Source organism: Xenopus laevis, chromosome 2S, assembly GCF_017654675.1.
Source record: "Xenopus laevis strain J_2021 chromosome 2S, Xenopus_laevis_v10.1, whole genome shotgun sequence".
Lineage (NCBI taxonomy): Eukaryota > Metazoa > Chordata > Amphibia > Anura > Pipidae > Xenopus > Xenopus laevis.
The window spans coordinates 63301574-63373662 of NC_054374.1; the positions used below are offsets into that span (position 1 = coordinate 63301574).

At 39.8% G+C, this 72089-nt stretch overlaps 3 protein-coding genes, 1 long non-coding RNA gene and 1 pseudogene across 5 annotated transcripts in view; 1 reads left to right on the forward strand and 4 right to left on the reverse strand.

Moving 5' to 3' along the window:
- Positions 1-1198: 1198 nt before the first annotated feature.
- ctse.S (cathepsin E S homeolog) lies at positions 1199-24007 on the reverse strand. 2 transcript variants are annotated; one of them, XM_018247990.2, is made up of 9 exons: positions 23635-24007; positions 16272-16428; positions 15543-15660; positions 14161-14279; positions 12848-13047; positions 11672-11794; positions 9934-10075; positions 7940-8038; positions 1199-1607 (listed from the first exon to the last, which is right to left on the reverse strand). In XM_018247990.2, exons 1-9 carry the CDS (start codon positions 23784-23786, stop codon positions 1428-1430), a joined length of 1290 nt encoding a protein of 429 aa, XP_018103479.1. In that variant the 5' UTR covers positions 23787-24007; the 3' UTR covers positions 1199-1427.
- Positions 24008-24308: 301 nt separating this feature from the next.
- LOC121400776 lies at positions 24309-37970 on the forward strand. The gene is made up of 7 exons (XM_041584727.1): positions 24309-24345; positions 25579-25708; positions 31802-31870; positions 34361-34479; positions 35221-35331; positions 35990-36051; positions 37542-37970. The coding sequence occupies exons 1-7, from the start codon at positions 24309-24311 to the stop codon at positions 37761-37763; spliced, it is 750 nt and encodes a 249-aa protein (XP_041440661.1). The 3' UTR covers positions 37764-37970.
- A 1047-nt stretch (positions 37971-39017) lies between these two features.
- On the reverse strand, positions 39018-43163 carry avpr1b.S (arginine vasopressin receptor 1B S homeolog). Its single transcript, XM_018249380.2, has 2 exons — positions 41451-43163; positions 39018-40047 (listed from the first exon to the last, which is right to left on the reverse strand). Exons 1-2 carry the CDS (start codon positions 42334-42336, stop codon positions 39755-39757), a joined length of 1179 nt encoding a protein of 392 aa, XP_018104869.1. The 5' UTR covers positions 42337-43163; the 3' UTR covers positions 39018-39754.
- An 11973-nt stretch (positions 43164-55136) lies between these two features.
- The window catches only part of LOC108709483, a 24596-nt gene continuing 7643 nt past the window's right edge, over positions 55137-72089 (reverse strand). Inside the window, exon 2 of the long non-coding RNA XR_005965811.1 lies at positions 55137-55819. This is a non-coding gene — a long non-coding RNA (uncharacterized LOC108709483). The remainder of the gene's footprint in view (positions 55820-72089) is intronic.
- Positions 59988-72089, reverse strand: part of LOC108709482 — a 13391-nt pseudogene continuing 1289 nt past the window's right edge.

Consider the following 72089-nt stretch of genomic DNA (forward strand, 5'->3'; position numbering starts at 1 on the left):
TCAAATGTCAATGCAGGAAACATTCTTTCAGATCATTGTAAAAGTACTCCAGCACCATCTGAAGTGTAAACTTTGCCACCCACTCATTTGTAGCAGACACTGATCAAGTAATCAAGTGCACAGGTGGGGGACGGGATGCCCCCCCATGCCCCCCCCAGCCCATCAATATACAACGCTGGATATTAGATATATAATAGGTAAAGGTGGCCATACACAATAAGATCTGCTGGTTTGGTGAGGTTGCCAAATGAGCGGATCTTTCCCTGATATACCCACCAATGGCAGGGCGAAATCGGGTTAATCTAAACGTTCGGCCCTAGGGCCAAACTATTGGACTACAATGAGGAGAATGAGGAGGCCACAACGAATCAAAGGACTGCATCAACTAGCAAAAATCAAACCTCAGATGCATCAGAAGCCCCCATACACTGGCAGATAAACTGCTGAATTGATCTTAAGGACCAATATCGGCAGCTTTAATCTGCCCGTGTATGGCCACCTTAGGTAAGCAGTTTCTGTGTTGTGTTTAAAACATGTTATTCTGCACTGCTAGAATGGCTGTGCATGTGCTGATTGAGTTTTTCTGGTTTCAGCTTCAATTGCCACACAGACTATACTAGTTAATGCGGACCTCTACGTCTGCCTATTTTATCAATGTTGCCTGTCAATTTGGGAATGTGTGTCCAGTCATACAGCTGATCAGACCAATAATTCTACAATCCTGTTGGATTGAAGATTATTGGTTCTAACAGAAAATGTCATTTGGTTGGCTGTGGTTCATTTTCACTTCTTGATGTTCTATTTCCTTAGGCAGTCAGCCCCTCATCAAACAAAACAAAGCTAATACATATGGTCCCTCATATGGTATATGTCCATTTGTGCCTCTGCCCGTTTAGCCAGATACTGTGCAGATCGGCCCTGGGTGGGGAATATCCATAGACACAAGCAAATTAATAAATATATTGTACTTGCTTATATTGCACTATGCTCATTGCAAAGGAAACTTGCTTTCATCTTACTCTTAGCTATGCAGAGCTTCTGGCACAACATTTCATGGGAATAAATGAGTATGTTAGGGTCTTGTAGGGGCAACTAGCATCTAGCCAGATTCAGATAAAAACTCATGGCTGAGTTTCAATTTGAGGAGGAAAAACTTTTCTCCTAATTCAGTTTAAGATTTTAAAACAAAATTGTCAAATTATTTTTCAGTTTTTTTATTTGTAATTTTTATAAAATAACAATATTTTAAAGTAATTTAAAAGTGTGCATAACCTAAATTAAGGGAATTTTTTCAGTTCACGTCTATGGATGTATTTATCTGTTAAGTGGGAGGCAAAGCGGGGGTACCTGACAAAGTTATGGTGTGTTACACAGACATAGCTAATATAAACATTTTCAGTTTCAGGATTGTACTGTTCTAAAAGCTATTATACACCATTCATCAGAGGTGGATAAGGTACTACCGGGGCAAGCCCCACTCTGTTATTACCCCTATCAAAGACAGAGTAATATTGGCCAATAAAAACATCTCCCAGGATCCACAGAGGTCCAGCAGGGGGTGAAATATCGAGACCTTGGAAGCCGCTGCTACAAACGCCATCATCATCCTAGAAACAAAGGTGAAGAATGAAAGTTACTAATTTGTCTTCTGGGATAATTCCCAAAGGGAAAACAAGAGCAAAAATTACAAGACCTATATCTGACTTGAAGAACTAATCAGCACATAGTTTTAATCAGTTTTAATCATAGTTTCATAAAAGACTTTGAAATACTTAGGTATTTATTAAATGCATCATTAAGAATACATCCCAACCCTTCGGAGGGATCCCTTCAATGAAGCAAGAGTCCAAACAGTTATTTAGAATCAAGCCACAGGGCCCAGTATGTTAACCAGTTTACTTCTGAATAGTGTTAGTATAACCACTCTGACTTTGTGTGTGTGCAGGCACACACAAATTAATATAAATAATCAACTTATTATAGAGCAGTTAAATTAAACAGAATCAAAACCTCACAAATATAACTTATAATTTTTCTTTCACACCAAAAGGGAGTGGTATACTGTATATTAATCTGAAATTTTGCATATATTGGTCCCTTTATATTTTCATTTATTCTACCAGAAGACCAGGTTAACTTCAAATTAGTTGCAGCAGTACCACACCCATGTCTAGTAATGGTACTCTCTTAAAATGAAAATACAGGGCTGCAGTTTTATCCGTAGCCTGGATATGAATATTCAGCAATTATGTTGTCAGCCCCAAGACTACAGGTCCTACTTCTGCATTAGTTCCAAACTTTATGTGTGGGTGTGAGTGTCACAGTAAACCTTGAAAAAAGCAACTTGGTTTTGTAGACCTTCTCCTTATAAAAGTTATAGTGGGAGAGGATAATCCTGTGAGCCTAGTTTTTTGGCCAGGAGGCACTTTACTAACAAATACTGTACAACCAAACAGGAAGGTGCCAGCATATGAAAAATACCAGTAAACAATTAGGGTTACTGTATGTTGTTTTCATTTACATGGTATGGTGAATTGGTAAGTTTATGATAACAAAGTAACTAAAAAAAGTATGGGATTTGTAATCCAGGAACCAGTCAACCACAAAGGAAAGGAAGACCATTTCCCATGGAGTCCATTTTAAACAAATAATTCAAAAAGAATTTCCTTTTTCTCTGTACTAATCAAACAGTACCTTGTACTTGGTCCTATCTAAGATATAGCAAATCAAGAATTGAGATCATTTAGTCCTGTTGGGTTTATATATTATTCAAATAATTTTCGGCAGACTTAAAGGGATACTGTCATTTCTGCACTTAAAATCCATTTTTCAAAAGAGCAAACCTCGGGCGACTTCAGAAAACGCATTGCACCGAGGGCCATGCAAAATGCAAATCACTGGCGGGAAGGCAGGGGAGCCAGTTCGGGGAGATTAGTCTCCCTGAAGAAGAGGAGATTTGTCGTCGGGTGACTAATTTCCTTGAATCTGCCTGTGTGCCCTGACCCTTAAGGAAACTCCCAACACACTGCCATTTAGTGTATAAACAAGTTGAAAAGCAAAGGACCAAGTAGAAAGCCCTGCGGTGTCCCACAAACAACACTGGTCCAATTACAAAATGTTCCATTAACCACCAATCATTGTATAATCTATCTTTTAGCTAGTTCTATATCCAAGTACTAATATTATGTTCCAGGCCAACATTCCTTAATTTAACCAGTAACCTTCTGTGTGGCACTGTATCAAATGCTTTAGCAAAGTCTCTGTTTTATTCTATGGTTGGATCAGATGTGGAGTCTTGTGGTACTCCAATGTATAGGTTTATGTAGGCCAGAAATGGAACTAGAGGGGGCCATGGCGCAGGACGTGCAGCCGGGCCCCCCGCCCCCCTCCGTACAGGGGGGCCCTGAGGGGGTGCGGGCCCTGACCCGCTCTCACCCCCTGCTCCCCCGGTAGTTCCGCCCCTGATGTAGGCACACATTATGTCCCCAAAATGAATACTTACGCAAAAGGTGTAAATCATATTAAGTGGCATATTAAAGAGTCTTACCAATACTGGAATATATTTTTAAGTAAATATTGCCCTTTTACATCTTTTCTCTTGAGGCACCATTTTATGATATTCTCTGTGCTGCCTCAGAGATCACCTGATCAGAAGTACTACAGCTCTAACTGTAGCAGGAAGAAGTGTGGAAGCAAAAGACTGAACTTTGTCCTATAATTGGCTCATGTGACCTAACATGTATGGTTTGTTTAGTTTGTTTGTGTGCACCATGAATCATAGGATGCCAGGGTGTGGCACTTATTTTTAAAAGAGCAATTTTCTATTTAGGATTACCCAGCGGCACATACATAGCAATGTTTTTTTCCTTCTCTTTTGTTATCTTAAGATAGGGAAGGTTAACCTTGATGCTGTTGGTACATGAGAGCTTTGTGAACAAAACATGTAGCTAATAATTTATCTATTTATTTATCTAGGGCCAGGACTTGGGTTAGGCATGAGAGGCGCATGCCTAGGGTGCAAAGTGGTGGGCACTAGAAACGTATATCTTATTTTGCATACTCCTTGGGCCTATGACTGCTTCTCGTTTACCTCCCTCCACTAAGTTTTGACACTGCTTGTTCATTCCCATGCATACAGTTGTTCTTTGGTGTGTGGGTGCACACATAGGGGGCAGGATGGCTGGCCGGGCACTGCTATTTTCAGAGCACTGTTAACTTTTTTGCCTTCCTTTCTGACCTTCCAAGATAACCTCAGGAGGCTTATTTCCTGCAATGTCTCCCTTGCTTTCTTGGGTGTCTTTCATGACATCACTACCTGTTTGTGGAGGTGCTGTATCGACCAAGTTTGATTACCTTTTGAGACTGCTTGCCCAGAAATTGGCATTTGCGGGTTTTTATCAGCTCAATTGTCAACTGTGTATGAATCAATAAATGCACAATATAAACAAATTTATTGCTGTGTTTTTTGCACCCATAGCAAGAAAACAAAATAATTAAGCTTCAGCTTGTAATCAAACACTAAATTGCCAATCCAGTACGCTACTTTAATGAATTTGAAGTTCACCAGATACCAATGGGAAGTTTTTTTGAATTATTAACTCTATTTTGCTAGACTCAATTAAGACTTACTTCAGAAAGATGGAATTAAATTGTGAAATTACTAATATAATTGCTTTTTAATAGCTTTTTATGCACAAAATTTAATTTTGTAGAATAGCTGAGTTAAAAATGTTTTGGATGATTTTGAGTGTAATGATTTTATAGTGTAACCAAACACTTTACTGCAATGTCCTTTCAAATTTGTCTTAACTGGGTTTTTGTGAATTATTCCTCCTTTGAAGTAACAAATTAATCCAGAGAAATCTGGAGTACAATTTCTAACAATTTTAAGATGGCGGGGGTTTTTGGCATTATTAATGGGGAACTCCATAAAAACATAAAATAAGCTTTTTGAAACGGAAACATAATTTCAAGCAACTTTGCGATATACATCAATTAAAAAATATGCCGACTTTTCATGACTTTTAATGGTTTGGAACAGTTCCCTAAGCCTAGCCCCCTACTCTCCTTCTGATCTGTCCGACTACTTTGCTGAGCTGGCTGACTACTGTTACTTTATATCAGCAGCCATCTGTCCTCAGCCTGCATCCTCAAAACCCCATAATTCCCTGCACATGTGATTTAAATAAGGAATGGAACATTACAGTGCAATGCATTATGGGTTATGTAGTTCCTGCTGTCCATGCTGTCTGTAAGGTGTGGAGAAGTTGTTACAATTTGTAACATCAGTGTTTATTCCCTCCTTCTCTGCCAGGATTTTAAATGATGCAGAGAGAGAACTGTTAAACAGCTGGATTTCAACATAGAAAATGGCATGTATTCATACTTTTTGAAGAAACAGGCATGTGATGGATATATATTACGGTTTCTGTGTTATGTGGGCCTCTTTTTTAAATTTTGGTTTGGTAGCCGGAGTTCCCCTTTTAATGACATATTCTGATGTAAAATTCAAAAGGTTGGTTAAATGTGAAATCGCTGTACTTTTTGATGTTAAAGGAGAAGGAAGGGTGACATCACTAAGGGATGCCACAAGTTAGGCACCTGACAGTTATAGTAATCACTTACCTCATACCCTTGGCCCGTGCTCCTGTTAGCAGAAAACTGCATGGCCAGGGGTTGTTTTCAGTAAGCACCATGGAACGATTCTCTTCTTCTTCCTACCCCGTGGCCAAAACATGCACAGTAAAGTGAAAAGTCTGGTTTTTTTAAGTTCGGCTTTTCACTCTACTGCGCATGTACACAAAGAAAGAAGAAGCAGGAATCGCTCTTGGTCCTCATTGAGAAGAATCCCTAGATGGGGCAGTTTTCTGCTAACAGGAGCACCAGCCCGAGTAAGTAAATACAATCACTGAGGGGATAGGGCCAAATTTTGACACCTCCACAAGTGATTTCACCTTTTCTTGTCCTCATTTTAGCACAGGGTAGTGGAAATATTGGAAATGTGTTGTTTTCTGTTTTTCTGGCATAAATTAAGATTTTATTTCAATTTCACATCAAATTTACCTTAACCCCACTTTTCTGAATTTCCCATGCTGTTTTTTTAAAAAATGTCACATTTGTGAATAATTCCTTGTATCAATGATGATCACTATACCAAAGCCAAACACAGGTGGCAGTGCGGCATTATGTGATTTTTAAAGACCAACAAACTTTAGTCCCTTTAATAAAGAAGTACACAGTTTTCAGTATTAGAAAAGGAACAGGTGTGAGTATGGTGCGTTGTTAGCACAGGGAGTGACTATCAACAGAGATTACAGTAATTCAATGTTGAGCAAAGAAAGGCAAGTGCTTCATTCTTTTTTGGCAAAGGAAAATTTGATAACAAGGGAGCAGAGGTTATGAAAATGTGTAATGAAAATGTTTTTTCAGGAAATGAATCTTGTGTTTAACAGCAGCCCTTTTAGGAAAGGATTGTTCTTTGTTGATGTTTATTACTATGCAGCACAGGGGACATCAAGGGCGCCCTCTATAAGAGGCTCAGATAGTATTCTATGCATTAGGGACGATGCAGCCATGCGGAACAGAGCTGGCAAATTTTCATCTTGTTTGTTACATGACAATAAGCTTTTTTCTTATTGGTTCATTAAAGTGACTGACTATTGTTAAACAGAATTTATCTGTTTTGTCAAACTGTTTTCATTTTGTAGATGAAATGAATTCTGTACTATAAAATCTCGCTTTCTGTCACAAACATCTATTTTGTCATCAAAAATCTAGCCTGGAGTCTCATGTCTTTTCTTCTCCTTTCTATTTCCTTCTCTGCTTATTGTTGTTAAAATTGTTTAAAATTGTTAAAAATAAAAACTTTAAAAAAAAAATCTAGCTTGGCATGCACTAGTTAGTTACACCATTATATATTTTGTCCACTTTTTTTTTTTTTAGTAACTTTACTCATAACTACATCTGTTACATGGATGTTATACATTTCAGATTGCTTGTTAAAGTATACAGAATGGAGTTTGTAATATAATGATATCCTTTTGTTCACAAACCAGATAGATAATGTTCTCTTTAATTCTTTAATAGACATAAGTCTTTTGTATATATTTTTATCTGTGAATATGGTCACAAATACTTATGTACCATGAGAGACATTCATTCTCTGTAATAGAGATAGTTTTGTATACAGAATGTATTTGGGACAAACAGCACCCCATACTTTTAACTCTGATCAGTAAACAGGAAGGCAAATTGATGTCACTGTCACTACTGACTATAAAACAAACAAGTGCATAAATATGGGCTGAATGATGAAGCACCAACACCTCTTAGGAACTCTCTCTTTGGTGCCGCTGAGTGTTTTTAAATGGAAACCAGTAACAGACAAATAGCATTTGTACCACCGTAGTTTACTGATACTTTTTCTTGAGGCTTGCACCGAATGGTAGACGGCACACTATTTTTATTAAGGTAGATCTGATGAGAGAGGCCAAGTGGCAAGAGTAGATCACAGGGTGGCAAAGTCTGGGCACCCCTACACCACACTGTGCTGATCTTACACATTGGCTAGAAACCCAGTGGTTAACCTGTTTATTCCACCAGTGGGGATTTTGCGAAAGTGGAGTAAACTAAAATTGCAGTAAGAAATATTATTGGAGTTGTTAAAAGAACAAATGATTCAAAAATACCTTGATTGTTGACGCTTACTAATACATTTTTTAATAATGGAGATCAGACAATTGAAAATAGTTTGTTAAGGAATTTTGTAGCATAAAAAAAACATTTTTTTGAGTTCTCCCAAATTCTTTGCATGGTTTGAAATGTTTGAAACTGTTTCTTGGGCTTGTAGAATCAGGGGAAGCGTAGATGCTGGAAATTTTTACATGCTATACTTCAAACTACATTGTTATACTAAGCAATATGTGACGGGCAACTTTACCTGTAGAGTATATTGTTGTGGTGTCATCTGGTACCCAATTCCATTAATGGTAAAAGTCATTGTTGGCATTTTGTTTAAAACAGTGCAATCCACTTCATACTATGAAAAAAGAGAGAACATTTTTTATTTTTCAGACACTAATGGACCCATTTACAATGAAATTAATTTCATTTTTTTCCACGAACCTCAAAAAATTTGTGGTTTCCTATATTTCTAAAAAGCTCTAAAAATTTGAGATCTATTAAAAGAAAACTATACCCCCAAAATCTATTAAAAGAAAACTATACCCCCAAAATGAATACGTAAGCAACAGATTAAGTGGCATATTAAAGAAACTTACCAAATTGTAATATATATAATCAAGTAAATATTGCCCTTTTACATCTCTTGCCTTGAACCACCATTTCAGGATGGTCTGTGTGCTGCCTCAGTGATCATCTGACCATAAATACTACAACTCTAACTGTAACAGGAAGTGTTGAAGCAAAAAACACAACTCTGTCTGGCTCATGTGACCTAAGAAGTATAGTTTGTTGGGTTTGTTTGTGTGCACAGTGAATCGTACGATCCCAGGGTGTGCCCCTTAAAATGGCAATTTTCTATTTCTGATTACCCAATGGCACATACTACTAAAAGAAGTATATTATTATGAAAATGGTTTATTTACATGAAGCAGGGTTTTACATATGAGCTGTTTTATGCAATATATTTTTAGAGACCTACATTATTTGGGGGGTATAGTTTTCCTTTAAGTGTAAAAACTACGAAAACCTCTAATGCCAAACTTCGCCAAGTAAAAGTTGTCAAGGTGCTATAGAATTCAATGGGAGCTTTGCCCATCTGATTTGACTGCTTTAAAAAAATTCACAAAACACATTGAAGTTAATAGGTGTCAAAAAATGTTTAACACGTGACAATTTTTTCTCACTCCAAATGCATTATAGTCAAGGGGTGTTTCGGTGACTTTTTTGTCTCATCGACATTAGTGTCTTGGCAACTTTTTTGTCTCAGTTTGTCTCAGATTTTTGCCTCAGTTTACCAATAAATGTGCAGAATTTTGCAGAGAATCCATGTCTGGCAAAACAATTCGCTCATCAATAACGGTGAGCTCTAATCTCACTTTTTGATAAATCTGCCCCTAGGTGATATATAGGGGAGTGACATCAATTGCAATGTTAAAACAGAGAAAAGCAGTGTTTGCTGCAGGAAAAGCCATGCAGAGTCCCATAGACTTTAAAGCCTTACATTGCTAAGAAAGTAAGCTATTAATGTTTATTAGTGATGGGGAATTTGTCCTGTTTCGCTTCGCCACTAAATTTGCGAATTTCCAGAGAAATTCACGAAACGGGTGAAAAATTCACGAAACGTGACATTTGACATGCATTTAAGTAAAGTTTAATTGTTGCTGGTGTCGAGATTGATGCCAGCGTCTGAAATTTTCGCATGTAGTAAATTTGTCCATCACTTATGTTTATTTATTGTTTTGCATGTCCATGGAACTATATCAAAGTTATTGTAAAGATATCTGTTGCTAAATGTATGAGTTTAGAGAGGTCTGAGCACATTTTGACCACCTTCAAAGCTGGGGCCAAACAAAAAGTCTAAAATCCTCAGACCTAAGTTCTTGTGTAACTTCTTTGAGGTGCAAACTTATAAAAGAGCCCCGTGACATCAATGCTGATATCACTTGATGTAGAAATCTGTGTTCTCTCATCACAGTGAGCAAACGCCCATGAGCCATTAGCAATGGTTCCTCAGTTTGATTGCTACAATATTCAGCCCCTGTTGCCAATTGCTATTAGCCAGCCGGATCAAATATTGTCCATTGCTGTATGTACACTGATAGGATGAAATGTATCATTTTACAACACAGGAATGATTCAGTAAAGAACACTTTGATTGCTAGACGGGAATAATTTACCCTACAGGCAAGGCTAGCAATATGGCAACCTGGAATTTAGCTCTGATAAAAAGATTGATGGTGCTGTTCTTACATCTCCATTTGCAGCAGATGCTCCAATTATGCTTTGAAGCTGGACAATGTCAGAAGAGGGACCGGTGATCATGGAAGTACCTGTGTCAACTATAGCCTGACATCCACCACTGCAGAATACCACCTCACCATTTATTTGGATACTACAGGAAGATGGAGACAGTCATATTGTTAAGATCACCTGATGTATCAGTTTCCTGGGTAAAAACATCTATTTATATTGTATATATTTATTTATGTATAATATACAAGAGCTATAGATAACCTGTAACATATCTGATTGCACAGCACTGTGCACAGTGTAAATAGTCAAGGGCGTAATTTCAGAGGACGTAGACCCTGCAGATGCAGGTGAGCCCCACAAGTTATAAAGGGCCCCATGAGGCCCTAATTCATATACAATTGTAATAGCTATTGATAAAACATGTCAACCTCTAGACATTTTGGAGACCTGAAAAATAATTTGTTGTGGGCCCAGTAATATTTAGTTATTCCATTATGTATAGTGAACAATTTTACATAGTTACATAGTTAAATTGGGTTCAAAAAAGACAAAGTCCATCAAGTTCAACCCCTCCAAATGAAAACCCAGCATCCACACACACACCCCTCCCTACTTTTAATTAAATTCTATATACCCATATCTATACTAACTGTAGAGTTTAGTATCACAATTGCCTTTGATATTATGTCTGTCCAAAAAATCATCCAAGCCATTCTTAAAGGCATTAACTGAATCAGCCATCACAACATCACCCAGCAGTGCATTCCACAACCTCACTGTCCTGACTGTGAAGAACCCCCTACGTTGCTTCAAATGAAAGTTCTTTTCTTCTAGTCTAAAGAGGTGGCCTCTGGTACGGTGATCCTCTTTATGGGTAAAAAGGTCCCCTGATATTTGTCTATAATGTCCTCTAATGTACTTGTAAAGTGTAAACATGTCCCCTCGCAAGCGCCTTTTTTCTAGAGAAAACAACCCCAACCTTGACAGTCTACCCTCATAATTTAAGTCTTCCATCCCTCTAACCAATTTAGTTGCATGTCTCTGCACTCTCTCCAGCTCATTTATATCCCTCTTAAGGACTGGAGTCCAAAACTGCACTGCATACTCCAGATGAGGCCTTACCAGGGACCTATAAAGAGGCATAATTATGTTTTCATCCCTTGAGTTAATGCCCTTTTTTAAGCAAGACAGAACTTTATTTGCTTTAGTAGCCACAGAATGACACTGCCCAGAATTAGACAACGTGTTATCTACAAAAACTCCTAGATCCTTCTCATTTAAGGAAACTCCCAACACACTTCCATTTAGTGTATAACGTGCATTTATATTATTTTTGCCAAAGTGCATTACCTTGCATTTATCAACATTGAACCTCATTTTCCAGTTTGCTGCCCAGTTTTCCAACTTAGACAAATCACTCTGCAAAGTGGCAGCATCCTGCATGGAACCTATGGTTCTGCACTCCCCTACTGTAAATTTTGGGGATTTTAGAAGTCACTGAGAAGTGCCATTACCATATAAAAGGCCAACGGCAGAGTTGCTTTTATAGTTATACTGGTCATGGAACGCCAAGGTGACTTCTAATATCCTGATATTTTACAACATAGGGTACATTATTTATCGTAATGCATAAGGATATAATTTAATGGATATTCATGGCTCTTGTGCATTATATATATTAGTTATATGGTCATCGGTTTGAAAAACGCCATTGTTCATATAATAAAGTACTTACTTATCCAGCTGTATCTGCCAGTAGCCTTGGTTAGTGACAGGCACCCAATTTAACTGGCCAGAGAAACGAGATGCATCAAAGCCCCCAAACACCAGTTCCCCTCCTACTGGTGAATTTGGATCTCTGTGTGAAGATAAAAAAACATATGAATAATGGTGACTACTTCAGGAATGTGTAATACAGGTTTTGTAGACAAAGAAAACTTAATGCAGTTAAAGGCACAACCTGCTTTCATTAATTTGACCTTCTAACCAACTTTTCAACAAGGGTTGCCAATAGTGATGGGGAATTTTTTCACCAGGCCCGGATTCATGGCGAAATTACAAATTTTTTCGTTAAACTGAGGTAAAAATTTGCAGTGGAAGATTTGCAGCAACAAAAAAGTCTCACAAAGACAAAATCCACCCATTGACTTTAATGTTGCACAGAAAATATTTTTTGACGCCCATTGACTACAATGCATTTCGCTTATTTTTCAGGACAAATTCGTTCATCACTAGCTGCCAACTTTTCTGAAAGAAATGCCAACCTCTTTTCTTTCATTCTTATGAAAACATATTGATAACATTGGCATCAGACACAATTCTTACTGGCTAGGCCTATAATATACCGACTAGGTGGCACCCAATTTTCACCCCAATATCCAAACACAGATTTATGTGAGCCTTCAATTTAAGGGATGGCACATAGTTTGTCATCTGCATTGGAGGAGATTAAACATGGGTGTCAGATCATACCATGTCAAAATGTCTGTCAAGATACCTTTTCATTGGTAAAATTGCTGCTGGTAAAACACCTCTATTGCATGTGCCAGAAATTACCTTCTCCTGCATTTTCCAACACTTATGTGATTCATATGTTTTAACAACAGTGATTCACACTGAAACCAATAAAAAAGTTTTATTTTTCCCAGCACAGCGACAAAACATACCGTGTGCCATTTCCCTAATGGTAATTCAGAGTCAATACAAAGTGATGAAAGAGGAGGTTGTTTATTGGTAATCTAGCTTTCTATCTATAAATATGGGGTAGTTTTGTTTGCCCAGCTTATCTGTGCAATTAAAAAAAAAATTTTATTAAAACAATAGGAAAAATATCTACACAACATAAGCCCTATTCCTACTACTTGTTACCCCATTGGCAAAGGGAAGTTCTGCATCTCAGAGGCGCTCTTACCTGCTCATATAGACAGAAAACATTGGTAGTTCCACCAGGTTCTGAGCTATCATGTTATCAAATACAGGTGTACAGCCCCCTACTGCAATAGAAGGATATCCCAGGCCAAGAATGCCATCAAATGAAGCATCAACAAAAGTACTGCCTGGCTCAGACACACTCTCCCCAAACTGCTGGTTCTGCACCAATATACCTTCCACCTGGTGAGAGAAGATGAATAAGAAAAACCTAATCCATAATAACTGGATCTATATTTTATCATAATGTATAGGGTAAAATCCTGCACGCTAATACGTGTGTTTCCCAAATCAGTTATTCCAGTCTGGTGGGCTGGTCCTATTGGCGGTTCTTAACTTAATGATTTAGAAGCCAATTGCCCATACTGCAGAAATGATTATGTATGTGGCTTAGAAAAACTGTTCGAATGAGTAAAGTCAATTCAGTTATACCATAGGTTTACTGATACTAGCTCTGAGTTTTACTAAGTACAACATTCAGCCTTAATACATGCAATGTCATTTATTTTTGAAATCCGGTATGTTCATAGCACAATAAAACTAAGTAACAACATGAAGCTCTGTCATTATGAGAAATTCCAAATGAACCCCTGCAGAAGCAAACTATTAATGATTATACCTTCTAGGAATCTGACAGGTATATAAATGCTCATTTAGGAAGTAAGTGCGTGAGGCAACTTCGGTCGACTATAGAAAACGCATCGCCGCGTGTGCATTAGCGCAGGCGACTTTTCCTGTAGCCTATGGGGAAAAACGCTGAGGCAGTTCGGGAGATAGTCGCTCAAAAGATGAGGCGATTAGTCGCCAGGCGACAAAATCTCCCCGAAACTTTACTTTGAATTTGAGATTTTCCCGTTTTATGCACAAAATAGCACACATTTACTTCTTCTTTGTCAGCGCACAAAATAAATCACCCAGACTTCCTTGATATAAACAAACCCCTCCCTTATCAGTTGCTGCTTAGGCAAATCACCTCATTATACAGAAAGCTTCTAATGATTTGTTTTGATGTGCTCTGACATGGAGGAAGTAAATATTTGCCTGTTTAGTGCAAAAAATAGCACACACACACACACATAAACAAATAGCCAAAATTAAGTTTTCTTACCTAACATCTAATGTTGCAAAAACATTAATACGTCCTTACATTTTTGCAGGAACTTCTGGTCTTAAACTCTCATGTTCAGTTCCAGTGATACCTGCTTTTCTTCATGAGTTATTGCTATGCTGTCTTTAGGATAGAATGGAAGGTAGTAACACACATAAGACTTGGGCATAGAAATATTTTGTACTTACAGTAACAGAGTCAATTCCTATGACACCTGAAAGGCTACCAGTTCCATACTGAAGGGAGAAGTTGTTTCCATTAGATTCATAGGTACTTGATAATTGAGGCTGAAACCTGTTGTGCTGAGCTGCATGAAATTAGAGTATACGGTTATTTATGAAAAATTGGAGAATTTTTTTTATTTTATTAATTGGGAAAATATTCACATTGAAAAAATATTCACTATTTTGTATATTCCATTTATACTAAACATGATTGACCATTTATTTTTATTCCTAAAATACATTCTACTACTGTATATGCAGCAGCTTTTCCAATTTCAATTACAGTGTCTAGGAAAATTTTTGAAATTAGGTCTGGCAACTATTTATATATTAAACTCAAGCATGGCTGAAGCAATCCTGAGGTAAAAATAATATACACACAAATAGAAAGCTGGTTAACTCTAACCAGGCCCAGATTTGTGGCAAGGGCACAAAGGCCAGGGCCTAGGGTGGCAAAGTTTTATGGGCAGCATGCTGCACACTCATCGCCGGATTTCACTGAGGCGCGCCCCTAGGCCGCGCGGTCCGACCAGGCGGCCGCACGGTCCTAGCGCCCACCTCACCTCACTTTCCCAGCGCGCCGGCGAAAAAACGCCGGCGCAGCTGCTGTAAATGAATGGGGACGCACGCGTCCCCATAATGCGGCTGGGCGGCATGCCGCCCCTATTTTTTTGCCGCCCTAGGCCCGGGCCTATGCGGCCTTGCCACAAATCCGGGCCTGTGCACACTTGCCACATTGTTAGGGAGTCTTATAAGCTTACTGCACACGTTTTCAAAGCAACTTCCCCTGGTATGGCAATGCAAGGGTTGAGGGAAGGAGGAAGTGGGCACGACTCCATAGTAAATGCGTATACTGGGGGCACTCCAGCATGTAGGTTAGACTGAACACTGGCAAATAGGTACTTCAAGTCGATGGTTGATGCTACAGTGTGGGTTAGACCAAGTGTTTGTGATTTCTTGCTTTTTTTCACCTCCTTTAACAGCACCTGTTGGCCGAAAATATATTCCACAAATAAGGTGTGGTTTGGGGTAACAGTAAATTTTTTTTTTGAATTGCCCCCCCCCCCGCACTAGGACACCTGCACCGGGAGGGAGCAGCCATGTTTGGGCACACCTATGCATATAATGAGTGTATGCTGCAACTTGATCTTTATGCACATGCGTATGACATCAGAAGCTCATTATGCGCATGCAATCTGTACAATATGGCTACTTGCACCATGATCTCCCTCCAAGTGTAGGTGTTTTGTTACCCCCAACCAGAGTGCAGATTCTATAAGTCCTCACGTTTAGTTGGGGAAAATATTTTCAGCCATCTTTAAGATAAGATATTAATGTTCTCTTACCGCATGCTGGGCTTATACAGTACACAGATGGAACCCACAAGTTTGATGAACCAGTGTCAAAAATAACAGTAAAGTTCTGAGGAGGTGTGCCAATAGAAATCTCGCCAAAGTATTGTACCTAGAAAGAGAGGAATGGTTCAACATGATTTGTCAAGTGCTTTACATTTGTTTATAATGAACAGAGAACAAACAGCAAATAACAAACAAGGATTTACAGGGTTAGGGTACTGTTGAGACATAAGGATTTTAGAAACAAATTTGTGATATAAAATACATTTGTGACTAATTAATTATTGATCTAACAATTGATACATTGAATAAGCTTCCATAGACTGGTGGGTCTTTAGGGAGTGTTTGACTGTTTGGAAAAAAGGAGAAAGTCTGACAGCTTGGGGCAAAGGGTTCCCAAAAAAAAGCAGAAGCTCGAGAGAAATCTAGTAGGCCAGAATGGGCTGAAGTGATGAAAGGAGAAGAGATGCGAAGGTCAGAAGCGTAGGTTGTGTGAAGGAGTGTATTTTGAGATCAGAGAAAAAATATAGGAAGGGGCTTCATTGTTACGTGCCTTGAATTTAAGTTTGAGTAGTTTGAACTTAATTCTAGTACAATTGTTTAGTTATTGGTATATACAGTATGACATCAGTGTGTTTGCTGCATCCCACAATATACCCAGTTATTTGTACAATTCAGCCAGTATCTTGCACATTCACTTGATTTCCAGCACACACTTACATCCATATAGTTGATCAGAGGCTCGCTGGGGGCCTGATCATTGTTGCAGGAATCTGTGTACTGAACCATATCTATCCCCTGTTGAGTCCATACATGGGAAAGCTTCCCTTTCTCCTTCGGTGTTTTCCGAATTGACTTCTGTCTCTTCAGGGGAACCCTATGCCATAGAAAAACAACATCAGCATATAATGAATATAATAATGATGGTCAGCAGCATACATACAAGCTGATTGCATAATATATGGTTGCAGTGGATGAAAAAAGCTTAAAGGAGAAACAAACCCTTAGGCTAGTGCCACACAGGGCAAAATCAGCTAGCTCAGTGATGCCCAACTCCTGTGATACTGAGGGCAGGAATTTTTCTGGCCTACGCGGTGGAGGGCATATTAAAGCATACCCTTAAATCCATATGCCTCCTCCTCCCCTGTGGATAACTCAGCAATCCCAGCATATGATTAAACACATTAGGGGCACCTAACAACAATTTACAAATGCTAACAAACCCCCAGAACAAACTCTAACAGGCTCACATCCCACAGGCAGAGTAGGGCACACACATGGGAGCACAGGGCAGGCAGAGTATGGCACACAGGGGGCCTATTGCAGGCAGTGTATAGCACACAGAGGGAGCATAGGGCAGAGTATGGAACACACATGGAGCATAGGACAGACAGAGCATGGTGCACACACAGGGAGCATAAGGCAGGCAGAGTATGGCACACATAGGGAGCATATGGCAGGCAGAGCATGGTACACACAGGGCCATAGGGCAGGCAGAGTATGGCACACACAGGGAGTATAGGGCAGGCAGAGTATAGCACACACAGGGAGCATAGGGCAGGCAGAGAATGGCACATAGAGGGAGTATAGGGCAGGCAGCATATGGAACATACAGGGAGCATAGGTCAGGCAGAGTATGGCACAAACAGGGAGCATAGGGAAGGCAGAGTATGTCACACACAGGGGCATAGGGAAGTTAGAGTATAGCACACACACAGGAGACATAGGGCAGGCAGAGTATGGCACACGCAGGCAGCACAGAGTACATACAGTGACACAATGCTGGTGCCCCTCTAGCAGTTTGTATGAGGTGTGAACAGTTTAATAATATGAATCCTTTATCTTAAATCAGTGGTTATCAAACTTTTCCATTTCCTTTGCAAAGTCTCACTTAAAGATTCAACCCATTATCTAATGAAATTAGTACAAAGGAAAATATCAGTGATTCAGTCATAGTTTCAAGAATTTCTAAAAAGCACATATAAATTCACCCAAAATCATATCTAATTGACCTTCAAACAGGGCATTCATGTATATTTGGGAAACCATATGACCATTCTCCCCACTTCTCACCCTAAGTGAAGTTTAGGCTAAGCCTGCACAGGAAAATACATCAAGCCTTGCACCGGGGGGGGGGGGCAGTTTGAGAATCACTGTTCTGTGTGGGTAAAGTCTTGTATGTGGACAGAGATACCAATGTAGGTAATGCTTAGTTAATTTATCTGCCAAGTTACTCACCTGGAGCCTTTCTGCACTTCTCTGTGGTAAATTGGAAGTACATTACACTGTTCTAGAATGCCAGGTGTTGGTTCACATGTGCAATTACCCCAGCCCGGGGGAAAAATACTATGGGGCATATTTATTATGCTGTGTCAAATGAAAATTGCATAGAAACTGTGTAAAAAATGGTGTGTGTAATTCTACACCATGCAAATGCCAGATTTGCCGCCATTATTTTACATTGCTTCTGGCTGAAGTAACTTACTCAACACTGTGACCTATTCGGTGAACTCTATGGACTCATTCTTACCGCACACCTCGGGTTCTTATCTGCTGCTCAAATAACAAGCTTGCGTCACTGTTAAGGGGGGCTTCAGAACCACTGATCCAATGGACGGCGCATCGGTCCATAGAGTTCACCGAATAGGTCATAGTGTTAAGTAAGTTGAGGACATACCTGCTGTAGTGCAGTGGGGGTGGCCTAACATACTGGCACGAGTTGAGTCCGTAATGACTCTGAAAGGTTGTGACCTCAGGTGTTGTGATACAGAAGAGAAGTTGCGGTTGATGGCGAATGGGGTGGACCGTTTGCGGTATTTTATCTGATTCACAGCACGCAAAGCAATGAGAAAGGCTAACCAGGTTTAGGCACACTTGACAGGTCCTGAGCCTAGTTAAGTTTTTACCGTACCTGCATTGGAGGCAATACATTACAAACACAAAGAGGCTGATAGCCCTACCTGTGGAAATAAGGGAAGTCGTTTTCTCCGATCTTACACCAAGGTTACAGGGAGACCCTTCTGCTGTTTTTATTCACTGTATCTGCAGTGTATTTGTTTCCCTGTTTCTTATAATCTCGCCACTTAATTTGAATCTGACAACTGGTGGCACATCACTGATTACCTGCACACGATTTGTTTTGTTGTATGTCACTCACACAGATGAAGTCAACAACATAACCACGCTCACTTATGATGTCAGTAACGTAACCACGCCCATCTATGATGTCTGTAACATAGCCACGCCCACTTATGGTGGCTCGAGGCTTAAGAGCCGAAACGTTGAATAAACCTATTTTTTCATCACAAAAGTCCTATGAGTGCGGATTTCTTTGCTCTATTGATATTGATATATGTTCCAGCATGTGGTGCCAGAATCCCATCCCACAGGCCACACTGAAATGCACACCTGTGTTTAGCAATTCCCATATACATGCCCTTGAAACCAACTATAGCAATATAGCAAAGCAGAAAATACATACACACCTCTTTCCAGCATTACCTTTGGGATCTCCCTATTAGTTCCAAGCTTCACCAAGAGTCTGCAGAACCTCTTGGCCCCAAAATGTAAAGTGGTCTCTAGAACCTATCCAGCAGTCCTATGGATTGCAGGAAGTCTGCTGAATTTTTGCACTGAAGCAGTTCCAAATTTACCAGAAGCTCTCAGAATGATTCTAGTATTTCCAAGCAGTACAATGATTGAGCTGAACCTCTGTATCTTTATAGGACTCCAGACAGTAACTGAACATCTATAATGTTAAAGAGCCCCATAGAATCATATAAATCTTGTTAATAACCCCCAAGGATTCAGATGTCTCCTGGTAATCTATGAGGCTTTCAAATGTTCAATTAATGTCTGGGAAGTGGCAAGTGATATATCTACAGAATCGACTTTATGTAAACTAACTGACCCTGATAACTATGACTGCAACCTTTCTACATCCTTTCATATTAATAACATTGGTATGAAATATAATTTTTACTGGCCAGGGGGATAACCTAATTCTGAAGTAGTTTCTTAGGAGTTTGCAAAACAGCTGTAGTTGCCAAATAGGTTCCAGAATCTCCTTATTAGCCCCCAAATACAATAATTTACATTTTAAATTTCAAATGCAGGCAAAAGTATTTTCTCAAAGTATATAGAGTATTATTGTTACCTTATTAAGCCATAAACAAGGGTTACGAAAAGCAAGAGTACAAGTATTTGCCTCATCCTTTGCACGGACAGCAGCTCTGACCAACAGTGTCTGTAGAGTACCAGCTAGAACACCAAGTCTTATATCAGCATCTAAGGCCGAGCCCATACTCCACAGATAAGGCTGTTTGCAGTACAAAGTAAACAGGTGACTAATATCTGCCTTTTGCTAGGAAATTCTCATACAATTCTCATGTCGGGACTCTCCATACACGTTCCGAAAATCGGACGAATCCTCGATTCGTATGTTAGGATCTTTGCGTCTATGGCCACCTTAAGGAAATCATAAGCTAAATGGGTTTCTGCCCTGACTTGCTCTGTGAGGCTGCAGGAAAAATCCAGACATCCATCTTTTTTCAGTTTCAGACACAAAAAGTGGGTAACGAATGATGTATTTATTTCCAGAAAAGCCCTGTATTTGCTGCTGGTATTAGTCACAAAAGGGCATATCTCCTCTCTAAAAAAAATGGTATTGGTCATGATAGGAAGCATGCAAGTAACCTTCTACTACTGTTACAGTTGCTACAGTTTACTAGGCCCCTGGGCTCTTGTGCAGTAACTCAAACCCAGCAATTAAAAATTAACTTTAAGATCTAGTGCAATTATACTTATGAAATCAAATCGGCTGATCAGTCAGAAAGCACACCTGATCAGTGATGAGCGAATAATTTCGCCACACACGGATTTGAGACGAGAGTCCGCATTTTGCCACCGGCTAATTTTTTAGCGAAACTGTACCAAAAATTTGCAACAAATTAAATTCCTGGAAAACATGCCCATTCACTTCAATGCATTTGGAGTGAGAAAAAAAACCACCTATTGACTTTAATGTATTCAAATTCACAAGGATATTCAAATGCAAATTTTTCAGAGGTTTCGTGAATTTTCCAGCAAAGTGAAACAGGACATATTAGCTCATCACTTGTATCTGGCTGCCAATCTAGGACTTGGTGTAGATGTGCTGCTTTATAACATTTCTTCACAGTAGTTACTCCCAAGCCTCCCTGTGATTTTCTGTTTTTTCAGGAATACCATGTTTGTATTTTCCTCAAACAAATCTAAAGATGGATTTTTTGATGCAGATTAGTTTGTTCTGTCCCTGTATCAAGGACGAGTCAGAAGCCCAAGCAGTGGGTTCTAAAAAACCTAATTATTCAGGCAACTTTAGTCCTTCAAGCATTTACTACTGAAGGTCTACCTTTGCTTGAATGAGGAGAAATAGTTCTCCAGTGGTGTTGTCTAACTGGCTATGAGCTTCAGCACTAAGACAGTGGGATATAGCCAGTTACTTGGCATGCACAGACCCTTGCAAAACAGAATCTTTTTTTGAATCACTGTTCCTTCAGCCTACATTTTTGCATCCCTCTCATCTAGGATTAATGGTAACATAATAAGAGTAATATATGATTAAAAATCTTTTATGGACCAATTATGCACAATGCAAAAACAATGTGTTCCTTTGTGTGAACAATATTCCCTTGGCCTCCATTTATTACAGGTCTACTGAACCTGCAGTCCACCAGTGATATTTATACTGTGCACCAAAACATGCCATCCTTAAATCCAGTTTTATAGGCCAAGGAACCCCCTATCGCCCCAGGATGTGTCCCAGCCATTCAATTAAAACACAGCAAAAAATTGTGGAGGTCACAGGCTTCATTTAAGTTTAAGCATCAAGGACTAGGTACACCCTGTGGGCTCACGTGGGCTCACGTGGGCTCACTGCCCAAAAAATTGTATTCTCAAAAATCGTGGGCTCTCCGTGGGCCCTCCGTGACCCCTTTTTAGCCCATGGCGCTAACCCAGTCTCTTGCATGCCTCAGACAAGACCGTGCAGTCAAAGTCTGATGCACATCGCGACTCAATAAAGGTAGGCCTACACTGTAACCAACTCGTACTCCTAGAGCCGCACTGATGCACACTGGCTCAATACCACCTTGACCTTCCTTGAGCCGCAAATGACACAGGCAAGTACTGTTGACCACCACAGATAATGGTACTCCAGAGGAAGGCAAAAACTCTAGCTATTTTCAGCCAATTAGCACTACAAGGGTAAAACACCCTGGAGCACCGTAGTTTCAAAGGGATTAATTTTACCTAGGGAGGGAGGGTAGGAAACAAAAAACACAAGTAAGTATCAATTCGTTTACTGTACATCCCCTTAAAAACCCATCCAAACCAGCACTCCTCCCCCAGCCTGACCCTCTTTTTCCCTCCACTGTTAGCCCCCTCCATTGTTCTTACCTGGGGGCTGGGGAGTGAGAGGCTAGGCTACACCTGGGGGAAGGGGCCCCCCGCCTAACCCCATGTCAGCCCTAAATGGACTTCATTCTTCCAAAGTATGATATGGACTATAGAATTTAATATAGAAGTTGAAGTGAAATAGCTACCTACTGAACAATATAAACACTGTGAAATGCACATATACATTTTTTTCCATTCACCACATTTATTACATTTCCCATTTAATGTGCACTGCTCTTATTTATTAAAGCTAGTACATTTTTGTTGTGTTTCTTTATTTGCTATACGTGTTTATGCTACGCCTATTGGGCAACACTGCTCTGTGGCTACAAAGTCATTATTCACTTCCTCTCCTTTTATTTAAAAGATGTGAAACACTGTTATCTTATTCTGTTTCTAAAATGAACAAACCTCTCAGTGAAAAAAGTAGGGGTTTTGCCTTTTTCCTCAATGCTTTCTGTCACCTTCTGCAAGGACATAAGACTGCAAATAAAATATTGTTTCCTTGTGTTCTGAAATATTGAAAATGAATAAGAAAATGAGAGTCGTAAGATGAAATGTATACAAAAAACCCTTTTTAAAATATGTCTCTCAAGTTCCTTTTCTACATTTATTTTTAAATGGGTGAGTAAAGGTGGTCCACTTCTCCAACAAAGGCCAATAGAATAAACAATTATAGATGTATTTGCCAGCTGAATACATTTAATAAGTTAACTCACATTGGTTATATTCAAAGAAACATTTTGTTTGTTACCTGTTATGTCATATATGTTTACTATGCAAACTGTTAAAATACACAAGGAAAACGGCCCCTGCACCATAGAACAGTCTAAGTCAGCATAGTATAATGCTTAATGCTACAAATTTTGTTTAGGGATATTATACTGTAATTACTGTAATTTAAATTCTTTCTAATTCAGTTGATAGAAAGGAACAGCAGTTTAGAAAATGAAGGGGCTTTTACATATAGCTAACCACAGAGATGAATTGATAAAGAGCTAAATGTCAAGCAAATGAAAAGTAGGAAAAAGCTAAGCTTTTTGATTCACTGCACTGATACCAAATTGGGCTTGTGAGAAAAATCACTCCAAATGTGCTAGTTTACTTACATAATCACTTTCTATTAAACAAATAAGATGGGATTGCAAGGCTAAATGTACGGTTGTTAGCAAGCATGCAAAGGGGTACAGATCTGCACAAAATTATATTTTTAAACTAAATTATACATCAGATTATATCAATGCACTTTTTTACATTATATCCTTTTTATTAGGGTTTGAAGGTGCAAATGATCCATAAGAGTACTGCCCCACAGACCTAGGGACGGACTATATGGCCATAAGGTTCCAGGCCCCCCCCCCCCTTAACAAAAAATCACTTTGGCCTTGGGAAAAACCCTGGGTGAAGATTTGTCAAAACCTGGAGGAAAGGGATTAGAACACAGCAGTCTCAATACACAGCAGTACTAGCCACCCTGTCATAATCCCCAGGGGTCTCCCACTGCTGGATGGTTTGATCCTGCTGACTACACCAAATTTAATGGGGGCAGCCATGGCTAGTGCGTCACCCATTACGAGATGTTTAGGTGTAGGCCTTTATTGCCCCAACGAAGTTTCATACAATTCATACAATATTAGTTACTCACATACACCACAGTGTTCTCCCCTCTGAAGCCTCCAGGGCCTTTGTCCTATTAGATGCACCAGCAGGAGTATTATTAGGTGTCCAGGGGCTCCCAGGGGGACTATAACCACTGATCTCTACTGGGACCTCACAGACAATGCCCGAGATTCTCATGTAGGCTCTCCACTAACATACTCCTGAATGGTCACTCCCCTCTTCTGATGTACAATCACTTCAGGGCTTTAACCCCAACCTACTACTCCTTTTTGGGACATCACGCTGTCCATGCTTGCTAGCCGTCTCTATCTTTCACTCTTGTAGCAAACTGACATGCCCTTACTATCCACTAGCTAACCCTACGGCATTAACCTTCAAACTAGGAACTAGCCACTTCAGTCTGCTGCTGCTTGGCCAAAGAGGAAGTGTCTCAACAAGGCACTGCCTTATATAGGCTCACAGGTGGACTTAGTGCCACCTGCTGGCTGCACTACATCATAGCTAAATTATTTACATTATAAAATTAATTATTTTACATAACTCCTTTATACTTCACCCTCTGGAAAACCAGACACATCCTTGTGTCTGTTAATTTAACTTTATTCTTTCCCCTTATGCACAGTTAGAAACATTATCAGTAAATTATTAGCATTGTCTATAGCTCCATGTCTTCACCCTTAGAAAAAGAAATATGGAGCTATGGACAATGTAGCATCTTTAAGCCTGAAGAAGAGATGTAATACTATCATCCAGAAAGCTTGTATTTTGTACTTACTTAGCCAATAAGAGGTATGACCTAACCTCACATTTCTGCAATTTTTCAATGGCTAAAATAGTACAACACCTAACTATCCTTAGATGAAAGGGAAGCAATTAAAAGCATCCATGATGGGTGACAACAATAGCAAAAAAGGGAAAGTTGTGCTCACCATTAAATTTTAAACCATTAGGCCGGGGTGCAAGGAGGCTGTGACCACAAAATGCATACAAAGAAAAACGGTCCTTTGCACTCTACCCATTATAAATATAATAAAGACATTTTGTGCATTTAGATGCTAAAAATAACCTCACATTTAAAAGAGAACTAAAAACTAAAAATGAATGTGTCTAAAATGACATATTTAACATAAAGAACTTATTGTACCAACCAAAAGTTTCAGTTTTTCAATAACAGCAATAAACTAGGACTTCAAACTTGTCACAGAGGGTCACCAACTTGGAAAGTGTCTGCGGCACTCAGATGCTCAGTGGGCTCTGAACAGCTATTGAGAAGCTAAGTTTAGGGGTCATTGCAAATTATCAAGCAGAAAATGAGGTTGACATGTAAGTTCATCTGATGCTACAAGGCTGATTATTAAATTATAATGCTAATTACACTGGTTTCTGTGCTGCCATGTAGTAATCATATGTATTAATTACTAATCAGCCTACTGGGACATCTTTGGAGAGACAGATCTTCCCTGCTAAAGGGCTGTGGTTGCCTTGGACTAGTACAGAAGCCCAAAACATAATGTACAACATTTCTAGCCTACTTCTTTGGTTAAGTTTTAGTTCTACTTTATACAAAACAGGTGTTATTGTTGATATACAGTACTGCAATATATTCAAGCTGGACAACTGTGTAAAGTCATCCCTAGTCCCAGGTCTGGCCAGTTCAACGCTCGCTTTAACCTTATTCATTGAGAATTTTGCTGTTTTCTTTAAACATTTTACATGGGAAAAAATATTATGCCAAAGCAAAATGCTGGCAACAAGTAATACTGTGTGTCATTGCCCTTATATTTGTCCTAAAGCAAAAACTTTACAATATTTTTTTAATAATTTAAAATAAACTCTTTGTTGTTATACAGACAATGTTGTCATGCATTAAGAAACACAAACCTTCTATTTACATCTGAGCACACATAAATAGAGTATATAAAGTAGTTCTGTGCTTGCTTCTGTGCTTGTGGTTATCATATTAATGTAGTTTCCTTAGCAGTGGATAGCATCGCTTCTGATAACACCGAGTCACACATCTACATACAAATGTATGATCAGCTCTCAGAAGAGAAGACAAGACTTCGGGAAATAGATTTCTCCGTTGTTTCCTTATACAGGTATAGTGGGTTATAACATGTACACATAGAACTTCTGTATTGCTTGTATGGTAAAGAGTAAATTAGTGAAGGTGATAATATGATAAACTACTGTATCTGCTACATTAAAGGTATGATAGAGGTTTGCAAAAAACATTTGCTAAATACATACATTGTGTTGACAATATCCTGTTTTGTCTACAAAATGCAGGATTCGATCTTAAATGTTCAGATCAACTGAATTCAAACTGAATCTGAATTTGTGTGATTTTGAAGCTGAAAGCAATATTTTTGGGTCAATTTTTAAAGTGTTCTTTAAATCTTCATATGCAAATTAGAGTTTGACTAAATCTTTTGTGGCAAGTTTGGCATTCAGTATCCAAAAAGCTGAGTAGCCGAGTGTTGTACTGTGTTAGCCATAGATCAAAACCAAATTATATAGTGTAGGTGATACCTTTTTTTGCTAACTTATTAGACTATGAAATGCAAGCCTTCGGGACTTGTTGGGTCCCTGCTTTAGGCATGGTATCAAGGTTCCTTAAGCAGGGACCTAAGAAGTCCTGAAAGCTTGAATTTTATAATCTACTAAATTAGCCAAAAAATGTATCACCTACCCTATACTTTCTGTTGATGATATGGCAGCTATTACTTTTTAAGGTCCAGACACTAAAAATAATTTTATAAACAATTGTATGTGTCATGTAATTGATGTCTTGTTACTGTTAAATCATTACGAAATACAAATACACACATATACAAACACTAGCTACTATAATTTGAAACACAAATACACATATATACAAATACTAGCTTTTACTGCACTAACACAAACAACAAACCCTATGTAAGATTAAGTACAGTGCAACTATAATGAGTTATGAATTTCACAGCTATTTAAGAACTTATTCATTTTCCATTTGTAATCGTTTTGTTAAAGTAAAGAAAAAAATGACTTAAGGCCATTAAATTCAGCCTTTGTAAAATAATCTCTTTACCATTTCACCGGAAGTTAAGCATAGACTGGTTATACAGTATGAAAAGATCAGATAGCAGTTTGATCACAAAAAATATTTCTTTAGGGAATAAAATTCACAAAAATTTTCTTTAAGGGTCATGGCAGATTTGGGGAGATTAGTCACCCGGCGACAAATCTCACCTTTTTCGGGGTGACTAATCTCCCGAACTGCCTCCCCTGCCTTCCCGCCAACTAAAATGTAAATCGCCGGCGGGATGGCACTCGGAGCAATTTGTTTTCTGAAGTTTCCCGAAGGTCCCTCGTGAGGCAAAACTTTGGAAAACGAATCGCTCCGATAGCCATCCCACCGGCGATTTACATTTTGGGAAGGCAGGGGAGGCAGGATGAGGAGATTATTTGCCCCGAATAAAAGGAGATTTGTCGCTGGGTGGCTAATCCCCCCGAATCTGCATGTGTGCCTTGACCCTTTACAAACCAATATTATTGATATCCACACTTCATAATGTTAGAAAATACTCTATATACACAAATATGATATTTCATTGAATTGGTTTTTTTTACTGCCCAGTTTTTCATTCTACATATGTAATTACATATCACCCAAAATTCCAGTGAATACAAAATGTTTTGGCACGTTATATATTTATTTTTTTAATGTGGGTTTCCTTAGTTATTCCCATAGGTTGGTGTAGAAGAATTTTGTGTAAGGCATTGGTATATTGTTGTGCATCAAATTTATTGAGGTCATATTAAAGGGGCAGTATGCCCAATTTTTAATATAAGTTCTATAAATAATGCTTGGGCTAAACATTATTTTTGCCATTTTTTTCATTCCAAAAAAATGGGCTAGCAGGGAGATAGATAATCCTCAGGCATAAATGACTTCTCCTTGTCTGTGCACTACTAATGCAATTGTCTACCAGGCAAGGATCAAACATGGAGTAGCTTTAATATCCTGGTTTGCCTACTTTAGAACAGAAGTATCTTCAGTACTTTTGAACTTTTGTTGTACACTGTCCCTTTAAGGGACAGTGTTCGGGGGGATTTATGACCCAGCAACAAATCTCCTCTTCTTCGGGGTGACTAATCTCCCCAAACTGCCTCCCCTGCCTTCCCGCTGGCTAAAATGTAAATCACCGGTGGGATGGCACTCGGAGCGTTTCATTTTCTGGAGTCACCCGAAGCATAACTTTGGAAAACGAATCGCTCCGAGTGCCATCCCAGCGGCGTTTTACATTTTAGGCAGGGGTGGCAGTTTGGGGAGATTAGTCGCCCCAAAGAAGAGGTGATTTGTTGCTGGGCGACTAATCTCCCCGAATCTGCCTGTGTACCCAAAGAAGAGATGATTAGTCACCAAGCGACTTAATCTCCCCAAATCTGCCCTTGTGCCCCTGCCCTTAGAAGCTGGATACCAACAGCCATTGTTTTGTTGGAGAATTAATAGATGTAGGACATTTTGCAAGTAAGAGCCATGCTGACTTAACACCTCTATCTCTGAGATAAGGGAGTGTTAAAACAAAGATATGGTGAAAAAAATCCTTATTTTGAAGGTCAGATTAGATATAGTGGTACCAGTTTGTGAGTTGCTCTGCCAAAATAAATGATAGAATTTCCTAATATACATTAGTTAAAAATGTATTAAGCTGGGAAACAAGCCATGTAAAATAAAAGCCAATATATACATGTGATCAACATGACCTGACCTAAAGTGCTTGAGTTGAACTTGATTTCTGCCAATTTTTTTGAAACAGTGGAATTTAGGTTGTTTTGTTTACAAATTTCCCCACTTTCTTGGTTCTTCTAAGAAGTTGGAGGGTAATACTCAAACTACCTTTACTAGTTGAACCCCCTTTATAATGAAACCCCACCTCATTGGTAAATATAATTTCAACAGTGCCAAAACTTCACAATATTTTTATGTCTGTATTCTGTGATGATAATTATTATTATTTGTGTTTTTTTTTCTTTTTTTAATGCTTTGCCTTAAATATTTTCCACATATAGGGGGTTATTTACTAAAACTTGACTATTTCTCACTTCACTACAAAAAAAAATTCGACCAAACCTGAATCCCCTTAATTCAATCTTTTATTAAAAAAATCGGTGCGACAAAAATGAGCGTGAATTCAAATCTTCCATTTTTTTTGAATTGTCGCTCTGAAAGCTCAACTTTATCAGACTGAGAACCAGTACAAACAGCCCAAAGCTATTGAGAATCCAGAAGGTCATCCTACTATAAACATCCCATTACAGGAGATTATAGGCAGATAGCAGGGGGATCTTTTTTTCAATAGAACGACAACGCACAGAGGCAACCCCTTTTGATTTGAGGAACTGAATTTTTTTTTTGAAGGAGCAAAGTTAATTGTTCGCAGTGAAGGTTGGGGAATGTCCTGACCGGTGATGTTGTGGCAGATTCCGCTAATGCCTTTAAGAGTAATTTGGATACATTTTTTGAACAAGCATAATATCCAAGGCTATTGGGATGTTAAGATCTGCTGCTAGCGTAGTGTAGGTATTAATAGTGTGGAAAGGTAAGTTTCTATATGTATTGAATCTTTAATGCAACTGTATTTTGTATTTATAAATGGCCTCCAACATTTGTATATAGGATGTAAGTGCTTAGCACTGAGAGCTATTACTCGACACTCTGATGCATACTGCATTTGTAGAGAAAAGATTCAGACCAGTTGTGTAATTACAGCTGAAAGCAGGGGGTATCATTGCACCCATGCCTGCACCACCATGGGGTCTGCTGGAGCTGCAAGGTCCATGTGACCCTAGTTATGCAGCTGATTTTTAATACTGGAAAATTGTTACAGGTAAAAGCTTCTGTAATGTAACATAGTAACATAGTAAGTAAGGTTGAAAAAAGACACATGTCCATCAAGTTTTTTTTTTTTTATTAACTACCTATCTGCCAGTTGATCCAGAGGAAGGCAAAAAACCCATCTGAAGCCTCTCCAATTTGCCTCAGAGGGGGAAAATTCCTTCCTGACTCCAAAATGGCAATCGGACTAGTCCCTGGATCAACTTGGACTATGAGCTATTTCCCATAACCCTGTATTCCCTTACTTGCTAAAAAGCCATCCAACCCCTTCTTAAAGCTATCTAATGTATCAGCATGTACGACTGATTCAGGGAGAGAATTCCACATCTTCACAACTCTCACTGTAAAAAACTCCTTCCGAATATTTAGGCGGAACCTCTTTTCTTCTAATCGGAATGAGTGAGCTCGTGTCAGCTGGAAAGACCTACTGGTAAATAAAGCATTAGAAAGATTATTATATGATCCCCTTATATATTTATACATAGTTATCATATCACCCCTTAAGCGCCTCTTCTCCAGCGTGAAGATCCCCAATTTGGCCAGTCTTTCCTCATAGCTAAGATTTTCAATACCTTTTACAAGCTTAGTTGCCCTTCTCTGTACCCTCTCTAATACAATAATGTCCTGTTTGAGTGATGGAGACCAAAACTGTACGGCATATTCTAGATGGGGCCTTACAAGTGCTCTATACAGTGGAAGAATGACCCCCTCCTCCCTTGACTCTATGCCCCTTTTAATACAGCTCAAGACATTATTTGCCCTTGATGCTGCTGACTGGCATTGCTTGCTACAGCCAAGTTTATCATCTACAAGGACTCCAAGGTCCTTTTCCATAATGGATTTGCCTAGTGCAGTCCCATTAAGGGTATAAGTGGCTTGGATATTTTTAACTATTATTAAAATTCAGTGAAAATTTACAAACAATGACAATTGGTTCAATTACAGTACTTTCTCCAAATGTGAATGCAGGTTGAGATAACATCCAAGAAAATGCAAATGTTATTCATTAGGCTGAGGGCACACAGAGGGGCAGATTTATCAAGGGTTGAATTTCGAAGTAGAAAAAGCTTCGAAATTCGACCATCGAATTGGAATACCTCAAATATCGAAGTCCAAGTTGTTTTACATCGAATTTGGCCATTTACGGTCGAAGTAAAATTTTTGCGATCGAACAATGAAAACCTTTGAATCGAACGATTCAAAGGATTTCATCCATCTATCGAACGATTTTTCTTCGACTTCAAAAAACTTAGAAAAATGCTCTAGAAGGTCCCCATAGGCTAACATAGCACTTCGGCAGGTTTAATTTGGCGAAGTATTGAAGTCTAAGTTTTTTAAAGAGACAGTACTTCGATTATCGAATGGTCGAATAGTCAAAGTATTTTTACTTCAAATCGAATTCGAAGTCGTAGTAGCCTATTTGATGTCAAAGTATCCAAAAAATTACTTCGAATTTTGAATTTTTTTTACTTCGAAATTCCCTAGAAATCACTACGACCCTTGATAAATCTGCCCCAGAGTGTTGGTTCTGCTGCTCTGAGTCTGCAGAGACTTAGAGAAGCGGATCTGCTCTCTTCTGTATGTCCTTTTATCTGAATTGAAAAGTACACCTTCTGCTTGAGTGCAGGAATACATAGCGGAACGCAAAAGCAGGCATTTTCAGGCCAACCTCCACTTCACTCCGTGTACCTGCACTCAAACGGAGACTGTGCTTTTCAGCACATGTTAACGAAGATGCGGAAGAGAGAGGATCCGCTTCTCTCAGCCTGCAGAAAAAAAATGCAGACTGAGAGCAGTGGAGCCAACTCCTTATTTGCCCTCAGCTTTAGAATGTCACATGTTACTGTAATACAAAAATGTAAAGAACATTCCTAAATTTGTGATATCAAACAACATTTTCAGTGGAATTATAGCTGATTGCTTTAAAAGTTTTCCTCTTACACTTTGCACTTATTTTGTTAATAATACCTAATTGCTTTTAATAAAAAATAAACAAACACATTGACAATACAGCTACTGTCTTGCTTTTTATTTCTTTTTCCCCAAGGATTTTTGAGGTCTTCTTATGCAGTTTTTCAGCAGAAAGCAGAAAAAGAAACAGAATGCATCTGCAGCCAGGGCTAGTAAAACCTATTTTTTATGGTAGGACAAGTATTTATGATTCTCTAGAAAATATCAACAAAAAATTCATCAAAAAAACAACTGATTTTTAATCCACTAAAGCTTCTTCATACTTGAATCACATTTTAATCTACATGGCCTTCCAAAAAATGTAAACTATTAAAAAATTTTTTGTGGCAACCAACAGATTCTGGCGCCATCCTGAGGAAATTCGGAAAATGTCAAGCAACAGTAATGAGCAAATATCAGGAACAAGGTGGGTGTAGTAGGAAAGTGTACTTTTCTAAATGATTAAAAGGAATGCAATTAGGGTTGGTCCATAAACAGGCCCAGACTAATCTCCTTGTGTTTATGGAGTAAAACGCAACTCAGAGCACTCATAAGTACAGCCTGCCAGAATACAATGGAATCGATTAGCGAATGTGTTTTTTTTTTTTTTTTTAACTCAATACTGCATTTTATTGCACATCAAACACATTTAAAAAGCAAGAAAAAGTGCCCCTATATAAGAGCCTTAGGAAAGGGTCTTGTAATAAAGGCATTCATTTTGCCCTGGTGCAGCAACCAATAAGCAGGAAGTCCTGGACCTAAGGTTAATATGCTAGTGGTTCCTAATCAGGGTGTGTGCTGAATATCTTAAAGGACAAGAAGTTGTTATGCACCCCTAAGTGACAAGATGTTATTGAGAAACATAATATTATACGTATTTTTCAGAAAAGAGTGGTGCTGAGGATTACAGATTACATTTACTGGGGGGGGGGTGCCTAACAAATTGGCACCCTCCAGCACTTAACCATTTCTGAGTCTTTGTAATGTTTTTTTTAACACATTTTCCCTCTGCACCTTGTTTCAGTCTGCACCTTTGCTAATATTTGAACCAGACCTTTATGGCTTTCAAAATGAGTTTCTGGGTAATATTTTAACTGCAAATTGAAACAAGTTATAGATAAAAAAAACTAGCCAGGCAACACTAAGCAATTCTACTTGTTGTGCCTTGATTAGCAGCCATAGCTTATTAACCCCTGCTTGAAATCACTGTGGAACCCACTGTTGGTGGAAATTAATTTTTATACATACTGTATGGTTTAATTCAATAAAACAAATAAAAGTTTAGTTTTAGGGGGAAATTTACTAATGGGCGAAGTGGCTAACGCTGGTCGAAAATTCACCAGCGTGATGTCATTTCGGCGATTTACTAACGGTAGCTGGCTTAAATTCGCTGGCATAATTTCGCCAAGGAGATAGACTCTGGCGCAAATTCCCACTCTAACGCCAGGCAAATTTTCGGTCTGGTGATTTTACTGACCTCTATCGCCAGACTTGACTTCGCCACCTCAGACCAGGCGAAGTGCAATAGAGTAGATAGGAGTTCCTCAAAAAAAAAGTTGAACATTTTTCTAAGTCCCAAAAAATGCTGGCGTTTTTTCCTATTAAAGGGTAATAGACTGAAAAAGATCGTAAATTTTTTTTGGGGTACCCTCTTTCCCCCCTACATTTGCTAACATATGGCACCTCACCTATACTGTGGGCACATGTGTATATACAATTATATAACAACTTCGTGAATTAGTGTTGTCCAGGCGAATTTACGCCTGGCGAAGTTTTGCGATGTGCGTGAAGCCAGCGCTGGCGAATTGTTGCCGGTTAGTGAATTTGCCCCTTAATCTCAGACTGAGCATGCTCAATTACAGTGACTTTGTCAGGTCCTTTACAACTCTAGTATGAAGTAGTGGATCTCAAGCTGCAGTGTTAAAGGAAAACCCCTCATACAATGTAGGTCTCTATAAAAAGATATTGCATAAAACAACTCATATGTAAAACCCTGCTTTGTGTAAATAAACAATTTTCATAATAATATACTTTTTTAGTAGCATGTGCCAATGTGTAATCATAAATAGAAAACTGCCATTTTAAAAAAAATAAGGGCAGCCCCCTGGGATCATATGATTCACGGTGCACACAAACATACCAACAAACCATACTTGTTAGGTCACGTGAGCCAATTAACAGACAGAGTTCTGTCTTTTGCTTCCATTCTTCTTCCTGTTACATTTAGAGTTGAAGTATTTCTGGTCAGGTGATCTCTGAGGCAGCACACAGACCATCACAAAATGGTGGTTCAAGGCAAGAGATGTAAAAGGGCAAAATTTACTTAAATATATATTTCAGTTTCATAAGATTCTTTAATATGCTACTTAATTTGATATAAACTATCTGTTGCTCAGTTAGATATGTAGATGAACTTCACGCTTTGGGATGAAAAAGATTTAGCAGCACCAGCGTATGTTTCGGGACCCACTAGTCCCTCGTGTAAAGGGTTAAATTAAGAATAGCGGTGCGAAAATTAAGAATAGCTGTGCGAACATTAAAACAGTGCACCGATATTCTTAATTTAACCCTATCTGTTGCTCAGTGGCGAAACTACCGGGGGAGCAGGGGGTGCAATTGGGCCAGGGCCCGCACCCCCACAGGGCCCCCCTGCAGTCACGCGCCCACTGGATTCGGCTGCAGCCGCACGTAGATGGTGGGGGCAGGGCCCGACTGCACGGCCCGCACCAGGGCCCGCCCCCAACTAGTTCCGTCACTGCTGTTGCTCAGGTATTCATTTTGGGGTATCGTTTTCCTTTAAATTAAGGTAATTTTGAGATAATAGGAAGAATGCCTGCATAAAAAACAATAATATTTAATGTTGTGCCATATACACAACTGGCATCACTCTACTAAATTTCCCTTGTCTTCTTTTCAGTAATGATAGTCCTCTGTTTCGCAATTGCACTCTCCTTTGTCTCCTGATTGGCCTTGGTTTCTTCTTGCTGAATATTTTCTGTCTGGCTATTGTATATGTGAAATTAAATCGAAGAATAGGTAAGTTAGGAAAGAATCAGGCCAGGCTGCCATTCTCACAGTGCTATTGTTTTTGTTGCTTATTTGAATATGTACTTTATTTTGTAAATAATTAGTTAAACAATGAGTGATAATCATCCCCTGATTGATTGATTTATAATGATGATGCAACACTGGGTCATTTAGAACTGCTGGAGCCCTAGGCAGAAGTTTAGAAATCTAGTAGATAATCTAAACTACCTGCAATGAATAGCCTTTGTAGGCCTGTAGACTAGTGATAGGCGAATCTGTGCTGTTTTGCTTCACTGAAAAATTCGCAAAACTGCGAAACATTAGTGAAACGCATTGAAGTCAATGGGCGGCAAAATGATTTTGACACATGACAATTTTGACACGTGCGTTAATATTTATATGCGCAACTCTTTTGTCCAAATGCATTCAAGTCAATGGGGTCAATAGATATATTGTTTGGAGAACCGTATTTCTGTAATATTTTTACTTGTAAGCAGTACTAGTTTTATAGTAACGCTATATGCACTGTTATGGAGACTAGGATAATCTAAGATGGAGAATACAAACTGTGAGGACACAAGCAGTGATACATGTAGTCTAGTTGAAAGGCCGATTAAGGATTTTGTAAATCTAATACTTGGATCCCACATTTTTTTTTCAATGTAACTATTTTAAGGGTATTTAGACATACAGCATAATAAAGCATTTCATGAACGTACACTAACACCATATTGCTTTACAACTCTTGAGGTGCCCATAAATGCCAATCCAGTGTGAAGGAAACTATACCCAGCCACAGCTCTAACACATGTGAACTGGTTAGAGTGGAAACACCCATCATGACTATTGTTACAAATGAGGGTAAGTCCTCAATGTTTTAATTGTGATAAAGTTGTTTCCTGACTTGCTACCATAGTATGTTGTTAAATCATTCTTCATCCAACAGAAGGGACAGTTTAACAGTTTCACTGATAGTGAATGCAATGTGAGTCAACAAAAAAAGTTCTGTAAGTTATACATTCTGTATAATATGTAATTGTATTAATCTTCTTATTCTGCATACTATTTGTTATCATATTGATTTTTATGGTTTATTGTGAAAACCAAATAAAATATTTAAAAAAAAAAATGAAAAAAAAGTTCTAGCTCTTACATTGGGAGAGGAGTTGGGGCTTTTTTTTTATATCAAAACTGGGCAGTAACCCGTAGAAATCAATGATTTCTTTTCAATGATCTAGCTTCAGCTGGCTCAGGAAAAAAAGCTACTCACTGATTGATTGATTCCTATAGATTAGTGTGCAGGTGCAAATTTGCCCAGTGTTGATAAATGGGGAAAAACAAACTTCAAAATGCCACATTATCTGTCTTTAATTATATCTATAAGAAATCTATATCCAGGGGAGACCCAGAGGATAAGGGAACAGTATAGCTATGATGAGAATTAAAGCATTAGGCATTTAAAATATGGATGCCATGATAATGTCTTAATGTTTCTTAAATCTCCTTCTTCTGTTTCAAGGTGATAGTGATACTTCCTCTGAAACCTCAGAAAGCACAGCACAGTCATCGTCACCCATCCAGGCATGTACAGTATATTAATTTAATCAACATAAACAATTACTATCAGAGTACAGGTATGGGATCAGTGATCCGGAAAGCTCCGAATTATGGGAGCTCCTCAAATAGACTCAATTTTATCCAAATAATTAAAAAAAATTAAAAAGTGTTTCCTTTTTCTCTGTAGTAATAATAAAACAATAACTTGTTACTTGATCCAAAATAAGATATAAATAATCCTTATTAGAGACAAAACAAGCCTATGGGGTTATTTATCAAAATCCAAATTTATCTCACTATTTTTGGAAAGCCACTCCAAATCCACACTGACTTTTCCCCTCTATTTAGCATTCAATTTTCTCGAAAAAATTCTTGCGTAGAAAAAAATCTCGATACGATTGTAAATAAAATCCAAAATACCACAACTTTTTTGGAAGCCCATCGCAAATCAGGATATCTTCGGGACATCTGCCATTGACCTCTACGTGAACTTGGAATGTCTGAGCTGGAGTACTTTTTTAGTCAGGCTTTTAACAATATCAGGGTTTGATAAATCACGAAAAATTTTAGTTTTTTTTCTATGAAAAAATGGTGGCTTTCCCCTTTAAAGTCCAACCATAAAAAATCTGACTTTGATAAATAACCCCCTTAATGTTCAAATGATATTTTAGTAGGGAAGGTATTTGGCTTTGAGACATTAGGGTATGCCTTTTATTTGGGGGGTTTACTATTGATTTTATAAATAAATTTTTTTGATGTTACTGTTCCTTTAAGGTATGGAAATCCAAATTATGGAAAGATATGTCCCAAACATTCTGGATGACAGGTCCCAAACTGTGCCTATATATCTAAACATTATATAATTATAATTATAATCATGGAGTATAGGAATGCATATCAGAAGTTTGTTTATGCAGGCAAATGCCTACTACAGCCATAATTTGTCTGGGGATGGACAAAAAAATAATGATATCCTATGTATGGATGTCTGGAGGGATCACATGCCCACTAGAAAATGTATTCTTACTCCTCTCTTGATTTATTTTCTCTTCAACCTTTATTATTTTTTACTTGACCCAGCAATTTTTCTTTCCTTGCTTTTCTTAATCAGCCTTGCATTTAGACTGTTAAAATGACGTCAGACATTTCTGTATCTATTATTTGTGTAGCCTGGGCTGTAGAGTTTCTTAAATCAGTAGGCACATGCCCAAGGCAACTATAAGGCATAGTTATAGTTGTTGCTAAATTTATAGGATATGCAACTTCTGGAATATTTCTGGTCAGATCACAAAACCTGCTATTTGCAATTGTAGACAGCATGTCCTTTGGAAATAGAATGTTACAATAAAAAGAAATGTAACTATTTCAGTTTGTTCATCCGTTAAATGCACATACCCTGTAAAATACACATCTATATTTTTTCCATTTTCTTTTCTTCTTTTTTTTAATGGAAAGCCAGGAACTGTGAATTCTCAGCAGTAAAGTCCTTTGACTGGTATGTTTTATATTTACAGAAGAATCCTGTTGCCAAGGATATAACTTACACCACCATCCAATTCAATGCAAAAAGGTTATCGGCAGATTACGAGAATCTCTGTGGGGCATCCGATTATGTTAATGTAACATCCAAGGTAAAGAAAGAGGCTTCCAGGAGACCAATTAAAGGGGAAACTGTGGATTATACTGACATCATTCCCAATGCTATTTCCAAAACCAATAATTGTTTCAGCCCATAGATTCCCAAAACTTTTCATATTTTTTAAAAGAAATAAAAAAAAATTCCAATAGAGCTCAAAAACAGTGAACCTTAAATTGTTCAGAGAAAATACAGATGTAAAGCTGTTTCTTAGCCATGGTGTCTTTTAAATGGATTCTGTCACTGAAAACATGTTTTGTTTTGTTTTTTGTAAAATGCATCATTTAATTGTGCTACTTTAGAAAAATCCTGCATTAAAATGTGTTTTTCAAAAGAGCAAACAGGTTTTTTTACATCTTATTTTGAAGTATAAAGTGTGGCCAGACATGTTCTTAGTTTCCCAGGTGCCCTCAGCCACGTGACTTGTGCTCTGATAAACTTCAGTTACTCTTTACTGCTGCACTGCAAGTTGGAGTGATATCCCTCTTCCTTCCTCCACCCTCCCCAGCAGCTTATCAACAGAACAATGGGAAAGTAACAAGATAACAACTCTGACATCTGCAAATCTAGTGGTAGAGAGGAGAATAGCACACACAATAGTAATAAAACACCCAAGCAAGCAAATCATGCAGTTACATTGAGTAGGAGAAACAATAGCTTATCTGAAAGCAATACCACATACCTCCCAACTATCCCATTTTCTGTGGGACAATCCTGATTTTGATGTCTTAGCCCATAGTCCCAGATTTTTATTAAAAAGTTCAGAGTTTCTCTTTGATCTCCTACGCTAACACTAGACAAAGATACAGTTTCTTAAACTTAATTAAAATAAGAGGCTTTTTGGCAGAGAGCCCAGAACACTCAGAACCTGCACTTAGATACATTTGTAACAATTTAAGATAAGCAAAGATACAATTGTAAACTTTTAAGCAAGTCTGTGAGACTCACAAGGCATTTCACCTTCATTAGCAAAACTGTTATAACACATAAAACACCCAGAAATGTGTTCAAACTTTCATAAACTGCCAGATTTTGTGAAATTGACATGGTTGTGGCCATAAAATGGGCATGGTCAAAAATCCTTTTGTGGCACGGCAGATCTTTGTGTCCCTCTTTCCATCTTTGAAATGTTCGGAGGTATGATACCATTGAGAACTGCTGGCTCTGTCTGAAAGCAAGGATCAGGCACAATGCCTACACACTAATATTACAACAAAAAAAACATAGTGGTTCAAGAATAACATTTTAAATGGTAGAATGAATTATTTGCAATGCAGAGTGCAATTTAGTAATAAAAACGATATCATAAATATGATGACAGGATCTCTTTATTATTATTATTTAAGTATAAAAGTTGTTACATTCCAGTGGTAAAGCAAACAATGATACATATGGGCAATATACTTATAAAGCCTATGCAAAGAATTTTGAATGCCACTGTCTTCGTACCAATGTTTCTAATGTTAGTACTAATGTTAATGTTCAACAAGCACACAAAGCAGTGACAGTGCGACTTATGCTAAAAATGCCCAAAATCCCTGTGTGCCATAGGCTTTATTGTTGAACTTAAAGAAGAAGGAAATCCAAATTCACTGAGGGGTGCCATATGTAATGCTCCTCCCCTGCCCCCGCGTGATTTTAATAGTTTACCTGATATCACTGGCTGGTGCTCCTGTTAGGAGAAAACTGCACTAGCCTGAATGTCCAGTAAGTGATTACAATTACTGGGGTGCTTAACCATTATCCATGTTTTTGTCATGAGCATGGATTTAGCAGTTACTCGCAACATTGGTAAAGAAGTTCTTGCATGTACTGTATAACTAACAAGGCATGTTCCCTAAATAAGCTCTCACTAGATGTTAAGTCATTTGCTACCCTAACTGCAGTTTCTATAAAGCACCAGGAATAACCCTTAATTCTTTCCAAATACCAAGAAAACAGGGTAATATATTTTTAATCACTATTGAATAACATACATAACATACAAGTTCAACTATTATAATCACTTGAAACGCAATACAACTTTCATTTACAAGTTAGCTATTTCATTGTCTGTATCTGCATCTTCAAAATGAGTTTATTAATATATTGTCACAAAATTCCTGATTCTATCACTGTATCATCGAAGGCAGGATACAGATCCCTGATGCTGTTGCACGTGCCATGTGAACCTGTTCCCCTGAGCAAGGAGCGAGTGCGTAACTGCGTAAGAAGGGTGTCTCTGCGGCTGGAGGCACTGCCTGTAGAATTATGCCTGTGGCCATGAGGTCTAGATGTTCCACGACACAGCTGTGGGCTGTTATAAAACATATAGATCCAGGGATTACTGCAGCTGCTCAGGCTGGCAAGGAGCATGGTAATTGTGAAGGCAAAATCAGTAGAATCTAAATTCCCATAGAAAGGAAACAAAACAAATTAATCACTTACAGACATGGCAAATATCACTCTACTGTGTACCATGGCTATATTCTTGATTTCACTATTACTATGGGCAAAAAGGCTGAAGGCTCTAGCTGTTGTCAGCATATTTTGCAGATCTGCTCCGTGCCCCTGCTATATTGATTTTAATCTGATCAGCCTATGTGCGCACACACACACACACACACAGAGGAGCTGAAGCTGAGGTCAGCACAAATAGACGCAAGGAGGCATCTCCGGGGCTGACCTCAGCTTCAGCTCCAATGTGTGTGTGTGTGTGCACACAGTCTGATCAGATTCAAATCAATGGAGCAGGGGCACTCAGCAGATCTGTTTCTCTCAGTCTGCAAAAACTCAGAGGCTGACAATAGCCAGAGCCAACAGCCCACTTCCTTACTGAAGGCATTATAAAGGTTGGTGGAGACTTCCTTCTCATAGAATAAAATGACATAGACATTTTGCTTATTGCCTGCAATCATCATTTTGCTTTAAGGAAAAAGGAAAGGTGAAATCACTAGTGGGTGCAAAATGCAATAAAAAGTTTGACTTGTGCACCTGATCCAAAAAAATAAAACCAGGAAAAAAACACTTTGTGGTGTGATCATGCCAGTGCAATTTTCTGCTTGGGGTATCAGGTGATTCCAGGTGTTCACTGGGGGGTTACCTAACATTTGGCACCCCCTAGTAATTTCACTTATTACTGACCCTGTGTACTTTGGCAGATATGGTGCATCAGCAGATTACAATTTCAAACTTGCACAATCAACAAACCAATGTATACTATATTGGTCAGGATTGTTGGGCCACCACCTTGAATTTCCTTACTTCCCATTCTCTCCTACATATTCCTTTTTGGTTCCTACTTCCTAACAATCTTTTTCTTCATCTTCCTTTTATAGTCCCTTCATTATTCCTTTGCTATCGTATTGTGGCAGGGTGGTTACCTGCTTCCCTCACTGAATATGCTACTTTCCCTGTTGTTGAATGGGGTTCAAGAGTGAATTGAACAGCGACGCTTCGAATGGTTCATTCATGTGAGGAAAGGAACACATTCATTCAGGGCCAGGGCCGGTTCTCACAGGCAGGTGCCCGCACTACCCCCCCCCCCCATGCATGCGAGCTGAGTGTCACCAGTGCTCCGCATATTAAAATTGATGGTCCAGTCTTATAAAACGATTACCATTTTTTTAAATTTCTCCTTTTCTATTTGTCATGAATTGCATTGACACTAGGAAATATGCATTTTTATTTGATAGTAAACATGTAACCTTCAGTTTCAGAGCTATTTCTATTAAGTATGTCATAGAAAGTACAAAAGTAGTAAGCAAGGGAATCTTATGCCATCTTATTATGGCACATGGATTCTTACCTTCATCTGGTGCGTTTTCATCCCATACTGACCACATCTGAACACTAAAGAATGGAGTCCAGCATAAGATATACGAAAAGACAATAACAAAGGTCATCTTCACAGTCCTGATTTTCGCCCTAGAGATGGTTCTGATGCTGCTTACCCTTGAGGGTATGACTTGCCCATTGCTTTCCCTCTGCCCTACCCCAGAAGTCTGCATTTTTCCCTTGAGATTCTTGCAGATCTCACAGCATATTAAGCTATAGCAAAGTAGCAGGATTACTACTGGAACAAAAAATATGGATACAGTTATCCATGTAATGTAGGCTTTGGCACCCCATGGATATCTGAAGTCAGCCCAGCAATCAATAACCCCTGCTCCTTGACTTATCTCCTTCATTGAAAAGATGAATATCTGAGGGAGACTAAGAATGCAGCTTAGTATCCAGGTGCCCCCTATCATTAAATATGCTTGCTTACTTGGCTGTTGCAAAGTCTTTAGTGGGTGGCAGACAGCTATATACCGGTCGATAGTCATCATCATCAACATGTAAGTTGAAGCAAACATACTCATCACTTGGGTATATTTAACAGCTCGGCACAAGATGTCAGATCCTATGAATCTGAAAGTAATATCCCAAATCATTTGAGGTAAGATTTGAAAGAGGGCCACTGCCATGTCAGTAAAAACAAGATGAACGATAAACAAATGCATTCGGGTCATCTTTTTTCTTCTTCGATATATGGCAAACAAAACGATGAGGTTACTCCCAGTAGTAATAACAAATACTGCACCTAGCAATGCCACCTCTGCTTTAGCTAAATCTTCATTCCTGGGGTCTGTGTCATTGAATGAGCTGGGCAATTTTAAAGCATAGTCTAGAGGATATGAGTTATTTTCCATGGTACTATTATATGAAGCTTTTCACCAAAGTGTATAAATATAACAGCTCATAGAAATAATATGTTTAATTTATATATGACTTACATTAGTTATTTAAAAAATTTAAGGTAACAATATAGAATATAGTTTAGTAATAAACTCAAAAGAATTAGCCAACACGGAATTCAATTCTAGAGCCCTATAAATTGTATTATTGTATTTACAGATAAGTTGTGAAATGATTGCAAAATAATTTCTCTGTTTCATTAAAAAAGGAATACCTTCTGATAGGTATTTTGAGAAATGTTACACTTAATGAACAAATATTCCTAGTTTTCCTCTTGTTTTTGCAGTAGTCCATTTAGTGCAGTAAATTGGTCCTTTCCAATTGTAGTTACCATACAGAAGAATAAAGATAAGGGAATCCTTGTGGCGATTGTCTTCTAGTATCAGTTCCACAAGCTGGGTTTCGTTTCCAGTGAATATAGCTGGCTTATAAAACAGCAACTCTCTTAGGTGGGGAGTTCACACACAAATGAACTGATATATCTCAACAACAAACCAAAGGATAATGGAAAATTGCTGCTTGCCTCTCGTCCAACGGTGTCTCTTGCCTGTATCCACTTACCCAGCTCTAGCTTGTCTTTCCATCAGTGACAACAACTATTAGGGATGAATATGTGCTTGGTCAGTAAATAAAGGGAGGAGGTTTTCCATCCCCAGAGCTGTGACAAAGAACTAAGCTATATTATGTGGGGAGGTGCAGCTGACAAAACCTTCACCAGGGCTCGCACCCCCCTCGGATGCTTGGTCCCCGAGGGGGATTGGGGGCCCAGCTCTAAGTCATAGAGATGATAATGGTTGTCCATTTTGCATTTAGTAACTTGTTGCAGCATTTAGTTTAGTACTTCTGCTTTGTTTTTTAGGCAATGCTGTCCTACAAGAGATTTGTGGGCAGTATGGGGTCCACCAGTTTATGTTTACTAACCTGCCAGTACATGGACTTTGATATAATCTCACAAACTAGTGAAACTGAACCTAAACCTGCCCCTTCACCACATGCCCTCGTCCGTTGCATGATATCAGAGTGGACAGGGAAGGCATGGGTCTATAAAAAGCACAGACTGGAGACAAAAGCTGCTGGCATTTAGGAGAGCGGATGGAAGAGCTCGACCCGAAATCAACTGCAACCCAGCAATTCTGTGCATGACCTGCATGTTTTGCACCAGCCCACACATCACTTTCACAAACATAAGATGTGTCCGATCATTTTACTACTTCTTTTTATTTTCCACTATTTGTCTCAAGGTTTTCAATTGTAGCAAAAAAATTAGAAAGAATAAACTTCAGATTCTGTAATATTTGCATATTCAAGTGAAGCATAACAGAATATACAGAGAGTTAATAGTTGAAACAGTAAAAATAAAACATTAAAGTAAAAAATGCTGCATTTTGGTGGTCATTATAGCACATGTTATATCACATATATTATATATTATATGCTAATGCTATATCACATTGTTCATGCTATTGTTAATGATGAGGAGACAATAGTACTATTCAACCAACATATAGTTGTGTTCAGAGTAATAGCAGTCCGACATCACTAACCTGATCAGTCACTGTTTTTGGTAAAAACTATGGGGCATTTTTATCAAAAAGGGAATGAGATCACCATAGTACGATAGAGTGAAATTCCGACTCTTTCCATTAATTTCTATGGGATTTCAAAAGGCATATTTAAAAAGGGTGAACTTTCACCCATTGATAAATACTATTTTAATAGTCCCATAGAAATGAATAGAGAGAGGCAGAATTTCACTCTAGCAGACTGTGGCAATATCACACTTCCCTTTTTGATAAATATACCCCTATATTTCTACATGTCACGACATGCTGCTGATTCTGTGCAATTGAATCATTAATTGATGTTTGTTCAAAATAATAGCAGTGTGAAGTTCAATTAGTGAGGTCATTCATTGAAACACGGTGGAACAAGCATCATAATATGGGGGATGTTTCTCATACTATGGTGCTGGGCCTATTTATTGTATACAATGCATACAATGCATCAAAATACGTGAAGAGGTCCTGTTGCCATATGCCAAAGAGGAAATGCCTCTGTTTGATAAGAAAACGACTCCATCATCTTCAAGCAACATCGAGCAACATCTTTGTTCCAGACCAACAAGATTGACATTATGGAGTGGCCAGCCCAATCCCTAGACATTAATCCAATATAAAACTTGTGGGGTGACATCAAAAATCCTGTTTGTAAGGCAAAACCAAGAAATTCAGAAGAATTGTGGAATGTAACAGGTGCCAGAAGAATGATTATTGTGACTATAATATTCATTATTTACCAGCAACTGTCTCATAGAAAGAAATGTCTGTAGAGAACGAAGAACGGACTTCCGGATTCGGTGCCTAAACCGAATGGAGGTTTAGAAGTGGCGTTCCATGGACCAGTGCAAAAATCTGCATCACTTGCCTATGATGACTCATTTAAAGCTCAGAAGAAAATTGAATATCTGGAAAAATATACACAAGAACTTTTTATTAAGGTTGATGAAAAAAAGGAAGAAATTTTCTAATTCATGCCAGCAACTGGTATCTCTAGGCATAATTGCGCTCTGCTTTATCCTGCAAAGTTAAAAAAAAGTTCTGCCTTCTTGACCACGTATATTTGGTGACTCCTCAGAGGCAAAGCGTGCGGATCATCTTGGAAAACATAAAAATATCAGCTCACTTTCCCCAATTACCAACTTGAAATCGGATCAGTCATCTTCTCTTCTGCAAAGAGATCACAAAGGAAAGAGATTTGAGAGATCTCGTCAAGTGACCCAAGTACCTACTAGAGAACCTACTTTAAGCATAGGTCGAGATCCAGATCTCCTGTCTCCCATAAAGGACGTTCTCCACCGATTTCTAGTGAAGACTAGTGGAATCTTAATTATTTACAGCGCTGGTCAATGGTTCTATCTCTCTTGACAACTTCTCTATTTAGAGGGTTGGCTGTCCTCTACTCCTAGGGAAAAAGTAGGTCTTTTATACTTTCCCTATAATGGAGCCATATTTGTTCATGTTATTTTTTATTCTTGTTCTTATAATACTTTGTGTGATATTGAGAAAATGTTTATTTTTACTTAACTCTCACTTATTATCTATGAGAATTTGTTTATATTTACTTGTCTTTCACTTTAGATGTGTTAGTTTGTTCTCTGGCATGGTGGACCTTAGATACTATTTCTAATATTGTGATTTCTTATGTCAGCTGATATTTACACTAACTTTTCTTGGATATGAGAAGCTTTATTGTTCCTATAAGGGCTTGGGTCAGTTATCGTTTTGCCCCAAATGCAAACAGGAAAATGTGAACCTTTTTTATTATCTTTGGAGCTGTCCTCACATTACACTAATTTGGCAAAAATTAAGAGATTGTATCTGCTCAAAGTTGAAAATAAATGTAGTTTTATCTTCAGCTTAAGTCCTTTGAAACACTTTCTTTGAAATCTAACGCCAATATGATTTTTTAACTTAATTTTCCACTTTATGGCATCTACTAAAAGGGCTCTACAGTATTTCTATTCTGGATTTTAGAGTTTCCCCCTCCATAAAAGAAATTTTAGCACAATTAAACCAGCTATACTGGCAAGAGGTCATAAAAACTAAATCTGAAGAACCACATCTTAATCTTAGGTTTACTGATAATTGGTCTCTTTATTTTGATCAAGTAGACCACAAATCTAAAATTTTGGAGCTGTTACAGATTTAACTATTTTAATTTCTGGATAGCATTAGTGGCTTGGTGACATCATAAAACTTTTTGAAGTTGTAAAGCCACCATGCAAGGTTTGGTTTTATGTTGGTCTGATTATTAACTATTACTTTATGGGTTTATTGGCTCATTATCCTTATATAATGTAGTTATTGTGCTTATATTTATATATTTATTATTCACTCATGTTGTAAACTGCATGGTATATGCATTTATGTAATTTTTATTGTACTTAACATGCTCTGTTAAAATTTAAATATTTTATGCTTTGGAACATCCAATAAAAATTATGAAAATGAAGAATGAAGAATCCATGCCAGACTTCAAGATTATTATTGGAAAGTCTTAAACTTCAACTGGGAGATGTGCTCTGTCAAAGCAAAAAGACAATAGACAAACTCCAGTCTAAAGTTTCAGATGGGAGAGGAAGGTGGAAAGATGGGAATATTATTTTTGGTCAGTGAAACCTGTAGGTCACAAGAATGAAAGATCTGTTAAAAGGTATCCTGGGCAGTCAATGGCACTAATAAAGAGAAGAACATAATTAAACTGGAATTGAGCTGCTGAACTTAATAAAAGTTCTCACTGAAAAAGAAAAACCTACCAGTGCCTCTGAATATTAACCCAGTGGCAAACACTTAAGGTGGCCATACACGGCCAGGTTAAAGCTGCCGATATCAGTCCTTTAGACCGATTCAGCAGCTTATCTGCCCATGTGTGAGAGCTCCCAACGGGTCCTCCCAATCGATATCAGGCAAAAAATTGGGCAGATATCGATCGGTCAAGTTTGATTTTTTTCCATGATCCAGGACCTCATCTGCTAGTTGATGTGGTCCTGCGACCTGTCGAGCCCATTCGCAGCATTGTGATCTGATCGTTCGGCCCCAGGGCCAAACGTTTGGATTCACCCGATATTGCCCAGCCATTAGTGGGCATATAGGGTTAATATCCGCTCATTTGGCGACCTCGCGGATCTAATAGTGTATGGCCACCTTAAGACTGTGTTTCAACCAAGATTGTCACTATACCAAGATGGTATAGTGACAAATTGCACTCTGACTTTTCATTAGGGAAAGCTCAATGGGAGATAATGGCAGCTTCGCAAGCCCACTTAACATAAAATAGTGTTACCCAATGGGCTTTTGCCAGCCTGCTTGTATATACAGAAGGGTACAAAATGTTTATTTTTCTAGGTGGAGACTACTGTAGTTATTTGGAAAACATAACCAATGTCCTAACCTTGTTCACCTGACAATGCAGGACGACAAATCTCAAAGTACCCAATCTGCATAGAACTGTATTTTATTTACAATTTTAAAATTAATATTTAAATGAATAGAAACCTTGCTATGACATGTCTTTTAACTCAAAATCTTTGTCTCTATATAAGCTCTGCTATATGTATTTAAAATTGCACCTTTTTTATTTTATTAGTGAAATGTAAAATTCTATATTAACGCCAAACCTGTGTTTAGTTTTGCCAAGAGGTTTTATTTGCACATGTAGTGACGTACTTGTCAACTATGCGCAAAACTGGATATCGGACTACCTGTTTATGTACTTTATCAGTACAAGCACAGAACTTTCTCTGAAGGATCAGCATGTGTGCAATTAATCCCTGCTGCTATTGTGCTCTCATAAGTACTCTGCATCCTTGCCTCAATCCCCGGGTGTTTCATTTCATCCAGGAGCTTAGTGGGGGCTTTTCACCTGCGGGGAGTAGGAGAGGAGATCAGGGCTTTTAATGAAAAGGATTTAAGGTGCAGAATCAATGATATTATAGTCTGAGCAAATAGTGTTTATACACACTGAGCAGGACGGTAGCCACCTTTGGCTTGCTGAAATATTAACCTTGCTTTCATTGTTTATCCTGCAGCTGGCAGAAAAAAAACAGTCACTGATTGGTTGCTATGGGTTACATGGGTAAATTTTCCCAATGAAATGAACCGGATAAAGTCAATTTACAGGCTAATTATCAGGGCAGGTTGGGGGGCAAGAGATAGAGTCTATATACAGGCCATTGGGAGCGAGGAAATCCACGGAAATAATACACAAAATGGGGAATGCAATTAAATTTCAAGTGTTGCTTTAAATGGCGTTGTTGCAAATGTTTAGCACTGCTCACAATGAAAAGACAATTGCTGGCGAATATTACATTTCGCATCATCCCTAAGCAAAGGTCAGTGTTAACACCTGCTCTGGAGTTTTGTTAAATATTTTGTCACAAAAACAACGATTTGCGAATGCGAAATTTTATTACATACACTGCAAATGTTCGCAACAGCCATTTGGTCGCAAACTTTGCAAGGAAGTCATTGAGATCAGAACTGGTCACTAACGTTCACACATATGTAGGGACCCTGAGGTTTGGGTTCTTTTAACTCAGGCAGTCTCCCCATGGAAATAGGACACCTAATGGTCCTTTAGTTTAAAGGACCAGTAACATTAAAAAAAAATTTAAAAAAAATTCGTTAGTATACAACGAAAAAATAACACCAAGACAAATTAAAGTTTAAAATAGCAAAGCCTTTATTAAGAAATAACTTACATAAACTCCACTTCCTGTCCTCTTCAGAAACGGCGAAAAGGCTACCATCCATTCTGCTGCGCTTGACTTCTCCTCCCTGGCTATTCACTGACAGCCATCTCATTCTCCAGCTCTTCTTCATCCTCCCAGGAGCAGCAGTAGGAATGCAATGTCGGCGGGCTCCCCATTGGATTCGCGAGGGGTGCAGGAAAGTAGAGGAGGGCAGTGCGTCCATTCCTGCCTTGAAGAACCGGTGCCGATACCGCAGGGTGTGTGTTCAGCGTGGTATATTAGCATGGAGTCCAGAAGCAGCCAGGAGAGGGGCACATGAAGATGGAGCACTGAGCAGCCAACTCCGGGTTCGTCGCAACAGAGTCACCTGGTCGGTTATGTGCAGATCCGGGAAGAAAGGGATGTTCCTGGCCCACAGCGCTGAACAGTAACCGGCCGGCAGCTCGCAGATTTTCACAGCACTGAACAGTAACCGGCCGCCAGCTTGCAGATGTTCACAGTGCTGAACAGTAACCGGCCGGTATCTATATTGCATTCCTACTGCTGCTCCTGGGAGGATGAAGAAGAGCTGGAGAATGAGATGGCTGTCAGTGAATAGCCAGGGAGGAGAAGTCAAGCGCAGCAGAATGGATGGTCGCCTTTTCGCCGTTTCTGAAGAGGACAGGAAGTGGAGTTTATGTAAGTTATTTCTTAATAAAGGCTTTGCTATTTTAAACTTTAATTTGTCTTGGTGTTATTTTTTCGTTGTATACTAACAAATTTTTTTAAAAATTTTTTTTAATGTTACTGGATAGATAGAGATATTTAGTGATAGACAGATAGTGTCATAGTTGCTCTAGGAGCAATAGAGAGGCTCAGGGTATGTAGTGAGCAGTTTCCGCTCAAACGAGGAGAAGTTGTGGGGTTAGGACCCCTTGATTTGTAAACCACTAGAGTAGGGACTACAGTGGGTGAGTTGAGGACCAGATAGGGTGCCAAGACCCCAGGCTGATTACAGTGGGTGAGGTGAGGACCGAGTCTGGTACCAAGATACAGGCTGAAAAACCCAAGCTTTAGTGATCATCAGCAGGGATAATTCCCAGTGAGAGTGGTAATTATCTTTTGAGTCTATTATTGCTGCTACTCTGACAACGGTTATTGTGAATTAGCTCACCTGGAGCACCTTGTTTTTCTTGGAGGGATTATTGCCATCTAACAATATCCTATCACTATTATTTTGTGGACATCTAAGTGCCTATGAATTACTTCATTGAACTGTTCCCTGTTAAATAAACCAGTTCTGTTATTGCAAATAAACTTGCCTGGTTGAATCTCCTGCTGCACTGAACTACACCAGGTACCGGGAGTTGCAGGAAGTCGCACGTGTACACTGGGTTCCGGGGGAAATTACAAGCAGTTTATCCTGGTCACACACAGCCATAATACACAGCCAAAAGCACACTCAAGGGTGTGCTACACATATTACACTCCAATAAAGCTGGTAAACAGCATAAAGGCTGGAACTCTGAAAGCTATATCACAGCTAATGCCCAAACACTGGCAAGGAAGGAATCAGGGCTGGATTTACCTTTTTTGTCGCCCTAGCCCCAGCTGCTGTGCCACTCCCCCCAAAAAAAACCTCCTGGAAGTGAAACTCACTTAATCCAACCAAGACATTTTTGCAAAATGAAAGAACATAGACAGTAAACTGGAAATAATTTTGTATTAAAACGTAACCAATGTATATACCAGTAAGTACAGTAAACCAGTGCTGTCCAACTTCTGTGGTACAGAGGGCCGAAATTCTTCCAGCATACTTAGTGGAGAGCTGATAATGGAAGCTAGTGTTGACCACTCCCTTTTTTAAACCACACCCACTTTAAACCACACCCATGTTACCACAAGACCATGTCCACATTAATTGTGGTTACACACCAAAAAACCAAATGGTTGGTGTTTACTGCAGGGATATCACTTATCACTCATATGTGAAAAAAGTTGTCATATTAAAACATACCCTTAAATCCATATGCCTCCTCTTTCCCTTGGATAACACAGCACCCCCAGCACATGATTAAACAGCTTAGGGGCCCCTAACAATAATTTGTTTTCAATACTAACAAACCCCTGGAACAAATACCAGGCTAATGTTCCACAGGCAGCGCAGGGCACATACAGGCAGTGCAGGGCACACACAGGCAGAGAAGGGTACACACAGGCAAAGCAGGGCACACACAGGCTGAGCAGGGCACCCACAGGCACAGCATGGCACACACAGGCAGAAAAGGGCACACAGGCAGAGCAGGGCACATGCAGGCAGAGTATGGCACATGCAGGCAGAGTATGGCACACGCAGGCAGAGCAGGGCACACACAGGCAGAGCAGGGCACACAGGCAGAGCAGGGCACAGCATGGCACACACAGGCAGAGCATGGCACGCACAGGCAGAGCAGGGCGCACACAGACAGAGCAGGACACACATAGGCACAGCATGGCACACAAAGGCAGATCAGGGCACACACAGGGAGCATATGGAAGGTAGAACAGAGCAAGAGACAGGGAAACCTATCAGGACCACTGTAATATGTACACCCCATTAGCATTTTGTATAAAGTATGAACAGGTGAATAATGTGGCCAGTTTCAGTCTGGGTCTCAGGTGTGGACAGTACAGGGCTTTAGGGGTGTGAATAATAGAGGTGTCACAAGTGTGAACAATGCAGGGGGATCCCAGGTGTGAACAAAAGTATGAATCTGAGGTTTAAACAATGCAGGGGCCAGTTAGTACTGTAGTGATACAATTTAAATCTTACACATGGTAAGCAAACATAGCATGTAGGTGGGGGGCCACATAAAGTTGGACAGCCCTGCAGTAATCAATAAACACATACGTGCTGATTTTAGAATTTTAGATAGATTTTAGAATTTTAGATAATGATGACACTAAACATTACCGTGCATAACATTCTGACTGTTCTGACATCATTGTGTGCAGACAGATGAATACAATATTTCTCTGCTTGTAGGATTAGACAAGAAGTTTGGGGTGGTGTGGGATGCAATGAAATAAAAATACTATACTCTGATGGTCATATGAGAGGTTTTTATAAGATTAAAGCTTACAGATGTGACATAGTGCTGGAGCTGCGTGGTCCAGGTGTTCCTTACTATTGGCTTTACGTGTGTGTGTGTGTAACTGAGTATATAACTGAAATTTATTATGGAGGAACCTCAATTTACAGGGCACTCTCAACCCAGTGGCACTGAGAGGTTCAGAGTGCCCTGTAAAGTGAGTTTCTTTATTCCTCCATAAAAAAATATATATTTAAACTTTGGGCTATTACATTATAGTGTAATAACTCCCCTCCCTGCCAATAATTCTCTATAACTCACCTATCTCTGCTGGGTACATAATCCTGGGTTCTTCCATTCTTCATGAACTACACCTGCCCTCAATGCTCAATATGTGCAGCAACAGTATGGTGTTATTAGCAGCTTCTTTATGCAGACATAGTTACATAGTTACATAGTTACATAGTTAGTTGCTGCCTCTATAGTTGTTATCCTTCAGCTGTATGCAAAGATTGGTTTTAAAAATATTGTAAAGTACATGAAATATAGTTGACATCCCTCTGCAAAACTGCGCAGATTAAATCTTCCAAGCCCTGCACATGAGCAAACAATAATCTAGATTGGCTCAGGTCAGCATTGGTTTCCGCATTTCTTCTTTCTTTAGCTGGGTATAGTCTTAGGTGCGATCCTCAATAGTAAAATCAAAGCAGCCTGTCTGGCACATTCACTCTTTTGGACCGGGAGATAAAGGAAGTGATGCAAGCTTTAACAAGATGGTGGCCGCAAACTCTGCAGCAGTGATTTTTTGCCAAGTGCCTGTACAACTAAGCTATAGTGATTTGGTGAATTACAGCATGGCTTTTCAGGAGTGGGGCACACAAACTACATTTAAGAATATAATTTAAAAATTACCTTTCGTTCTCCTTTAAGAAAGGGTTGGATGTTTTTTTTGGCAAGGGAGGGAATACAGTGTTATGGAAGATAGCTTATACTACAAAGTTGATCCAGGGACTGGTCTGATTGCCATCATGGAGTCAGGAAGGAATTTTTCCCCTCTAAAGTAAAATTGGAGAGGCTTCAAGTGTTTGTCCCACAATACATCCACTGTCCACATATTTCTTTACATCAAATTAATTTTATTTAAACCTCATTAATTTCCACCTTCACCAAGAATAATTTCATAAGAACATTCAATTTGTACGTGTGATAAAAACTCACCCTGGTGGTCTAGTGGGGGGACGCCAGGCACGGCTGCCGCCCCCCTCAGCGGGGACGCCCGCCTCATAAGGCTTCTGCGCCTCAGGTGCCGGCATCTTAGGAAGCGTGTGGCACGCCTCCTTGGGAATTAAAGGCGTGCTGACGTATGACATCAGCGCGTAATGGCGCGAAATTTAAAAAGTACATTTTCTTTTTACACGCTGCCCCTGATAGGAGTTTGGTCCTGTTGCTTCTGAGCTTCTGCTAAATCTGTTTTGAACCTGTTTGATTCCTGTTGTGACCCCCTGCCTGGCTTTTGATGATTCTACTCTCCATATCCTGACCCCTGCCTGAATACCGACTTTGATTCTGCTTAACCCCTCTGATTGACTTCCTGGTGTGACCCTTGCCTGCCTGACTACGTTTATTCTCTGCCTGCCCCAACCCGGCCTGATCTGACTACTCTATTGCCTTATGCGTTGTTCTGCGACCTTCTGCCCAAAGACTCTCACTAAACAGTCATGCCCCTCTGCCTATCCATCTGGCCTTGCACCTCTCGTTTAAGTCCTGGTGGCATCCAAGTAGCTGAGGGCTCCTCCCGAAGCCAAAGGCGGTCACACTATAGGTGAAGCACGAGCCGAAACCAGGGTGCTTGGTATTTGTTCTGGTGTTGGGTGCCGACCGTGACAGTACGACTTTACTTTTACTTTGCCTCTTATGTGTTAATGTATAAGCTTTGTTTTGTGATTGTTCTGCCATAGGATGTGCTGTTTATTTTTAATCCAAATACAATAAAACCTCTATAAAATTCACCTATAGATCTTCTCTTCTCCTTGCTCTGGGAGCGCCACAGTGCTGTTTTTGGGTGAAACAAAAAAGAAATAAAAGGAGACCACTTGCAAATTGTTTAAGAATATCACTACCTGAAAGTAATGTAGGGACCTATAGGATCTACTAGGTTCCTATAGCTATAAATCCTTACCCTTCCTTATTTCCTAGTTACTAGGCAAAAGTCAATGTATCTAGTTTAAGTATTTCACTCAGTCATTGGCCAAAGGGTGTATGACCACTTCCTGCCACACTTCCATATAGTGTTGGAAAGGAGTGGCCTCTTCCTCTTTGGCTGTTGGTATCCTATCCAACTGGTTGTGCTCATTGAGCCTGGGTACACCAAGGCCCAGTAAAGCCACTGCCCTAAAGGGACCTGTACCTTAAGAGATAAGTTGGGAACCAGGAACGAGGTTAGCAAGCACAGGTTATACTTTTAATATACTCTCTAGGAGAGTAAGATAGACAGATTATATAGAAAGAGCAGTTGTGTGCTCCATCAAGGATAATAGCAGGGAGTAGCTTCCCACAAGGATTCCTTGTGTGCCTTTAGTGAAGGGACCGCAGTGGATAGGGTGTTAGGCTAGACTTCTTCTCCCTAACCACTCCACTGGATGGGATCCGGACCACTTAAAGATGTATTGCCTGAGGGAATTGATGTACGCTTGACCATTTGACTTATGGGAGTGACATCTGTGATTACTGTATCATCTTCCTCTATCTACCCTCCTCTGTGACTTGCTACATCTGCCTCATACGTGAGTAAACCTGTGGTCAATACTTGTTGCTCTTATAAATAAATCCATCTGTTATTTCATCCAAAGAACCTCCTGGCATCCAATCAATTTATTTCATATACAATAGCCTGTGTTGTAGTTGTACTACATCCTAAAAAGGAAGCTACCACTTAGCGAAGGCCCTGATCCTGATGTGTGAGTCCAATGTAACCCATGCTCATACCAATAGCTGGACACTTTAACCATTTGTGGTCTGGTTAGCCCAGATTAGAGTTACAGTAACATAGTAACGTAATAAGTTAGGTTTGAAAAAAGACACACATCCATCAAGTTCATCATTTTAAGTCTATATATAAGCTGCCTAACTGCTAGTTGATTCAGAGGAAGTTAGAAAAAATGCCTTCCTGACTCCAAGTTGGCACTCAGACCAGTCCCTGGATCAACTTGTACTATGAGCTGTCTTATAAAAAATCCAAAAAGTCATCCAACCCTTTCTTAAAACTATCTAATGTATCAGTCAGTACAACTGATTCATGTAGAGAATTCCACATTTTCAGCTCTCACAGTAAAAAACCTTTCCAAATATTTAGCCGGAACCTTATTTTTTTTTCTAATCGGAATGAGTGCTTGTAACCTTGCAACACAAGGTATGGAAAGACTTTCTCATAAACAGCTCAAGTTTATTGCGGTTACTTTTTCCTAACAGGCAATAATCCTTTCTCCTCACCTTTCCCTGACATAGACTGCTTTGCCTTTCTCTATCACTGCCAAAACTGGCCACTGTATTTTCTGTTCCTGCTTGCGTTATTCCTTGTTAGCACCCATGTGGTTTATAGGGGGAATTAAACTTTCATGTTTACTCTTTGTATGGTATATGACTACAAGATGCTAGATCCTTTAAAAACTACAAACCATAAATAAAAGTAGACCAACTGCAAACTGTATTAATGCTAAAACTTAATTTAAAACCAACATCACATTTAACAACAAACCCCTGAATTTTCTGGTTATGATTAAAAAAATGTTGGCCTTAAGACCAGGTGTGCTTGGGGCACTGTCTTCTGCTCATTGGGGTGCAGTCAATCTGTGACTGTGCACATAAACACACACTGAAGGCACATTCTCATTCTCCCTCCATAAGAGGGAGAATGGGATTGTGCCATCAGAGTCTCCAGACTAGACCATGGCTGAGCGTAGAGTCTGGTGATTGTGCTCCTTCAGGTGTTTCAGATTCCTGATCCACTTTGCAGTAGAACTGCTCCAGTCTCTTAGAGACTTTCCTTCAGGCGCTTCTGTAGATGCTGCTGCCAGTGCATTCCTGAATATGGGATTCCGCCTTCCTCTCCTGTGCTTCTCTTCTGCTCTGCAGCAGTTTCTAAAACCACAACACACAGATTAGTGATTCCATTTGTTGCATTTTAAAGGGGAAGTTAATTTTATTCAGTATTTTATTCACTGAAGTAATCTGGTTCATTCAGTAGCTATGAAGCTTCGCTGTGATTGGCTACTTACAAATGAGCTGCCATGCAGCCCTATGACTGAGAAATCCACTCAGCACATAGTGGTGGTGAGGAAGCTAAATCAGTTTCATAAACTGACATTCATACCTGAACCTGGCACCATGAGGACAGTCACTATATTGTGTAGATAATTAACGTTCAAAAGAAGATTTACTCTCTAAATGCAAACATAAAACAAAAAATGGCCATACACAGACCTGTTTAATCTTTCAACCTGATCAGGCCGATTAAATCTTTCAACCTGAAGTCTGGGAACAAGAAATGGATTTTTATTGCAGAAGAATATAATTAAAGGAAAAGCATACCCTTTGTATAAGAACATTTTGTCATTTTGTAAATGATAAGGATATTATTAAAATTCACTGAGAAGTTCTGTGACCATATAAAGACACAAGGCTACAGGCTGAGTTATACAGGGAACCATGACTATCACTCATGTATTATAAAGGATAATCTAACCCCTAATGTAAATGATAAGGATATTAGAAGTCAGTGAGGGGTTTTGTGACCATATAAAGGCACAAGGCTAGGGGCTTAACTACCAAAGAAGCAGACTGGTAAAAAAAAATCCGGTGGGCCCTAGGTCTTGTGGGACACCGCTGGGCCAGCCCCGATCCCCATGTAGGTATTGCCACTCACTCTGCTGCCTTCTCTCCCTAGGTGTGCATTGAGGGGAGTCAGAGGTAAGGGGTTGGCGGGCAGGGAGTGGTAAGCAGTTGGTGGGAGGAGCAAATGGGCAGCAAAGGCCCTTTGACACCCAGTCCATCGCTGTTACTAATTGTCCTGCAGATGGCCCTGGAAGGCCCTGCCCCCTGCTCCCAACCACTGTGTTGCAGACATGGCTATTTTCTGACTGAACTGATACTGCATGCCCTAACCTACAGGTGGTAGAAGGGCTGGACAGGAGCGGGGTGGACACAATGGGCCCAGAACTGGCATTTCCCTTGCTGCCTGGCCATCCATTCACCTACATGTAATGTTTGACCGACCACCGATAAAATTTAATGTAGGGAATAGATTCCCTCCTGGGCCCAGTCCCCTGCTTCCCTTGTAAAATAAAATAGGTGGTGAGACTTCAGGAGTGAATTGGAGTGTGACTGTCCTGACCTGGCTTGGGCCTCCCTAAAAAGTCGCCAACTGCTGAGCCAACAATCCACCCACACAGAGAGTGTTCACAGATGACACAAAGAAAATCACAGGTAATTCTTCACCTGCAATCATAGTGACATAGTAAGTTAGGTTGAAAAAAGACACACATAAATCAAGTTCAACCTTTTAACTCTTTTTTTAACCTGCCTAACTGCTAGCTGATCCAGAGGAAGGCAAAAAAAAACATCCTCTCCAATTTGTCTGAGAGGGGGAAAAAATTATTCAAAATGGCAATCGGACCAGTCCTTGGATCAATTTGTACTATGAGCAACAGCTACCACTGGTCACCTAAAAATTGTAAGTCTTTTGGGAGAGGCAAGGAATATTTGGGTTAGTTCACACGAGGAGATTCGGGGAGATTTTGTCGCCTGGTGACTAATCGCCTCGTCTTCTGTGAAAAGTCGCCGGCAACTTCGGGCGACTATAGAAAACGCATCGCCGCATGTGCATTAGCGCAGGCGACTTTTCATTGTAGCCTATGGGAAAAAACGCTGAGGCAGTTCGTGGGAGATAGTTGCTAAGAAGACGAGGCGATTAGTCACCAGGTGACAAAACCCCCCACGAATCTCCTCGTTTGAACTAACCCTTACAGTGAGAACACTAGATTATTGATTGGTAACACCTCTCCTAAATTCTATACCTGGGCCCTACCATCCAGCCAGTCACTTAAGTTTAACCGTTTAAGTGCCAGCAGAATTTTGCATTCAATTTGCCATATGTTTTCTGAACATTATGTGCATTGGGGGGATTTTTAGTTTACCAAGGAAAACTATACGGAGAGACCTGAAAATTAAGTTAACACATTTTAATTTGTCCTGGAAGTCAATTTTGCTACTGAATGAAAATGACATTTACTGCATTTTTTGTGGGGTAAAAACATAAAAATGAACATTTACCCCACAAAGCCATTTATTTTTGGAATGTACACATTCAGACTAATCCAAAATGGGTAACTACTGTATGTCTTTCTACTCTGAACTACTGAGTCGCAATGCTTTCCCAAAATTGTCGGTTGACAATATACCTGGAAGAGTGCTAAAAGCCACAAAATTATGTAAATGTGCATATATGTGTCTACACTTAGCTAATTGTGTGTTTTGTGCACATGTGTGTTTGATGAACTCTGGGAGCTGTACAGCGCTATCACGGACATACAAAACACTCACCCAGATGGACTGATTATCATCGCTGGAGATTTTAAATGGATAATGTCATGGGAAAACATGTTTTTTTCAAAACACATCAGTTAATAGTGCTACTCCAGCAGAATTCTGAACTGAAATCCAATTTTCAAAAGAGCAAACAGATTTTGTTATATTTAATTTTGAAATCTGTCTTGTGACTTATGCCTGCACTTTAGGATGGAACTACTTTCTGGCAGGCTGTTATTTCTCCTACTCAATGTAACTTAATCAGTCTCAGTGGGACTTGGCTTTTACTATTGAGTGTTGTTCTTATATCTACCAGGCAGCTGTTATCTTGTGTTAGGGAGCTGCTATCTCATTACCTTCCCATTGTTCTGTTGTTAGGCTGGGGGGGGAGGGGTGATATCACTCCAACTTGCAGTACAGCAGTAAAGAGTGACTGAAGTTTATCAGAGCACAAGTCACATGACTGAGGGTAGCTGGGAAACTGACAATATGTCTAGCCCCATGTAGGATTTCAAAATTTAATATAAAAAAATCTGTTTGCTCTTTTGAGAAATGGATTTCAGTACAGAATTCTGCTAGAGCAGCACTATTATCTGATGCATTTTGAAAAAAACATGACAGTATCCCTTTAATTATAATGTGAACATTGCAAATGATATATTCAGCCAATTTTAAATTATAATCTCAAGAAAATAAATGTATTTTTTAGTTTTAACAGTGGTGCATAGGCAGCCATCTCAGATCATTGTGCTTCCAAAAACAGCCAACACTGCTCAATGCAAATTTTCAAAGCAGCTGTTCTGTTCAATTGCCTTGGCAATTTTCCCTGTTTGGGTGCTGTTCTCATATCTACTACAAGGTGGAGCATGGGAGCAATTCTAGCAATGCAGACCATTTCCAAATTGAAACCTTCCCCAAAAATCTTTTAGAAGAATAAGTGGAGTATGAGGTGTCATGACCAATTGCCTCTTACTGGGTTCCCACAGCATCTCACTTTATTTAATGTTTGGGGTGTCACTACCTCTGCCTCTCACTGTATTCAAGTCCCTTGATCATTATTTAAAGATGCATACTGTATAGAGCTTTTACTGTACAAGCAAATTCAGCAAGCCTGAAGGCATTTGCACATGATGAAGTTTTTCAGCAGCATATTTTAGCTGGCATAAAAAGCCTGAACCCACCCATGGCACTTACAATTTACTTTAAAGTCTTTAAAGTACTTTACTTTAAAGTCCCTGACACCACAAGTGCATTGGATTCCCGTCCCAAAAATACACATTACAGCATTTTAATACCCACCTGTATTGGCCATTAGGGCTGTGGCACACAGATTATTTTGTCCTCAAGCTAAGCAAAGGAGCAGCTAAAATGCCCATTAAGTGAAAAGTACCTTGAGTGACAAAAATGGAGCAGTGAAAGGTGGATCTTCCCATCACCACTTCTTGTGCTTCAGTCACAACACATTTTATAATATCATAATATTGTCTTCCCATGCGATTTATATATTTGCCATAAAAGTATTTACAGATGCTTTAACAATACCCATCTGATCCCCCATGTTCCTCTTTGAGGGGGCTGCCATATATGAGCTTCAATAGTCCGTTAGCTTTAGAAACTCTAACTGACATGTTGAGAAGGGACAGTCAGGTTGACAAAAAAAAGTCAGGTTTAGGAACTTCAAGTAACAATTACTTACAAAAGCAGCCCTATCAGTGGAAAACGATCAACATGACCTATACGTAACTTTTGATGTACATTAATACTTTGAATAATAATTTTTAAGTGGCAGTATCACTCAAATCCTTCAGTTATAAACCCTTTGTTACATTGATAGGCATGCTGGGGGAAGAAGGGGAAGTTTGATATCACTCTTTAGGGCAGAGACACATGCGAAGATTCGGGGAGATTTAGTCGCCCGGTGACAAATCGCCTCTTCTTCGGGTGACTAATCTCCCCGAAAGGCCTTCCCACATGTGATTTAGATTGTAGCTGGTAGTAAGGCAGTTCAGGGAGATTCGCGTGTCTCTGCCCTTACTGTGTAGTACAGTAGTAAAAAAAAAAACATGTTTACCTTGACAGTTACAGCTTTGTCTGCAACATCTGAGCAGTCAGCTGCAAACCTTTGTTTAACTCATTACCTGCATTTACAAATAGTTTTGCCAAGTGCTAATGATTAGTTGCATCAGTTCCCCATACTAAATATATGGCCATCCTCTTCCTCATTGCCAAAATTGTGCCTAGTGCAGTTGATCATATGCCACTAAAGGATTAAAGGAGAATTCAACCCATAATAAAAAAAAACCTCCCCCCTACCCTGGGTAGTCTCGCTCTACGATATTCTGCACAATAGAAGTGCTACTGTATTTTAAAATTCCATAGGCGACAGCAGGTTTCCATTCTGAAGATTCTTTTGCAACATATTTGCACTGGATCTGTATCATCCATACATGAAACAGAGTCCTAAATGCATACTGAAACTCATTTCTGAACAAAGTTTTTGCTATCTCAAGTACTGTTCTTCTTCTTCTTCTTGACCAATAAACAATTCTTCATGTTCCTCATCTGTATCTGGGAGGTCTTTCCAAAGCAATATGTTTGCTCCTGAAATACAATGACATTTACTAAATCAAATTGTGAATTTTTCCCACAACTCTCAAAAAAAAATGTGCTTTTCCTATGCTTCTAAAAAGCTCTAAAAAATTCTAAATTTATTAAGTGTATTAAGTGAAAAACCACAAAAACCTCTAATGCCAAACTTCGCCAAGTAAAAGTTGTCAAGGTCCTCTAGAAGCCTGTGGGAGTTGCACTGATCTGATTGGACCTCTTTAAATCAATTTTGGAATTTTCGGGGGTTTTTTTGTTAGGATTTCGAGGTATTCATATTTTTTAGTGTATTGTTTAGTGCTTTTTTCAGTCATACTTTTTATATTCAGATATTTTAATAAATTCAATGGAAATTGTGGTTTTAGAGTTTTGTCCTGGTTTCAAAAACTTCTAAAACCACTAAAATCCGACATTTAATAAATAAGCTTCACGGTGCCTGAGAAATGCATCCTTGTCCAGATTCAGTAAGATCAGGTTTTGCTGCTGCCAAAGTCACAAAGCACATTTCTGTACTACTGTTCTGTCTGTAGGAAATTAAGCCACTTCCTGAATATAGAGATTGTTACACCAGCTATAGGGGTGTAAGGCCAAAAGGCCTCAGAGGTAGTGAGGACCAAGGGAGGAGGTAGCAAAAGTCCAAGTTCGAGGTACAAATAGGGATGAGACGAGAGAATGGTCAAACAGGCAATAATATCAGTCCAGGCAGAAGAGGTTCGAAGTCGAAGAATCAGGCAAGAGGTCGGTACACAAAATAGGCAAGAATATCACAAGAACACACCCAGGAATAGCAAGCTAAAACCTATAATTGGGCATAGGTGAATTCCCAGAGCTCCTTAATATAGTCCCAGATTTGGCGCCAATTTGGACGCATCGGCGTCATAACGTGCGTGCGGACGCGCTGGCGTCAGCGACCGACGCGCTGACGTGTGCGACTGACGCCGGCGCCAATTATTGACGCCGACGTCCATTCCGTCGCCGGCGACCAATCAGAGTGCGGGAAGAGGTCGTCATCATCCGGCTGCGTCCGTGAGGAACCAGGGAGCCGCCATCTTGGACGCCATCTTGTAAACTAATTTCGGACTCCATTACAGTACCCCCCTCCCTAGGGGGGGCCTCAGGACCACCTGGGTTAGAAGGAAACTGCCGATTAAATTTTCGGACCAGGAGAGGAGCATGGACATCCGAACTTCTTATCCAGGAGCACTCCTCAGGGCCGAACCCCTTCCACTCAATGAGGTATTGTAGGGTACCCCTCGAAACCCGGGAATCCAGGATTCTTTTCACCTCAAATTCCTGATGACCGTCCACCATGACAGGAGCTGAGGAGGAAGAAGAAGAAGAAGAAGTACCTGCAGGTTTGAGCAAGGAGACATGGAAGGCGTTCGGAATCCGCATTTCCGGGGGAAGTTGTAATCGGACCGCCACCGGATTGATGATCTCAGCGATGGAGAAGGGGCCAATAAACTTGGGACCAAGTTTAGGAGAGGGGACTTTGAGACGAATGTTCCGTGTAGACAGCCAAACCTTGTCACCGGGTGCATACGGAGGGGAAGGAATTCTTCTCTGATCGGCGAATTTCTTCTGGACCAAGGATCTTTTCTCCAGATTGACGACAGTGGCGTGCCAGATGGCTGACATGTGGGCAGCTTGGTCATTGGCGGCAGGGACATTGGTGAGTAATAAGTCCTGAGGAAAAGCCAAAGGGTTAAGACCATACATACAAAAAAAGGGGATTTTTCAGAAGAAACGTGTAAAGCATTGTTATGTGCGAATTCAGCCCACGGAAGTAGATCCGCCCAATCGTCTTGGCACAACGATACATGGCATTGAAGAAACTGTTCCAGGGCCTGGTTAACCCTCTCGGCTGCTCCATTAGACTGTGGATGGTAAGAAGAAGAAAATTGAAGAGAAACATCAAGGGCTTTACACAGGGACCTCCAAAACTTGGAAACAAATTGAGAACCACGGTCAGAGACAATTTCAGCAGGGAAACCGTGGAGGCGAAAAATGTGTTTAATAAATAATGAAGAAAGTTCAGGAGCAGAGGGGAGTTTCCGAAGAGGAGTAAAATGTGCGACTTTACTGAATCTATCAATTACCACCCAAATAACTGTATAACCAGAGGAGTTAGGGAGATCCACAATGAAGTCCATAGATAGATGAGTCCATGGGCGAGAAGGGATGGGTAACGGTAGGAGTAGCCCCTTAGGAGGGGAACGTCCAGACTTGGATATAGCACACACAGAGCAAGAAGAAACAAAGTCTTTGACATCCTTTCTTAGGGAAGGCCACCATACAAGGCGAGACAGAAGTTCAGTGGTTTTTCTGATTCCAGGATGCCCGGCCTGTTTGGAGCTGTGGGACTGAACCAGAATGGAATGACGGAGTTCAGGAGGGACAAAAGCAACACCAGCAGGGGTTCCTACAGGAGCAGAGGATTGAACTGACAATAACTGGGAGGCCAAGGAAGGAAATAGAGCAGCAATGATCTTTGTAGGAGGTACAATGGATTCTGGTTCGACAGAAGAGATATCTTCGAGAAGAAAGCTTCTGGAAAGAGCGTCCGCCTTCTTGTTTCTAGCACCAGGACGAAAAGTTAGAATGAAATTAAAACGAGAGAAGAATAGTGCCCACCTGGCCTGACGAGGGTTGAGGCGTTTGAGTGTCTGGATATACTCTAGATTTTTATGGTCCGTAAAGATGGTCACAGGGACGGAACAGCCTTCCAGCAAATGTCTCCATTCCTCTAGGGCAAGTTTAACGGCCAGTAACTCACGATTTCCAACATCATAATTCTGTTCAGAAGAGGTGAATTTTTTCGAGAAGAAAGCGCAAGGATGTAGTTTTCCATCAGTAGACGCTCTTTGGGACAAAATTGCTCCAGCTCCGACATCTGAGGCATCAACTTCAATGAAGAATGGCTGGCAAGGTTCAGGGTGTCTGAGAATGGGAGCAGAAGAAAAAGAAGCTTTAAGATTCTTGAATGCTTCCAAAGCTGAAGATGGCCAATGCTGAGGCTTACCCCCTTTTCGGATAAGAGAAAGAATGGGAGCAATTTTGGATGAGAACCCCTTGATAAATTGTCTATAATAGTTAGCGAAGCCAATAAATCTTTGGATAGCTTTGATACTGGTGGGGAGAGGCCAGTCCTGGATAGCGGAGATCTTGGCAGGATCCATTCTGAAACCCTGTTAAGAAAAAATGTAACCAAGGAAAGAGATGGACGATACTTCAAAAGAACACTTCTCCAACTTGGCAAATAAGTTATTTCTCCGCAGACGGGAAAGGACTTCTTGGACTTGAAGACGGTGCTCAGCAAGGTTCCTGGAAAAAATAAGGATATCGTCCAAGTACACCACTACGTATTGGCCCAGCAAATCCCTGAAAATGTCATTTACGAATTCTTGGAAGACCGCGGGGGCGTTACAGAGGCCGAATGGCATTACAAGGTATTCATAATGCCCGTCGCGGGTGTTGAATGCGGTCTTCCATTCATCTCCCTCTCTGACCCGGATTAAATTATACGCCCCACGAAGATCCAACTTGGTGAAAAGACAAGCCCCTTTGAGTTGATCGAACAGTTAAGAGATGAGAGGAAGGGGATAACGGTTTTTAATAGTAATTTTGTTTAAACCTCTATAATCAATGCAGGGCCGCAAACCTCCATCTTTTTTCTCTACAAAGAAGAAGCCGGCTCCAGCCGGGGAAGAGGAAGGACGAATAAAGCCTCTTTGCAGATTCTCTTGAATGTACTCCTTCATGGCATGGGTCTCGGAAGGAGAAAGCGGGTAGGTGCGACCCCTGGGAGGCATGGTTCCAGGAAGGAGTTCGATGGGGCAATCATAGGGACGATGGGGAGGCAGGACTTCGGCAGACTTTTTATTAAAGACGTCAGAAAAGGCTTGATAAACAAAGGGCAAAGAAGAATTTGAAGACACAGATGAAACTTTAATGATGGATTTGGTGGTAAACAATTTTGTTGGCAGAAAGAACTCCATCGGGAAATCTGAGACGAAGCCCAGTCTATTACTGGGTTATGAATATTCAACCAGGGCAAGCCAAGCACAACGGGAGTAGAAGGACAATCAATTAAAAGGAAGGACAGTCTTTCAAGATGCATGGTTCCCACAATAACAGAAAGTTCATCGGTGGAGTGGCAAATTGTAGCAGAAGACAATGGACGATCATCAATCACCAATGCACGAAGGGGAACAGCCAGAGATCGCAGGGGAATGGAATGGCTTTCAGCGAAGACTTTATCCATGAAATTCCCAGCTGCGCCGGAGTCAAGGAAAGCTTCAGAAGAAATCGTCTGGGTTCCAAAACGAATCTGCACAGGAAGGAGGAAGCGTTGAGCAGAAGAATGGGGAGAAGGAGCAATTCCACCCAGGTAAGTCTCCCCAGTCTTACCTAGGTGTTGGCGTTTCCCGGCTTCACTGGGCACTCATAGGCGAAGTGGGATTTTCCACCACAATAGAGGCAAAGTCCAGCCGCCCTTCTCCGAAGCTTCTCCTGTTCGGTCAGACGGGCCCGTCCGATTTGCATAGGCTCTTCCGCAGGCAGGGAAGAAGAAGAGGAAGCCGCAGGAGTAGGAGAAGGCAAGGTGGAAGCCGGATTGGGAAGGAAGGGTCTTTGAAATCGAGGAGCCAGAGTAGGTTGGAACCTGTGGAATCTCTTGGTTGGGGAGCGCTCTCTGTCGAGTTCAGCTTGAAACTCCCTCTGCCGAGTATCTACCTTTATGGCCAAGGCGACTAGATCTTCCCAACGGGATGGAATTTCCCTGGAAACCAGATCACTTTTTATGCGTATCGCCAGGCCGTTGTAAAAGGCAGCGTGATACCCGTCATTATTCCACGAAGTCTCTGCAACCAGGGTGCGGAATTCAATAGCGTACTCAGAGACAGGGCGAGTTCCCTGTTGAAGATGGAACAGGCGTGCAGAAGAAGCTGTGGCCCGACCTGGAGCATCAAAGACCACACGAAGTTCGTGAACGAAGGACCTGGCATTGTCGATAATAGGATCCTTCTTTTCCCATAGAGGTGAAGCCCACTCCAATGCCTTCCCTTGCAGGCGGGAGAATATGAAGCCCACCTTGGCACGTTTGGAAACGAATTGGCTGGGTGAGAGTGCAAAGTGGACCTCGCACTGATTGATAAACCCACGGCAGGCTGCAGGATCACCACTGTAGAGTGGGGGAGCCGGAATGCGGGGCTCGGAGACGTGGAGTGGAGCCAGAGATACAGGTACAGGTTCAGGATCAGCGGGTGTTAGAGCCGACAGCTTTGCCAGTATTGTTTCCAGAGCCTGACCAAAATGGGACTGCTGTACCTCATAGGACTGCATCCGGGAAGCCAGACCACGAAGCGCTCCACCGACATCAGGCGGCGCTGGATTTTCCTCCGAAGGGTCCATGGCCCAATTATAATGTAAGGCCAAAAGGCCTCAGAGGTAGTGAGGACCAAGGGAGGAGGTAGCAAAAGTCCAAGTTCAAGGTACAAATAGGGATGAGAGGAGAATGGTCAAACAGGCAATAATATCAGTCCAGGCAGAAGAGGTTCGAAGTCGAAGAATCAGGCAAGAGGTCGGTACACAAAATAGGCAAGAATATCACAAGAACACACCCAGGAATAGCAAGCTAAAACCTATAATTGGGCATAGGTGAATTCCCAGAGCTCCTTAATATAGTCCCAGATTTGGCGCCAATTTGGACGCATCGGCGTCATAATGTGCGCGCGGACGCGCTGGCGTCAGCGACCGACGCGCTGACGTGTGCGACTGACGCCGGCGCCAATTATTGACGCCGACGCCCATTCCGTCGCCGGCGACCAATCAGAGTGCGGGAAGAGGTCGTCATCATCCGGCTGCGTCCGTGAGGAACCAGGGAGCCGCCATCTTGGACGCCATCTTGTAAACTAATTTCGGACTCCATTACAAGGGGTGGTAAAAAAAATCACTAAGAATTAGATTTCTAAGTTGTAGTATATACATCAAATAATACTACTAGAAGAAGACCCTGTGCCTAGAGGGAGCCAAGGAGGTAAAAGGGGGCCCATGAGGCCCTAATTAATGAGCAATTTCAACATATATTGGTAAAACAGGACAACATCTGGCTGTTGTAGGCCCTAAAATGAATTTGCTGTGTGGCCCAGTAACACTGAGTTTTGCCACTGGAATGTTTAGATCTAATATACCAATGTTTTATGAATCTTGATATTTAACCATTTTTTGCTGTTTATGCAGGTTTTATTCTTAATTTAGAAAAATACTCTGTTTTCACAAGGGGAAGAATAATCCCCTTGTTCAACATGAGTTCAATGAATAGGGCTGCTTGAATTAAAGCTTCTTGAAGTTTGGTACTTGCGAGGTAGATAATTAGATTATTAGTACACAGGTAATTCCCCTAAATTCACCTTCATAATTGACCCCTACTAACAACAGTCACAACAAAGGGGTAAGAGGGTGCAGAATGATAATTAAATTATCACAGGGACTATTTATGGAGAATAATTCATTTGCCCAGTTGAACTAAAAAAAAAATACACATTTTTTATTAAAACAATAAGTAACAAAACTATGTTCGGCACAAGCCATATTCATTGTATTCATGTTGAACAAGGGGGTATATCGCTCATTTAATATACAAACAAGTTTTCTGGATTAGCAGTGCAGAGCAGATTTCAAATCCATTAGGGCTCTTACACATGGAAGCAGGCCAACCTATTCTATTGGTTTGTACTCACTGTGCAGGTAAGTGCCAATCGCTGGTGGAACACAGCTTTATCTGCTATGTTTGACACTTGCCTGCGCCACAGTGAGTACAGACTAATGGGAAATACAGGGCTGCATTGTTTCCCCATAGTGGAATACATGAATTATCTAGCGCAGGGGGATGCAAGGCAAATGTTTGTTTGTAAGAGGCCTTAAGGTCCCTTAAACACAAGAAAAAATCTATGCCAGAGGTAATAAAATTGTGTGTAATAAAATCTGGTGCCATATCTTTTTTATAAAACAGTGAAATACACTCACCATATGTCACAAGAAGAAATTCCGCCACTCTTTTTTCACTGGTTTGGTAAATGTTTATCAGTGTAATTTGATTAATGTGTCCCTAAAAAAGTCAATACAAGGAAAAAGAGAATAGCGAAATCTCCAAGTTTTGCGCTCTTCTTCACATTTTGATAAAAATGCACCTTGGCGTTAGATGATTTTCTGACATAAAGTTACATTTTATACACCACTTTAATTAAAATATTGGTCTGTCTCAATTTCTGTGAATTCCTTCCAGTTCATTAGATACTAGAGTCACATTTGGAAATTTTTAAAAGAATCCCCCAAGTCATGTTCACTGGAATGACATTGAAAAAATCCTACAAGCAGAATGTTTAACTTTGAAATTTGTGGGTATGTAAGTTGAAACACCAGTCTGGAGCCTATAGAAGGCACCTGCTGGGTTGATAATTACTTCCAATGCATAACTTGTATCCAGATTGTTCAAAACGCGGTGCATCTGACAATTACCAGCTGTAAATGTCTGAGGAATGCAAGAATGCTTGGTTAGAGCCAGAGGGGATAACAGATCTAAAAGGCAATGTATTACTGATCTATTTGCTGAGGAGGGATGCAATTTTAGGAGATGGTTGTGAATTGCCTACACAAAAGCTAGTGAGAGGAATGTAGCAGATTGTACCACTGCTCTGTACATAATGATGAGGCTCATCTAGCATGTGTGCCTCTGACTGGCCATTTTTTTAATATACAGAGGCAAAATAGAAGGAAAAATGTTGTCATAAGAACATGTCAGTGTCCCTTTAACAGGCACATTTATCAAAGCAGATATATATGTCAATTCATCAGCATGGCTTTGACAGCTTTGAGCCATCAAACACATTCATTCTCTATGAGACAGATTTATTAATTTTCATGGGAACAGAACCCATCATATTTAAATAGGGATAAGATTGGTAATTTGTAAAATGTTACCAATAAATGATAATGTGGTCCCTATGTATTTGCTTCAGGAGCACCACTACATTTTATATGAATAAGCTGTTAAAAAGCAATGTGTACTGTGCAGGAGCATAGATAAAATGTGGTCACACATCATTTCTGGCTCTTTGCACACCTATAGGAACAAACATACCTCATATGGAATATGACAGGTTCTGCCAATAATTATTTAATTTGGAGCTGCTGCACAAACATGTATAAAATTTAAATGTAAATAAAATATTTTACATTATGGCCTTTTAAGTGAGACCAGTAGTTCAGCTTTAAGAATAAACAGCCTTGTTCTCATCCAGGCTGCTTCCCACTCTTGTTCTATAATTCGCTGCCATCAACAGGTCAGTAGGAACATTTTGTTATGATGATATAATCTCGTATGATTTAATCTCTTCTCTACACGGATCTATATTCATGTTCATCTGCCAGCTATGTTTCCCAGGAATGCTGGACATGTGTAACTTAGCAGCCTTTTCTACACAGAGCACAGACGTACAAGGCCACCTCGTTCCAGTAAACACCTGTTTGAAGCTTTGCTACATAAAGAACAATGGCTTCTTTACCAAAAATCACTGCAGGGCAACACTGTGAAAATTGACTCTTCTAGTTTATAATTTTGAATGGCTGGTTCATGTAATATTTAACCTGTAGCTCTCCATTATTTTAACATACAGAACATAAGCAGAGGGTTGCAAGAAAGACCGACATTAATACATGAAGTTATTAAAAACCAGGAAAAAAACAACAATGAATATTTCCATTAATCTAGAAATACGAATTTCAAAAATATAAAAATGTTTTTGCAGTTAGAATAGATAGTGTTATTAGGCACCTTACTTGCATTAAGCTGGCCATAGATTTTGGACCATCTGTGGGCTCAGAATAATTGTCCCAGTTGTGTAACTAGATATTACTGGGCCCCACAGGAAATTATTTTTCAGGCCCCAAAAATGTTTTACTAATTTTTGTTGAAATTGTATATTGTAGGGCCTTATGGGGCCCCTATAGCTCCTGGGTCTCTAGGAGGGTCAGTTTCCTCTGTAGTTATGCCTTATTGTCCCACCACAAAATGTTTGCACCATGGTGATTGCTCGTTTAGCTGATCAGACAAATTTAACTCAATGAATGATATCATCTGTGCATGTATTGCCTACCCGACAATATCCATGGGTGACTATCACTACTATTTCTGGGACATAACTTGCATACGATTGCGGTCTGTCTATTAATGTCCAGAACATTGTCTGATATGTTATTTTTCTTATTTTATCTGAATGGCTAGTTATACAAAGAATAAAATCTGCACGTCTATGGCCAGCTTTAGAGTTCAGTATTATTTTTCACCCATTCAATATTATTTCTCCCTAAATAGGCAGGGTGAAAACATAATCTTGGGTGAAACATAACAGCACCCCCCCCCCATACAATTTGTGCTGCAGATAAAACAAGATGCCTACAGCTAAAAAATGTTCAACTGTATGTAATTTTCAGACATGTCTTAACCTTGATTTTAATCATGTGAAAGAGCTTTTTTCCCCATCATAAAAAAAATCTATTTTAGCCATTTATTCAATGCACCAAAAAAAACAACAACTCATAAGTACATTAAAGGGGTAAAATATAGTCAAACAAGAGTACAGTGATCAGGCATTTTGTAAACTCTTCAATGAATCTAGTTTTATTTGGATATTTTTTAGGCTGGATGCATCAGCTTCATTTCTTTGTTCAGCGTGTCAGCTATATATGGTTCTGTGGCCACATACAAATTCCTCTTCAGTCTCTGGCTGTTATAGTACTTACTGGTATATTACTAACAATATTAATTCTAGTACCTGAAAAAATTTTAGCTTAAGCAGGATTTGGGAAAGGTATAACCATGCCCATAAATATGTGCATTCTGGTATGCCCTCCAAAAACCAGTAACACATTTCAATACTGTGATAGACACTCTAGAATAGAATCTAATTTTTTCTTACTATGGGCAATATCAGGAAGGGCAAACAATTCCACAGCTATAGCAGACTAAGGGAATTGTATGTTCATTTGCATCAAAATAAAAAATAAAGTAATTTTGTAAGATTACGCAATTGAACTGTTTTGAACAGGACTGTAGCTAACAAAGTGGAGGTATTTTTGAGCATTTTATCACCACGTGAGAGGCAACAAAAGGCACAGTCTGACACTGGCCTAAAGGTTGTAGACTGAATATCCATTAAAACAATACACTACTAGATAAAGTTACGATGTATTCGGTGGATGAACCTTTTCCATTGTAGAGAAAATTGCCCATACTAGCCAACATTATCTGCCTGTGTATGTCTAGCTTTCATGCGTGACATAAGAATGCAACAGAGGAGACACATACTCGACCTAAAGCATCTGACTGAGCAGTACCACACACAGACTTGCTGTGGAACATCCAGAAGTGTCTATTGTTACAGGACAGGAGACAATGCGGTAGATTTATCAAAGAGTGACGTTAGAGATCTCCACAGTCCGCAGAGTGAAATACCACCTCTCTCCATTCATTTCTATGGGATTTTTAAAGGTGTATTTAGTGTGATAGTGAAAGTTCACCATTTGATAAATATGCCTTTAAAAAACCCATAAAATTGAATGTAGAGACTTTCCAAGCCGCTCCTCCATTCAGAAAGCACAGGAAGCAGCAAGGCACATAGATTTGACGGGCCTGCTGCTGCCTTGGGGCCCCTGGGCGACCCAGGGGCCCATTGTTCCTCGCCGAGGCTCGTTGCCTAGGGGCTGGGGAACCTGGGGGGACATGTCAGAACGGAGCGAGTAGCTTTACAAGCCACTCCTCCATTCAGAAAGTGCAGGCAGCAGCAGGGCACATATATTGCACGTGTCTGCTGCTGCCTTGGGGCCCCTGGGTGATCGCGACCCAGGGGCCACTTGTTCCCTGCTCCTGAAGCAAATACACAGGGACCACATTATCATTTATTGGTAACATTTTACAATGCCTTGGGGCTGGGGAACAAGTCAGAATGGAGCAAGCGGCTTTACAAGCCACTCCTCTTTTCCCAAACCTGCAAATGCTGCAGAACGTAGAATCTACGTTATGTGGCATTTCAAGTTACTTTGCCACATAACGTAGATTCTACAATCTGTGGCATTTAGAGGGTTAAACTGAAAACTTTCGATAATTATGCCCATGTACTTTTAAAATTTAGATTTATTTATCTCAGCATTTGTTACAATTTGT

Coding starts and splice junctions, on each gene's coding strand:
- ctse.S (XM_018247990.2), bottom strand. CDS start 23,786: ATGAGAATCTCGGGCATTGTCTGTGAGGTCCCAGTAGAGATCAGTGGT. Junction 15,661..16,271: donor CTCTGATCAACTATATGGAT/GTAAGTGTGTGC, acceptor CTCTCTTTCTAG/GTACAATACTTTGGCGAGAT. Junction 11,795..12,847: donor TTTTCTGTCTATATGAGCAG/GTAAGAGCGCCT, acceptor ATCTTCACACAG/AGATCCAAATTCACCAGTAG.
- LOC121400776 (XM_041584727.1), top strand. CDS start 24,309: ATGGACAATGTAGCATCTTTAAGCCTGAAGAAGAGAT. Junction 24,346..25,578: donor TTTAAGCCTGAAGAAGAGAT/GTAATACTATCA, acceptor ATATTAATGTAG/TTTCCTTAGCAGTGGATAGC. Junction 25,709..31,801: donor TCCGTTGTTTCCTTATACAG/GTATAGTGGGTT, acceptor GGCAACCAACAG/ATTCTGGCGCCATCCTGAGG.
- avpr1b.S (XM_018249380.2), bottom strand. CDS start 42,336: ATGGAAAATAACTCATATCCTCTAGACTATGCTTTAAAATTGCCCAGC. Junction 40,048..41,450: donor TGAAAACGCACCAGATGAAG/GTAAGAATCCAT, acceptor ATGGGAATTTAG/ATTCTACTGATTTTGCCTTC.